Source organism: Hakea prostrata, chromosome 5, assembly GCF_041222555.1.
Source record: "Hakea prostrata isolate BN-2017 chromosome 5, UWA_Hpros_2, whole genome shotgun sequence".
Taxonomy (NCBI): domain Eukaryota; kingdom Viridiplantae; phylum Streptophyta; class Magnoliopsida; order Proteales; family Proteaceae; genus Hakea; species Hakea prostrata.
Window position 1 is genome coordinate 38,734,526 of NC_142604.1, and position 72,089 is coordinate 38,806,614.

At 40.0% G+C, this 72,089-nt stretch overlaps 1 protein-coding gene, 1 non-coding gene and 1 pseudogene across 4 annotated transcripts; all 3 read left to right on the forward strand.

Annotated features, from left to right (window-relative positions):
- Positions 1-6,018: 6,018 nt before the first annotated feature.
- LOC149015933 (uncharacterized) lies at positions 6,019-12,494 on the forward strand. 2 transcript variants are annotated; one of them, XR_016173593.1, is made up of 5 exons: positions 6,019-6,172; positions 6,385-7,092; positions 7,803-7,958; positions 8,145-9,897; positions 11,726-12,494. XR_016173593.1 is itself a non-coding variant. In XM_089156863.1 (4 exons), the coding sequence occupies exons 2-4, from the start codon at positions 6,538-6,540 to the stop codon at positions 8,478-8,480; spliced, it is 1,047 nt and encodes a 348-aa protein (XP_089012989.1). In that variant the 5' UTR covers positions 6,019-6,172; positions 6,385-6,537; the 3' UTR covers positions 8,481-10,549. The 2 variants fall into 2 exon arrangements, 1 of the variants encoding a protein (XP_089012989.1); XM_089156863.1 differs by lacking the exon at positions 11,726-12,494 and having other exon boundaries at positions 8,145-10,549.
- A 1,086-nt stretch (positions 12,495-13,580) lies between these two features.
- LOC149015934 (developmentally-regulated G protein 1-like) lies at positions 13,581-21,502 on the forward strand (annotated as a pseudogene). The gene is made up of 8 exons (XR_016173578.1): positions 13,581-13,655; positions 13,812-14,015; positions 14,237-14,293; positions 15,013-15,087; positions 16,731-16,850; positions 19,341-19,511; positions 19,956-20,092; positions 20,174-21,502. The product of XR_016173578.1 is annotated as a developmentally-regulated G protein 1-like (transcript).
- A 21,456-nt stretch (positions 21,503-42,958) lies between these two features.
- Positions 42,959-43,065, forward strand: LOC149015935 (small nucleolar RNA R71). The gene has a single exon (XR_016173799.1). It is a non-coding gene; the product is annotated as a small nucleolar RNA R71 (small nucleolar RNA).
- The last annotated feature ends 29,024 nt before the right edge of the window (positions 43,066-72,089 follow it).

The following is a 72,089-nucleotide window of genomic DNA, read 5'->3' on the forward strand; positions in this document are numbered from 1 at the left end:
TGCAAGTCATCTACTTAGTTAGCAACTCGGATAGTACGATAGTAGCAGATCCCCCTACGAACGACCTCACTAACCCTATTGGTCATCCACAAATAGCAAAGGGGAAGCTCTCATGTCCTCTCACGGATATAACTCACCAGTCTCGAGCGCCCATGAGCCCAAGTCTACTATTTGTAACCCTACCAATGAATGGTCCCCATAATCTGATTCATGTCTTCTCATAGATATAACTCACCGGTCTCGAACGCCCATGAATCCCCATTGCTACCACGGGTTACTCGGTCTCAATACCCTTCTGAATTGGGTTTGATATAACAGGGACATCCTAGCCAAACACTACTAGACAAGCCCAAGGTAGGACAACCAATAATCCGGGAAAGCGTCAAAGGGCACCATCGAAAATATCCCATACTATTCCCACTGATGTCCAAGGACAAATGTCAAAAGGACATTCCCCATCCCAAATCATACATAATCAATCACATTCTCAATTCAATCATAAAATACACAACTTATATCTCATCATAGAAAGATACATATAAACATGGCTAATTGCATATGTAAATGACAAGGATAAGTAATCATTCATGATTCAAGTAATAAAGAAATACATGAATAAGGTACTAATATACTTGAAGTACTTACACCAGTAGCGTCATATTAAGAAACTATAATAATAGTAGCAAATCTATGAGTTTTCGAAATTAGAAACTAAGATTCACGCAATCTATATTAATATGGAAATAAGCGTCCTTACCTTAATTAACTTCGAAGATATTCCGGGTGAACAAGAATAAACATCAAACGGATCAAGACGGACGAAGAAATCTGATTTTTTATTCGAAACTCATTCTACATGATTCGAAACACTACGAAACTTGGAGGGAACCTCTAAAACAGTAATCTAAGACTAACTAGCATAGATTAGACACCAAACACTGACCAAAACCAATACTTACTAATTTGGAAACATGACTTTCTAATTTGGTAGAAATCATAGTTTTCAATGAAAACAAACTATGAACTCAAGAGAAGAACTAGAGGTGATAAGATTTCATTCTAGTTGATTAAAACAGTAGATCAGAGATAAGAATAATCATGAAGATGTATCCATCATGCTAGAGAAATCAAATCAAGAGTATGATGATAGTTTCATAAAGAAATCACAAGAATCATGGTTAAGATCAATATGAAGATCATAGCACCATAAGAATGAACGGAGATTGTAGAAAAGATAATTGCAAGGATGCAGCATCTTCTTCATAACCTCAGTATAGAGAATAGATCATAGTAATAGTAGATCAACATCAAGTAAGAGAGATTACTAGCCTTTGATTGAAGGAACAAGAGAGGAAACTTGAGAATTTGCAAGAGTTCTTCACCAACACCAAGGAGAGGCTTTGAGAGGAGTTCTTCATGTTCTCTAGGGGTTTTAGAAACAAAGGAGGCTAAGAAATACGAAGTTCTATTATATAGAGCATCAAAAACCTAAACAGAGAATCTTAGACAGATTATGTCTCTGTGGGTCGATTGGCCCAGTCGACCTAGGCTGACAGTAAGCCCAAGTCAGGGAAATGAAGGTCCAACTCTTATCAAAATCAAATGGGCTTCTCACAACTCAACCTACAACTCACCTAACATAGAGGAATGCCTTCAAATCATGTCCAACCATGCTCTAAGATCATCAATCATGCTTCTCTTCATCAAGGTGTAGTCTCTTTTTCAATTCCATCGAAGTCTCCAAATATGGGACACCATCATCAATCTCCATGGGTTCTGGGTCAAACACCATGTCTTCCACTGATATGGCCCATAGTTGATTTCCACTTCTACTTCGGGTCTTCAAACCTACAAACAATAGAGTTTCTGGGTTAAGGTTAGGGCCGAATTTCACATTATCAGTTGCCCAATGATGGACTCTTCACAAATTGGATGTTCAAAATGCTTTTTTAAATGGTGAATTATTTCAAAAGGTTTACATGGTTCAACCACATGGTTTCATTGATCTAAAGAAACCTAGTTATGTATGTCACCTCCAGAAAATTTTATAGGGTTTAAATAGGCTCCTAGGGCATGGTCTCATCGACTTGGTAGTTATTTACTAACTCTAGGATTCTCACAGTCCTCATATGATACGTCACTATATTTTCGTACTTTAGCACATCAAACAATCTATCTTCTTGTATATGTGGATGACATTGTCCTAATTGGATCTAGTTCTTCCGAGGTTAATTCTATTATTACAACCATTGGCAAGGAATTTGTCATCAAAGATCTCTGTGACTTAAACTACTTTTTAGGGGGAGGTACTCACTCATCTCACAGTTTACATCTCTGCAAGTCAAAATATTCTTCAAATCTTTTGCAAAGGACCAATATGCATGAAGCCAAATCAATAGCAACCCCGACCTCCATCACCAAAGCAACCTCTGAGGAACCTCCCCTTTATGATGATCCCTCCCAATGTAGAAGTATAGTGGGTGCCTTAAGTATTTGACTCTCACACGCCCTAATATAGCATTTGTTGTCAATAGGGTTTGTCAATATATGCATTGCCCTACAATTGATGATTGGGTTGCTTATTCGTTATCTAAAAGAGACCCCATCCCACGGGATTCTATTTTGTCCCACAACTAATCTTTTTCTCAGTGCCTTTAGTGGCGCTGACTGGGCCGATTCAACTACTAATTGATGAACTACAAGTGGCTACTGTGTCTACTTGGGCCCTAACTTGATCTCTTGGAGTTCCAAGAAACAACCCATTTTCAACCACTCCTCTACAGAATTTGAGTACAAAGAGGTTGCTAATGCTTCAGCTAAGTTAATATGGTTACATCAGCTACTTACCATGCATGAATCAAACACATCGAGATTGACTATCATTTTGTTCGGGAACAAGTCGCCACAAAAAATCTTACAATCAGATTCGTTCCCACAGGAGACCAAATCATAGACATTCTCACCAAAGTCTTATCTGCTTTGAGATTCAAATTTTTAAAACCCAAGCTCATTGTCTGTTCCCAACCAATGACCTTGCAGGGGAGTGTAAAGGATAAGCCTCTGAATTCAAATTCAAATTCAATTCCATTGTAACTAACTCTATCCTCGATTGATCTTATCTCCAACCGATTAAGAAGAGTTTGAGTTATAGTTAAAGTGTCAACAAGTTGTAGAGTTTGATTGTAAACAAGTTGTAATTCAAATTCAAATATTCAAATTATAATTCAAATAATATTTATATACATCTCACTCACTAATATGAGTGTGGAAGAATTCTCTCTCAATTGAGTTCTCTCTCAAACGAAACTCTAACTAGTCGGACTAATATATTGGGTAACTCAAGGGATGACATTAATTTTAGTTGGAAACTCAAGAGGTGGCACTGAAAAATTCCCTTATTGTTTAGCATAGGATTCCTTTGAGTTTGGATCCTCTACCCCCGACAAGTTGAAGATTGTGCTTCCCTCACACCCCTTCCCCATATTTTTAAGAGAGGGGCCCACCTTTGCTTACTTACAATTCACTTTATTAATGCTCAAAGGTTGGTCTCCCTCATAAATATGTGGTGGGGTGATGTGAGGGAAGCACAATCCTTTACCCATCGATTCCAACTTGCTTCCTTTGAGGCTCAAAATTCTACTAAGCTAGTAAATTTTTTTAACTTGGGTTAAAAAATCTACGAAAAACATGCATTTTCTTGATTGAGATGAGCGTGTGTTTACTTATCTTTCAAGTTTAATGAGAGAGCAATCAGATAGCCTGCAAATGGGAATGGTAAGGGAACTTTGGTGGAAGAATAACAAGCAGAAAGGTATGAATTCGGTGAAATGGAAGAAAATGTACATGAGTAAACATCAAGGTGAAAAAAAACAGTTTCAGGGTATGAAAAAAACTGAACTTCCTGTACTTTCAAACCTTATGAAACCCAGTTTCAGTTCTCAGTTGGTCTGTATCAACTGTTTGAAATCAGAAACTTAGAATTCCTGATGTAGTTGTGATTGCCAGATGTAAGATTACAAAAAAGAATATGGGCTGAAATTATTAATCAGCATTTTTAGGCTTTCAAGATCCTGGGACTTTACAACTAACAAATAAGTTCTTGAGGCTAATCTTTGATGTAACTCAATCGTTATTAGGAATTTATTCCCCCCTACAATTGTTATGCTAGTCAGTGCACCATCATACATCTCTTTATCCATGGCCACATGTTGACATGACACCTTCGCTTCTCTAGTTTATCCAAATTCACTCTATAAGGACTCTTGTATTTCAATAAAGACCATGCGTATTTCCTTCTTTCCCTCTCAATATCTTTTTGTAAGTCTCCCAAGTAAGAAAATAGCTTCCATCTTGGATATTCCCGGCATGAAACTAATTCGGTTCTCCAAAATAGTAGTCTCCTTTCTCAAGTGGGTTTCATTGACCTTGCCCCCGCAATTTCATCATATGATTCATGAGTTGTATACCTCTATAAATGTCGCATCTCTGAGTATCACCTTTATTTTTCTAAATGGCAACCAGAACGCTTCTTTGCCATTCATTTGACATTTTCTTGTAGACTTGTACTCATAATCTTGCAAAACAGTTCGGTATCTAGGATAAACCACAGACTCCTAAGTTCTTTCACACTTCTATTAGGATTGTGTCTGGCAAGGTGCCTTGCCTACTCTCATGTTTCTTAGGATTCTTTAATTTGGGTGCTTAATTGTTTTTTTAATTGAATACATATCTACACCATGTGGTGTCAAGACGAAATACAAAATTGTTTGTTATTTCAACTAGTAGTGTTCCGGCAAATTGGAAATACAAAACTGAGTATTATGAGAATATCAAGAAGCTATGAAAGTGGAACAGAAATTGAAGTATCTGGCATGGAACATCTGAAAGTGAAACAGATTGTTTCTTTTGGTAGCAACAGAATGGTGCTGGGAATCCTCTCTGAGTATTCAGGAAGTCCTCTGTAAAGTGATGTAAGATTGATAAATCCACCTGACCTAGGACCTAGAGGTTCTATCAAGAGATTGTTTTCACTGATTGGGTTAAGTCGCAACTAACCCTAGGTTAAGGGAGAGAAAGCATGCTCTTTTTGGCTAGATATTTGACGGCATAAATAGAATTGGGAAATTAAAGTTTAGGTGAAATTATGACTAGATTTGATGCTTTATGAAGAAGTGAGTTGATAGGGAATGGTTGGATGTTCTTTGGTTGAGTGTCTACTGTAGTCATGGTGGTAAATAAACTATTTCAGGGGTTAAAGAACAAACTGTATCTAGAAATAATAAGACAACAAAAGAGAAGATGAGTAACTAGTTAGTTGTGTATGTAGCCAACTTGCTACTTTTCCTGCAAGAAACCTGATACCATGTTGTAAGCACAATTTTAACCTTGTGGGCCTTTTCTAAATTCTTTAAAGAAAGAAATAAAAGAAAAGAAGAAATAAATACAAATAAAAACTAAAAATGTAACTCAAGGGATCCCCACCTATTAATAAAACCCATTCTGGTTTTTAGAAGTACGTTCAGCTACTTAGGTTGTATTCATTTTTATTTTTTATTTTTTATGAATAATTAATTAAATTATCAAAAGCCAAAAGAGCACAAACAAAGGGATCATGGGGAGGGGAGAGTCCTAGTCAAGAAAGGGACAAGAAAGAAGCTGAGAGACTCTAAGAAATAAAAATCAATCTATTTCTTGGAGAATCTACGACAAGGGATGGGGGAAGAGATTGAAGTCTCGTAAAAACATCAAAGTAGATGGCATTCCAAATCATATCTCTAGAACGAGATTTGAAAGTTTATTTTCTCATGTTATGCTCCCACCAAAGATGGTGAATTGTGGCGGCAAAGACAAGCTTACCCACAAGGTCACATACTATTGGCCGAAACCACATTGTTCACGCCCCTACGGTGAACATACAACGAATCGGTTATGTATCGGTATCGATATCCATCCTGGATAGAATTGCCGATATGGCCGATCACATCTGATACTTCAAACTTGAACTAACACACACTATGGGACCGTTAACCATCCTGAAACCCTATCCCTGTTCGCAACTCCATTTCGTGGGTTCCCCAACCGTCGCCCCTTCCTGTAACCATTGAAGAGTTCAGCCGGTGCTATTGTTGCCGGCATTCACAAATCGGCGAAGAAGCCGCCGGAAGCTTACTGGGTAACCCCCTTTCCCTCTCTCTGTCTCTTTTGTTGTTCGTTGTTTTCGTCTTCTCGGTGTTACACTTGAATAGTAATATGTGAACTTTCTAGTTTAAGGTTTCTTTCTGGTTTTTTCATAAAATTGAATTTTCCTTACATAGTTATATTACTTCTTAGTTCTATAGTTTATGGCATTGTTAAATCCCTTCTATTTTCTCTTATACTCTCCAGAACAGAAGAATTGATGGTTTTCCAATAAAGACTTCCACGTTGAGTTGAAAAATCGAAGCTTGTGTACAGTTTGCGAAGTCTGAAGAACCCACAAATTCATTTTCAGGATCTGAGGGCTGAGACAGAGTTCTTGATTGTTTCTGGGGGTGAAGGATGAAGAAGATGATTGCACTAGGCTTTGAGGGTTCAGCCAACAAGATTGGTGTTGGTGTTGTAACCCTTGATGGCACCATCTTGTCAAACCCACGCCACACCTACATCACTCCTCCTGGACAGGGCTTTCTTCCTCGAGAGACTGCTCAACACCATCTCCAACATGTGCTTCCACTTGTGAAATCTGCATTGGAATCTGCTAAGATCACGCCGGATGAAATTGATTGCCTATGTTACACTAAGGGTCCTGGTATGGGTGCTCCTCTTCAGGTTTCTGCTGTGGTTGTCCGAATGCTTTCCCAGCTGTGGAAGAAACCAATTGTTGCTGTGAACCACTGTGTTGCTCACATTGAAATGGGGAGAGTTGTGACAGGGGCTAATGATCCGGTTGTGTTGTATGTTAGTGGTGGAAATACGCAGGTGATTGCGTATAGTGAGGGACGATATCGTATTTTTGGAGAGACCATTGACATTGCTGTTGGGAACTGTCTGGATAGGTTTGCTAGGGTTCTAACATTATCCAATGATCCAAGCCCGGGATACAACATTGAGCAGGTATTGACTTGGTGCAGTATATTATCTGAAGAATTAAATATGCATCTTTTATTTATGGATTTATGTTTTTTCATGCAAACCACTGTTTGTAGAATGGATATGTATGGTTTTTCAAGTTGGATTATTATGAAGTTGTACTGTGTGCCATTAATTGATATACGACAGTAGCTCATATGTGCGGCTTAGTTTGTGAAGGGAAAGAACCCACGAGTTCTCTTAATAGCGCTGGATCTTCCTTTTAATTTGTGTATTTGCATTAACTTCATCATGTCATTCTTTATACTGATTTTAACCTCCATGAACATTTAGATAAGGTTTGCTACATCACTACCCCATAGTCACATGGCATGGTGGATGTGCCTCAAAATTTGGATTGACAGACCCCAAGATTACTTGTTCACATAATCCTAGGATTACCAAGAAAAGGGTAGCCATACTTGAGGGCAGGTTATATGATTAAACTAGTATTGAAATCTAACGCATTACCAATCAAATCCTAGCTGTATCTATGCAATGGTCAGATTTGTCACATGAATATCAAGACTCAAGATGAACTTGTCTACCTTTAACCATGTAGAGTATCAAGCCATATATAATGTGCTGCTGCTAATTTACAGTAGTTTCAAAGTACGCCTGCTTGGATATATTATTCCCATAGAGAAACGGCTCTTTGTTCTGATGCTTATAGATTTTTTCTTTCTGTGCTCCAGCTTGCCAAGGAGGGAGTACAGTTTATCGAACTGCCTTATGTTGTCAAAGGGATGGATGTTTCATTTAGTGGGATACTGAGCTTTATCGAAGCCACTGCTGAGGAGAAACTCAAAAACAATGAGTGCACCCCTGCAGATTTGTGCTACTCCTTACAGGTAAGATTGTAGTTCCAATCCTTCCATCTACACTGATCTACAGAGTTGGTAACTAATAAGAAATATGAATGTTCTATAGCCAAAACTCAAAAGAATATTTATGAGTTGGGTACATATAAAAATCTAGCATTTGATCAGTGAAGACTAAGTAATGAAGATGCTTTAATGTTTTATGATGAACCATAGGAGACACTATTTGCAATGCTAGTGGAGATTACAGAGCGAGCAATGGCACACTGCGACAAGAAGGATGTTCTTATCGTGGGAGGTGTAGGATGCAATGAGCGGCTGCAAGAGATGATGAAAGTAATGTGCTCTGAGAGAGGTGGTCGGCTGTTCGCTACTGATGACAGGTACTGCATTGACAATGGAGCAATGATTGCATACACTGGTCTCCTAGCATATGCACATGGTATGATAACCCCTTTAGAGGAATCAACATTCACTCAGAGGTTCCGAACTGATGAGGTGCAAGCAATTTGGAGGGACAAACTCAAGGATTATGCCATTTCCAGCCAATAGCTTTTAGATGTGCATATTAGTCTGTGATTTTTATCGAGATGGTAGTTTGGTTTTTGTACAAGAATTCCTTATATTGTAATTGCCAGTTCAGTTAAAAGAGTATGCTACTTACTAGCTACTTTCAATCTCTGTGACGTTTATTATATGTTGCACGATACTGGATCTTTCTTGCCTAAGATTTTCTCTGTGCACAGCATGTGATGGAAGGTAATCCATGTTAAAACTTAAAACCAAGTAAGTGGCATCAAGTAGCACGTGAGAGCATTTCAGTCAAAAGTGAAGCTGAGGTTTCCTGTCTGTCATACAAAGTTGCAGGTGATTATGGGGCAGGGGAAGAATAAGAACACGAGGAGGAAAGGAAGAGAACAACAGCAGAGATGAGGAAGGCAGTCTTAAAAGCTCCTTTCTGAAGCTCACCAAGCATGTCCTGTCTGGAAAACCAGCCCAGCTGCCTTCTTTAAGCTGAGTTCCACAGATTGTCATGCCAAATTTTCCTGTGCTTGTGAACTTTGAACATATTCAATCATGGCAGCTGATGATTTTCGATGGATGTACAGTATATTTCGCCTTCTTTAAGCTGAGTTACTGTAACTCCATAGCAGACAGATCACTGTGTAACTCAGAGTACAAGTAAACTCACAAGCCATCTTCAAATGCCACACCAGTGGCATGATATGCAGATCTTTCTTTTTGGGTACTGCATGCTGAAATGTTCTAGAAGATGGAGGTTTTACTTTTCTTTGATGATGAACTTCTCCTTGCATTTAAGAGTGTTAAATACAAATGTACCCATTTCTGATTTTTGGCATATCCTATTTGTGCATGTGTGTGTGTGTCTGCGGATTTTGGGCTGGCCCTGTCGGTGAACCGTGATGATGGTGCTGCAAACATTGAATCTTTTGGCCACCCCCACTCATCTTTTTCTAAGTAGTTCTCAAATATTTCCATGAAAAGTTACAAGAAAATGTTTTATTAACATTTAAAAGATGCCTTCGTATGATTTAGCTGTTGATATAGCTGACCAATGCTATTCTTTTCCGTAATGCAATTTAAAAAGCAATATGCCACATTTCATTTATACTCAAACTTCATGATGCTGATTCTGATTTTGTACTAAATTATTTTATCATGAATTTACTGGGTCAGCATCAGAAATATCTGTATTTACTTGATTTTTTGTCAATCAGGTTCCATGTCTCAGCTTGATGTCTTTCATTTAGTCTCTTTTGTGTGTTTCTTGTCATCAAGTTCACTTGAACATTGTTTGACTGGCAGATTTGATGCCATGCTGGTGGAGTAAGGATGTTGATAATAATTCTTTTTTTTATCACATGTATATCCAGGAAAGATGGGTATCATAGAAAAAAATAAAAGAAATTGAAGTCGAAATGGCACAGACAGAAAAATAAAGCCACAGGTTATATTCTTTACTTTATTCATTACAAAGACAGCATCATTACCTCATCTTGGTTTATAACCTTATTTTTCTATTGTCTTTACGTGTCAAATTTTTTTCATTTCCATATAACATGTTCCCCGATGACCCTATCTAGATAAAGAGGGAAAGATCATTATCCTGGTCTGAAGTCTATGTATTCTTTTTAACAGCCTAAGACTATGCACCATAGATCATAGTTGGTTGAACGATAGTCCTATAGAATTTTTCTTTGAGCTATAAAGGAATACGTTGATCACATAAGACCTTGATGCTCCTCTCAACTTTTATCCACCCTATTGAATTCTTTGGGAAACCCAATTTTAGGGTTAGTGTTTCTAAGACGAATTCCCTAAAATTTAGGGTTTGCCTTCAAAGAAATTATGGGATGTTCTGGGCCTTTAAAGAAATTATGGGAAAGCTCTAGGGATAAAGTTAGGATTGATATGGATTGTTGACAAGTCACTCAAGGGAGGGTTTGAGATACCCAAAACTAATATGGGATTCAATAAAATAATGGGGGATGGAAAGTATTATTCCTAGGATCGGTAGACTAGAACATAATTAATTTTGAGATCAATATGGGTTGGATCTTGGAAACAAAAAATTTTCCTTTCTTCCTTGCACTTCCTCTTCCTTCCCTTTTCTTTCTTTTTTCTTTCTTTCTTTCTTCTTTTTCTTCCTTCATTCTTTTCTGTTTTCTGTTTCTGCTGCAAGGAAAAAGAGACAAAGTGGGGTCGAGAGGGTTAGGAGGGCAGGGAGGATGTCATAGGGCTGGGGAGGGTTGCCCTCCCAAAGGGATAGTAGGGGGTAAGGGAGGGAATAGGGGTGTCATGGGAGCCTGGGTATGCTGCTGCTCAGGTGCGGCAGCAGGGAAAGGGGGTTTGGGGGTCCCTGTGCAGAACAGGGGAGGGGCAGGGGAAGGTGAGGGAGGGGCTGGGTTGCTGGAATTGAAGGGAGAGGGGAAAGGGGTTAGGGCTTGCTCTACTTACTGGAACTGGTTGAACATTTGCTGGAAACTCTGAAGAAGAGTGCTAAACAGAGTTGTTGATCTGAAGAAAACTTTACTCAAAATCCGCCGTGGCCCCCTCAAACAGGAACCACGGCCCTCAAACTCGATATTCTTATTCAAATAGTCAGACTTAAGAAACTTAGAATTGGCTATCTATAGCCTACTAAAAGACTCCAAACTAATTGGGTTTCCTTTATAGATTAGGATACGCTTAATCATAACCGACCAAATAAATAATAAAAGATCTAATGGACGGACTCTAATTGACACATGCTGAAACTAAAATCTTAATTACTAAAGACTCTAATTGACACATGCTGGAATTAAAAACTTAAGACTCACATGCTGAAATTAGAAATTAGTCTAAGGGGGAATAAGGACAAAATTGCCCCCCCCCCCCCCCATGGTTTGGCCAGCCTAGGGAGGTTTCCCCCAGTGTGTGGGTTTTGGGCAAGGGGAGATTTTTGGTTCACATCATAACCAATTCTGTTTGAGCTGCTGGGTTCTACCAACAGTGACAATATTGCAGCCCCAGGCAACATGCAAAATTGCAGAATAGTGCCCATCCAAAGATTCTGTCCGAACAATTTTCATGACACTTTATTGTACAAGCATTATTGATGCTTTTGTCTGCTTTTAATGTTGTGGGCTTTGATTCCTTCCTTTCCCCTGAATAAGCTGCAAATTATGTCTGGATTTGTTGAATATAGATATCCTTCCACATGTGCTTAAATTCCTCCTGGTCTCTCCTTTCATAATTTTAGTGTTTGTTATTTTTCTGCATATTATATTGAACAGGGTTCTAGTGGGGCTGGAGAGGGTTTTGAAGTCACAAAATTTGGCCATGGGCGTGTTGCATTAATAGGATTTCCAAGGTTTGCTATATTTCAACGCTTACAATATGGTTTTATCTAAAGGTAGGCTTCCTACCTCTTGTTGTGATTGCTAGTCCACCCTGTTGAAAGGGCAAATGTTCTTCCCTGCCCTTGATTTGAGGCCAAGGGATGGCAAGACTTTTTATTTGAGATGACCATTGAACATTGAGATGTCAGGACCCTTATGGTTGTTGTGTGATCGTATATGTAACAGTAGGAAATCTAAAGGAATGCAGTTTTTTAAGATGTGCCAATATTGGTAACGTTGTGCTTTAATTGAATGATCAAAACAGTAGCCAATCAAGATCTTTACACAGAATTAATTCCAGCTTTGGAAAGATTATCAGTAATTCAAAATCAAATGGTAAGTAGAACTGAACTAAAAATTATATATTAATGATAAAACTAGGATAACAGTATAACAATAGGGGAAGAATTGTAAATTCACAATAGGAATAAATATGCAGAACAGTTCAAAACTAAGTTTTTCTTTGGTCTTCTGTTGTTAAATTTAACTGATGCAACCAATGGTTCTATTTAAGTGACTTTAATGTTAACTTTGGGGGCTGGATTAGGACCCTGGTCAAGCTCTGCTTCAGTTTCCTAGCCAATTCAAGTTATGGTTAGGCCTTTCCCTTTTAGTATTAGGAGTTTATTTTTTGAGTCTTATATATCCATTTCATGTCAAAACAGATCTTTATTTGTAGATTGGGTCCTTTAGAGAGCCCTCCCTTTCCTTTCTTAAGAAAGATTATTCCTGTCTTTGTTTATGTCTTGGGTTGGAACAAATTACTTTAATTCGGCCCGCCTACGGATCAGTCGACATTTTTCACAAATTTTACGGGCTTCTCGGTAGGCTTCCCCCAAGGTGACGCCAATTGTCTGCCAGGATGAAATGTGATTGTGGTTCTCATGACTGTGAGGTGATGCAAGGCAGTTTAGGGCATTTGGAATGCTTAGGCGACAAGGTGCCCACCTAGGCAGTTAATGCATTCTAATGTATAGCTATGTTATAGCTCAAAAAGCTAACACTAAGCCACCTCAAATCAACCAAAATATTATAATAATAATAATAAATAATTAAATAATTAAATAAGTAAAATAATATTAAAAAAAATAATAATAAAAAAAAAAAAAAAAAAATAATACATCAGGATTCTCTTACTTAGTGATTCACTGAGTCTTATTAAGTATATTAGGAAAAATAACTAATTATTATCATCAGTTATTCAACTATAGATGTTAAGAAAATGGAATCCAGGATATGACTCCCAATTGTCTAGGGTGCCCATTGTAAAAAAACAATCCACTAATCACCATTCTGTTATCTAGAATTTAGATAATAAGCAGCAGCATGCAAGCATCATTGGACCAAATTTTAAACAAAAAAAAAAAAAAAAAAAAAAAAAAAAGGGAAGAAGAAGAAGATAAAAACATGAGCAGGGGCAAAATACTGACAAGTCATTGAGTATTTGAGGTACTTGTATTTATTTTCTGTTCATGTAGATGAGAAGCATCTTTGCAGCACTTAACTCCTTTGAATTGCTGACCCAAAGGAGAAGAAGAAAAACCAGCTCAGGTAATGCTGTGTTGATATCGTTGGCTGGAAATATGAGTGTGGGAAACATAAAAAGGGAAACTGTGAAACTGAGACAATGAAGAAAAAGAAAAAGAGAAAATATAAATAAAACTTACCTGAGCTTTCTGTTGTAGACGCTGGAGTAGGAAGAATAAAACCACCTGCAGGTATTGCCATGGTGATGTTGCTGGCTTGAGATATGAAAGGATGGGGAAAAGACAAGTGTGAAAATGGGAAGAAGGAAGAAGATGGTGCCAGAATGTCAGAGGCTGTTGTACTGCTACCTATCCCTTGTTGGCCTTTGAAGTTAGTGTTTATACTTCCATATGGGATCATTCTCTAATGCAATTGCATTGAAAAAAAGGTTTTATTCATTTTGTTGGTTATTGTAGAAACTGCATGGTTGTGATTCCCTTATCTTTGCAGATAGCTGAACTTACATTTTGTTGGCAGTGTGGGGAAGTCGACACTTTTAACACAGTTGACGGGGACACATTCTGAAGCTGCATCCTATGAGTTCACAACACTCACGTGTATTCCTGGTATTATCCATTACAATGATACTAAAATTCAACTTCTTGATCTTCCTGGAATCATTGAAGGTGCTTCAGAAGGCAAGGGGCGTGTTAGGCAGGTAGACAACCTAAGCAATTCTTTGAAGTCATTATTTGGTTATGTAGCAACTTTTGTATAGACTCACATCAGTTCTCTCTAGCATCTCCTGTCTCTTGCCCTATGACAGTAGAGATGATCTCTATAGAGAAACTAAATGTTGCTCTAATTTGTTATATTTGTCTAATTGAAAAATTTTACCTTTGAAATTTCCAAAATTTGATGTGAAGTCTCATCTGACAGGTTATTGCAGTGTCCCAGTCATCAGACATTGTGCTGATGGTTCTTGATGCTTCTAAAGTAAGTTTAGTTTTTTAGCTCCCTATAACTGTTACGTGTGTATTCAAAACAGTGTTTTAATTTCTATTTTCACCTTCTAGCACCAACAACACCTCCTTTATTATTTAAGAATTCACAGACAAGATGACTTCAGAGTCCAGATGCATGGCCTGTGGGTGCTTCTTACCCAGACAGGTGTCCTGGAATTTTGTATTTGTTTATATTATTTTGTATATCTTCATTTACTATTTAAATTGTTGTATTTTGTGGACTGCAGCTCCTAGATGCATATGCTTTTGCTTTAATTGGTTTACTTTGTATCCTGTAGCTTCATTCATTCTTTATTTTCTTTTAAGAATGAAAAAGACTAACTTTTAGATCTTTTTGGGGAAATTTTTTAATGAATCAGTGCCTTTAAGTACATTATGTTGCAAGGTTATTCTCTTTCCCCTCATGCAAACTTGGATGGGTACCAGCGGCCCATGTGATTCAGTGGCTCCAGCCATCTCAGTGGTCAAGTTTTAGCATGAAAAAAGCATACGAAGTGGTTAAAAGCTAGTCTGGAATTTCGTAAATTTGCAAGAATGCAATTTCACTATAATGGAATCTGGTATAGTTGAATATATTGAGCCAGACAACTGGTGTACTTTTCAACAATCAGCTTTGATGTGTTCCTTGAAATTTCTGCCTGTTTTTCATCTTATTCCTCCCTTGTGGTCCCCAATTATTGTTTGCTGCAGAGTGAGGGTCACCGCCAAATACTGACAAGAGAGCTGTAAGCTGTAGGCTTGCGCTTTAACAAGAGACCACCTCAAGTAAGACTATCCCTTTAAAGATGTTTGGTGATTGGCTATATATATTTTTTTTTTTTAAATACTCATGTAATAATTATTTATTTAAATGGAATGGAAAATAACGAATTGAAGCTTGAGCTTGTGTGTGCATGTGCACTTTTCCTGCTCCTTACTGATTTTTCTTCTCCTTCCCTTGGCAACTCTAATTCTTCTTAGGTTTCCCCTCTGCCCTCTTCACCCACCCCTTTCCTTCTTCTTTCCTTTTTTGCCATTACGAACTAAGATAGAAGCATATTTGAAATGTGTAACTAGAGTGAAATAGAAAGTAACTACCTATCAGGTTTGGAAACTAAAGTGAAACCTGCATTAACATTGGATGGAATTAGAAACTGTAACTGAGTCCTGTTTAATGGTAGAAGTTCAAACAACCCTCACTAGAACCAGTGGTTGATGTTGATAAAGGCTCTTAGAACCAACGGTGGGATGTAGAGTTCAGAAACTGATCTTAATAAATAATGACAGAGAAGACAGAGAAAAAGGTAGAAGATCAAGTAGATAGAAGAAGGAAGGATATGTTAGGTCTCTCACCTAACTGTAGAAGAGATCCCACCTTGGTTTGCCTACTGTTTCCCACAGTAAAGCAGTTCTGAATTATACAAACCCATGCTTTGTCTTACAGAAATCACAAGCTCAAGGCTGATTTTTTCCTTAGATTGTTGGCAGTGGCTATAGGATCCCGTACTCCTTAATAACACCATGGAAACAAGAAAAATAGTAAATCTTTATGTATGGTTGTGTAAATTCCTTACTACTTGAGTCTCTTTTGAAATTTGAAGTTAGCATTACAAAATAAAAACCAATTTATAGATCCTGTCTAAGAGTTGAATCCCTAATGTTTGGGCTTGTAGACATTAATCCATAAATATAAAGCTCATGCCACCTGTAACCCATTGAGTACTCAAATTAGCGTATAAATCCATTATCGGTCCAGTTTGATGGCCTGGGTTGCTTCCGACCTTTCTGTTCTTTTGAACTTGTCTCAACGAATTCTAGCATCTAGGTTCAAATAAGAGAGTGATTACTAACTCCATACTTACATGGAATGACACTGCTTTTATATTGAGCTTTCACTGGCACCCGACCACTGTTTTCTGTTGCTTCCCCCCAACCCGCTTCTTTTGGATGAACTAATTTTTACATTACCAAAAAGAGAGGAAAAAAAGGGTGGAGCACTGTTTTTTTTATTTTCTTCCAGTTGGGAAGGGGGGAGGGCAAGGCTCGGACAAGAAGGGCTGAATACCAGCAAAGGGAAGAGGCAAGAGCTAGTTATATTAAAAAAAAGAAAAGATAAGACCTACAATAAAACAGAGGCTAATGGGGAAGGGGAGCCACCAACCGAAGCTAGACACAACGAAGTGCTTTATTCAGGATTGGGGGTTCGACAACATATGACATGATCTCTAATTTTCTGACTTACTTCGATCCTCTGAACTTAAGTTAAATTAATGCATTTGAGATGTCATCTTGACCCTTTGGGAGGGGTTGGAGACCAATACATGCTAATAGCTTTTTTTAGGTAATCAATACATGCTAATAGCTACAAAAGAGAATTTGTTCATTACTCTCTAGGACTTACTATGTTCATGCTTTTTATATCTCTGTAGATATACTTCAAGAAGAAAAAGACTGGGGGCATTTCTTTTAACAGCACACTACAATTGACTCATGTAGATGAGAAACTTTGCTACCAAATTCTTCATGAATACAAGATACACAATGTAGAGGTACCTTCCTTTTTTTATATTTTTTATTTCCATTTTCTCTATCAGGGAAATAATTCCACAATTTCGGTTAAGTGCATAAAAAAAGGAATCACAGGAGCTTGTTCTGAGGTTTCTGATATGTGAGTTTCTAATGTTTTATGGCCTTGTCTTGCAACTTCTTGCGGTAAAAGAGTCATTTTCATAGTTTTTTTTGGATGAATAAATAAATATATTAAACAACAAGAAACAAGAAAACGTCTTTAAGCGGAAGATTGAAAAGAGGAACTAAGACCCCAGGGGACAACAATAAGCCTGTTCCTTGGGTATCGTCAACAGAGGGATGGGGGCAAGGCTAACAGTCTAGAAAATACATCAAAATAGATGGCATTCCAAATCCTATCTATAGAGCGGGAATTGGAAGTCCATCTTCAAAGATTGTGCTTCCACCAAAGGTGATGAATCAAGACACTATACACTAGCTTACCAATCCGATCTCAAATGGAAGAACCTGAAAAGTTTCTCAAAATCCAAGACCAATCTCGAAAAAACCCATATGATCGCCTTGAGCGGGGCCAAATGGAAGCAAAGGCTTTTCCCTTGATAGATCTGGAGGAGGGGCAAGAAAAGAAAAGGTGCTCAAGGTTTTCCAGACCGTTCCAACAGAGGATGCAGTTGAGGTTAGCGGGGATGTGGCGGTTAATGAGAAAGGATTGGGCATGGTTGAGGGCTCTCTAGAGGGTAAGGGAGTGACGGGGGATGAAGCCTTTGAACCAAACCAATGGAGGCTAGGGGGGCTTAGGGCTATGGGCTCTGAAGAGGTTCCAAGCTAATGAAGTGGTGAAGGTTTTGGAGGTGGAGGGGAGCCAAATGGTGAGGTCTCTAGTTGAGCTAAAGGGATTGGGGGGGGGGGAGATTCCCAAACCTATGTGAGAATGGGGAGAGGGTGTTGAGTCCAAGACCCATTTGAGATGAAATTTGACAAGAGCGTGGATTTGGGGATACGAGTGTCATAAACAATGTGAAGACTAAAGTGGTTATAGAGAATGCCCAATGGATGCCACGGATCAAACCAGAAGGAAGTACAGGAGCTAGTGGAGATGGAGGTAGAAATAGCTGAGACGGCACATGGCTGCAACAAAAGGATTTTCCTCCAGACCCAAGAAGGGTTGGAAGGCATGGAACAGTCTAGAGGGAGTTAGACAAGAGATGGAAAGAGTAGACATACCTTACCCAGATCGAACATGCTTTGCGGCAATTTTCCAAATGAGTTTGAGAAGGCAAGCTAGGTTAACATCAACGATCCGGCGGATTCCAAGGCCTCCTTTAAAGGTAGGGTGGCAGATGAAGGACCAACTGATCAGATGGATAAAGCGCGAGGCTTCGTGCCCCTTCCAAAGGAAAACTCAGAATAAGGACTCCATAGCATGGATGGTAGATTTGGGAATAGAGAAAATTCCGCACCAATAGAGGTAGGTGGACTGAAGCAAAGAGCTGATGAGGACCACTCTTCCAGCAAAGGATAGAAGCTTACCCTTCTAGAGTTGCAGCTTCCTACGGATATTGTCAAGCATGGGGAGGCAGTGGTGACGAGTGAGTCTACCCAAAATGAGCAGGAGACCAAGATAGGTCACAGGAAAGGATCTTGGCTTGAAGCCCGAGAGGAGGAGGAGAGTGGCTCGAAGATGGTCATGGACACTAGAGAGGAATAAGGTGGACTTGTTGAGATTGACTTGAAGGCCAGAGAGGAACTCAAACTGCGAGAGGGCTGAGAGGATGGATGATATGGAGAGATGATCCGCTTTAGAGAAAATTATAAGATCGTCAACAAAAGCAAGATGGGAGATATTAAGGGACCTGCACTTGGTGTCCATGCACCTTAGTTGCATAGGCAGATGCTTTCGACACCTTTGTTGTCCTTTGTCTGGGTCCCCCTTCAACACTTTGGGTTGTCTAGACATGGTGACAGCTACTGTCCTTTTCTAGATAATCTTGTCGGTTCAATTGTATTCTTGATACGAGGATTTTCCTCATTATCCTGTAATATTTATTTCTATATTTAGTGAATGTCAGCTTCCTGGCCAAAGCAGGTGCTACCTTTTGTATTATTGGAAGTGGATCAAGATATTTTGAATAGCTATAAGTAGGCTCCTATTTCACCCAAGGACTTCAAGCTGTTGGGAATCTAGTAGGCATGCTGAGACAAAAAGATTCCTGAAAATGAAAATATGTTCTTCCTCGTATAAAATGCCTCCTGGTTCCTTTGAATTCTAGGAACTATTCATCTGATTTAGCCGATTCACAATGCTGGTGTATTCTGATGTTACTGCTCTATATGGCTAGTGTGCTGTCCTGTAATTGATCCATATTTTTCTTTGGCCATTGACCTCGTATAACTTTGTTTTGGTAACATTGCGATTAACTTGTGAATTGGTTAAAAACTTTAGGCGTTATTATGAACAATATATGGCTTACCTGTCTGAATCTCATGTCTTTTGTTGATTTCAACTGTAGGTGTTATTCCGTGAAGATGCCACAGTGGATGATCTCATTGATGTAATTGAGGGAAACCGTAAGTACATGAAGTGTATATATGTCTACAACAAAATTGATGTTGTTGGTATTGATGATGTTGACAGACTAGCTCGGCAGCCAAATTCAATTGTCATTGGTTGCAACCTGAGGGTAAGTTCTGCTAAGAGATTAGTAGTTCCGCAGGGGTCTTTATGTTGTTGAGCCTTTGTTTGTAATTCACTCATTAGCATGTCCTTACTTGTATATACATCATATTTAGTGTTACAAAATGTTCCGCTCCAAGAATAGAGATGTATTCTGTTCTCTCTAAACGTGGCTGTGTTCTTTTCTCTCCGTTCTTTCTTTCTTCTCACTTTATGGGCTAGGAGGCAGTGACTTCAGGTTTTAATACTGTCACATGGTATTAGAGCATTGATTTCAGTACCTGCTCTTTTCTTCCATCATTGATTCAAGTTATTGTTGAGATTCTTCTCTATTTTACCTGAGTGATTCTATGTAGAGGACAAAAGAGTAACATGGAAATTGCATTGTCATGACGTTTCATATTATTGTTTGAGAAGCATTCACATGCATTTTTTTTAATTTTTTGAACAGCTGAATTTAGACAGACTACTGGCAAAGATGTGGGAGGCAATGGGGCTTGTAAGAGTATACACAAAGCCACAAGGGCAGCAGCCTGATTTTGAAGAACCTGTAGTTCTTTCTTCTGCAAGAATCTGTCATGTGCTTGAGTAAGTTTTTTTTTGGTTGTCAGACATTCGGTGAAGAAGGTTGTCCTTATTGAACTGAGCTTCTCTGTTGTCTGATTTTAGGATAGAGGTGGCTGTACGGTAGAGACTTCTGTAATCACATACATAGAAGTTTGGTGAAGGAGGTGAAATACGTGCTTGTATGGGGCACAAGTGCAAGGCACTATCCACAGCATTGTGGCCTTTCTCATGTTCTCCAAGATGAGGATGTGGTTCAGATTGTGAAGGAAAAGGATGTGTTTCTTTGTGGCATTTCACATGTTATCCAGGCTGTCTTCGTAAAATTCATTGTGTTTCGAAATGGTGAAAAACAAGGTTTGTTATTGTAGTTTAACTTGTTACTGGGTAAAGTTAAACCAGCTTTGTGATTGTAGTTTGACTTGTTACTTGGTGAAGTTAGACCAGCTATGTAATTGTCGTATGACTTGTTACTCAGTGAAGTTTAACATAACTTGCAACTTGAACTGTCATCTTGGTTGAAAAGGTGCAGTTTTAGTTGTTCTGTTCGTTTCAAAGTGGAATTAATTATTTGCCAAGTTCAAACGTTCGGTAACTCTATGGTGGATAGCTGTTTCTTAATTTCTTTGTGCTCTTCTACCCATATCGGACGAATTTCTGATATTATGTACGATTTATTCTTTTCAGGAGAAGGAAGCAGAGGGAGGGAGAGGTCGGTTAAGTCACACTCCAATGCTCCTGCTCGAATATCTGACAGAGAAAAGAAAGCTCCATTGAAGACTTGATTGTAACAGCATACCTGGTCCATAAAAATTTGTTAAGGAAGTCTACTTCTGTGTGATTGTCCTTGAATAATGATAAACGGTTAGAAGCATCATTTGTTCGAGGGAATGGTAAAGCTATCAAGGTACCAATAGTGATGGAGCATCGTTAAGTTTTCTCCTAGGATGAGCTATAATCAAAGGTGACCACTTCATTTTCAGATGTGTTCGTCTATTTCAGATGGAACTTTTGAGAGAATGTTTTGCTGGGTTCCCAAAGTTTTTTTACAATAGTTTGGGCACCTTTGTTGGGCAAATGTTTCCAGATCAGATGGGGCTAGATGTTGTGGATGGATATAATGTCAAGTTTCCAGTGGATTTATAGACAGCTGACTACAGGAATAAACAAAGAACCTAAAATACCTTATGTGGCTGCTTTTTTGAAAAAGAAGCTCTTCCCAGATACTCTTGATTTTCTCTGTTGGTTGTGATCATTGTGTAATTTGGAGACTAAAATATTAGAAGGTTGCATTAGATTAATAGATGCTAGTAAGGGTTCTTTCATTGCCAATGACATAAAGGTATGAAGCAGCAACAACCTTCTATCTTTCTCCATTTATCAGAACCCAATTGGATTGGGAAACTGCATAGGCATTTTGGGTGGTGTGTATTCTCTCCCCCTTTCAATAAGTTGAATGGTTTTATAAACGATTGCAGTCAGGATTCCCGTTTCCTCAAAGTCTGCATGATATACTGATCATAGAGGTGTCCATGCACACTGAACAAAAATTAACCATGTTAGGTGCAAATCTAATAGCAAAAAATTTAAGGTCTCCTCGCTGGAATTTGAGATGCCCCAACAGAACCTCAAAATACCATGTTCATTGAAACGTTAGGCAAGACAGCCTTAAGCAGGTAAGAATATGTGGAAAACATGGAGAACCCTCTTCTGTAGCATTCCTTCCCAAGGTTGGACTTGATCAATTAATGCACAACACTTGCAGTGTACATTGAGATCTCGCTGTCCGTTTCTAAAGAGTATTAACACACATTTTTGTGAAATGGACGGTCAAGATTAAAATTTCGGTCTACATCTCAATCTCGAGCCCAAGCATGACCTTATTGCCAGGCTTGCAGCAGCTCAAGTGGCCGTTTAAGAAGATTTCAAGTGGAAAGATCTGTAGATCAAGTAATGTTGTATGTAACCTTGTGCAGGAGATGTAAATTGGTTTGTTAATGCAGATAGGATTCTTATTTGTATGACATTTTCTGTTTTGATAATCTGAGAAGTACTGGACAATTTCTGCCAATAAAAAAAATAAATTTAAAATAGAGCTTTCATGAATTTCTTTCAAAAATGAATTTTTGTTACTACTTTACCAGTCTTTGACCTTTGTTATCTCAATTCTACAGAGGAAAAAAAAAAGGAACTACTTGGCTCTCTCAATGATAATGTTAGAGATAAAAAGACTAGTCTAACAAGACTCTCAGTAAAACTCAGTGTCATGAACCTAGTAGTTTGAAGTCCATCAATTTCCAAATTCCTCTTGCTATTGTTCTTGGTGCTGTGCAAAACTAGGTTCCCATTACGCTGCAACAGAATCTCATCATCGTTCCATTGTCATATTACTGGTGTATAATTCCAAGGATTTCCTAATCCACTATTCCAACTATCGAGATGATCAAGATCTATGGTTCCACGTATACTCCAAGGTTCTTGAACACCAGTTTCCTTCATCACCCACATCTCAACTAGGCAAAAACTTTCTTCTGGTTTTTTACAGAAAACAGAAAGATGGCTTCCTCCCATCTCATAAAGACGTAGATAATTCCTTAATACGGGAAGTGATGGTAACTCTGTTCGCACCTCATGTACTAGATTAAACGAGTATATTTTCTTCCTTGAACATGATATCCAATGAGAAACCCCATTGATAACTATGGCCAAGTGTTGTGACCTTTCTTAGAAATCAGAAGAATGTAGAACAGAGAAGCAGAAAAGGAAGAAACAGAGAAAAGGAACTTTAAGGATAATAGGGAAATAAATTCTTCTCCACATTAGGGTTGCCTTCTTGGGATTTATACAATCTCTTACGCTACTGCTTGCCTTACATCTAAGAATGCAAATCGATTTCTCCATAACCATTGTTCCCTTCAGATCTTGACATTTGGCAGCTTTTACTCATTTAGCATATTCCTTCAAATACCCTGGTGTTTGTGTTACTCTTCCTGAACGGCGTGGTGCTTCTGGAGTCTTCTCACCTCCTGCCATGGTGTCCTTGAGCTGTCCCTCCAGCGTGGCCTCCTTGCTGTCATTTCCAGCGTGGATCACAACATTACCTTCCTGTGGCAGAACAACCTTGTCCTCAAGGTTGAAGGTGGGGAATTGCTGTTGAAAAGAGGTGGCATCCTCCCATGTTGCATCCTCTTGGAGATAACCTTCCCACTGAACCAAGATTTGAGGCCTATGGTGGCGCCCATGAATGATGGTGCGTTGCTGTAATATACGCTGAGGAACTGGTGTTGTAGGCGGAAGTGGCAGAAATTCGGTTGTGTCAGGGTGTTCTCCAAAGTGGGGCTTGAGCAAACTAACGTGGAAGACAGGGTGGATTTGTGAGTGCTCGGGTAAGGAGAGTTTATAGGCTACCTGTCCCACCTTTTCCACCACTTGGAATGGGCCAAAGTAACGGCTAGATAATTTTGGATGCATTCGCTGGGCAACCGATGTCTGCCTATAGGGCTGAAGCTTTACATACACCCAATCACCCACAGAAAACTGCCGCTCTAAGCGTTTCGAATCCACATAATTCTTCATGCGTGCTTGAGCTCTGACCAAGTTGGTCTTCAAAGTAGCTATCACTTGATCTCTGCTCATGAGTTCATCTTCAACAGCGGCATTGGCAGTGCTGCTAGGGATGTAACGGATCAGTGTTGGAGGAGGTCTGCCATAGAGTGCTTGAAATGGTGTGGTTCCAATGGCTGTATGAAACGAGGTATTGTACCAGTATTCAGCCCATGGTAAATACTTCACCCAAAGCTTGGGGTTGTCTGAGACAAAGCTGCGCAAGTACATTTCCAAGCATTTATTCACAATCTCAGTTTGCCCATCGGTCTGCGGGTGGTAGGCTGTGCTTAGTGCAAGAGTGGTGCCGTTCAAGCGGTGAAGCTCCTTCCAAAACCCACTTAGGAAAAGAGGATCACGGTCACTGATGATAGTGCGAGGTAAACCATGTAATTTCAGAATTTCTGTAATGAATACTTCAGCAATACGGTGACTGGTATACCCTGGCGATAATGCACAAAAGTGGGCATATTTAGTTAACCTATCGACCACCACCATCACTGCGATCTTTCCATTGGATGTCGGCAAGCCAGTAATGAAATCTAAGGATATGTCTTCCCAAACTTGCTGCGGAATGGGCAACGGCTGTAGTAACCCAGCAGGTCGAAGGTGCTCACTCTTGTTGCGCTGGCATACAGCACAATGTTTCACATAGTTCTTAACATCTTGCCTGATGCCCTTCCAAGTAAAATTTGCTGATAGTCGCTTAAGGGTACGGAGGTAGCCCGAGTGACCTCCCACAGCTGAATCATGAAATTCCCTTAAGATTTGAGTCTTATATTTGGAGTCGGAAGGCAGTACCAGTCGATGGTTATGAAACAAGAGACCATCCTTGGTACGGTACTCCTCAAGACCATCCTTGACACCTTCCTGCAAGTCTTGACGAAGCTGCTGCAATTCAACAGATGTCTCAAGGTCTTGTTTCAGCCCTTCTAACAATTCAGACGAAGCTGTAACTACTGAAAGGACAGAAAGAGTAACAGCGGGCACTCGCGACAGTGAGTCAGCAGCTTGGTTCTCCTTCCCTGGTTTATACAAAATGTCAAAATCATAGCCCAGTAGCTTGACAAGCCAGTCCTGCTGATCGGGGGTTTGGATGATCTGAGATTGCAACTCTTTCAAACTTCGCTGATCTGTTAAGATGTAGAACCGGCGCCCAAGCAGGTATTGTCGCCATCGAGCAATAGCATAGGTAATTGCTAACATTTCTCTATGATAAGTTGAGGCTGCCTGTAAGCGTGTGGAGAGCTTCTTGCTGTAGTAGGCAATTGGGTGTCCATCTTGTGCAAGAACCGCGCCTATTCCGGTGCCAGAGGCATCGGTCTCCACAGTGAAAGACTTTGTGAAATCAGGTAAGGCCAAAACAGGTGCTTGAGTGAGCAATTTCTGCAATTCCCGAAAAGCCTCTTCCGCCTTTAGATTCCATGCAAAATCTCCCTTCTTTAATAGATCAGTTAGTGGTGAGGCCACATGCGCATATCCTTTGACAAAACGACGGTAATACCCCGTAAGCCCTAAGAAGCCTCGAATTTCTTTAGTATTCTTCGGAATGGGCCACTGCAACACTGCTTGTATCTTGCTTCGATCTACTTCCAGCCCCCGTCCGGAGACGACATGGCCCAAATACTCTACCTCAGCTTGCCCAAAGGAACATTTACTTCGTTTCGCATAGAGTTGATGGCCTTGTAGGAGGTCCAATACCACTTCAAGATGTCTAAGATGCTCAGCCCATGTCGTGCTGTAAACTAAGAGATCATCAAAGAAAACAAGCACAAATTTGCGTAAATGGGCTTTAAACAAAGCATTCATCATAGCCTGAAAAGTGGATGGGGCATTAGTTAGCCCAAAGGGCATAACAAGGAACTCATAGTGCCCTTCATGGGTGCGAAATGCTGTTTTAGCCACATCCTCTTTGTGTACACGGACTTGATGATAACCAGACCTAAGATCCAACTTTGAAAAATACTTAGATCCATGCAACTCATCAAACAATTCATCTATAGTAGGTATGGGAAACCGATCCTTGACTGTTATGGCATTCAAGGCGCGGTAATCCACACAAAACCTCCAAGTTCCATCCCGTTTCTTGACCAATAATACTGGAGATGAAAAAGGGCTAATGCTAGGCTGTATAATTCCATTTGCCAACATACTAGTTACTTGACGCTCAATTTCTGTTTTCTGAAAATGTGGGTATCTATATGGGCGCACATTAACAGGTTGGGCTTCCGGCAGCAAATGTATATGATGGTCTTGGACCCTCTCAGGTGGTAGGCCCATTGGTTCTCCAAACACCAAATGAAATTGGTCTAAAAGATTTTGTAAATCTGGGCTTAACTGTTCTACTGGTTGGCCCCATTCACACTGCAATTCCAACTTGAAAAGAGTAACATATGATTGGGCTTCTGCTCCCTTCTTTAGGCTGCGGTAATCCAATTGGGCTGGGCCTATTTGGGCTTCCCGCGAAGCACGACCTCTTGGCCACAATTGTGAAATTGGAGGGTTAACTGCTTATAGTCCAAGACTATTGGACCCAATTGTGACAACCATTGGACTCCCAAAACTAAATCTGCCCCAAACACGGGCAATATGAAAGCATCAATGTAAATTAAATGGCCTTGTACCTTTAACTGAAGTCCACGAATCACTCCCTCGCAGGTCATTTTGCTTCCATCCCCGACAAGCACAGTCACTGATGTGGTGGGTTCGATTGCTAATCCCGCCTGCCTTGCAACTTGACCTTGCACAAAATTGTGCGTACTGCCACTGTCCACTAATACTTGCACTTGTTTACCATTAATACTCCCTGTGAATCGTAGAGTGGTGGTGGAATTGACCCCTGTTAGCGAATAATAGGAAATTTCTGTTGTCACGCCGGCCACCTCCCCCATGCCAATATCATCGCCATCTTCGATTACTGGTTCTCCCACATCTGGCGCTTCGGCATTCTCTCTTGCTTCTAAGAAGAACGACTTCTTACAACGATGATGCCCTGGTGCATACTTATCCTCACAATTATAGCACAAACCTTTCTCGCGTCGTTGCTGCATTTCAACAGGTGTTAGCCTCTTGATGGGTATGGTTGTGGTTGATGAAGACTGCAAGGCGAGTGGTTTCACGAGAGGTGTTGGCAGTAACGGGGGTCTTGTAGACACCGGAACGGCACGAATAGGCCCTCGACGGGATTCATATAGCTTACTTTCATGTAGGCGTGCTAACCCCACTGTGGTCGCCATGTCTGATGGCCGAGCTGCAAGGACTTCATGGCGAATGTCAGTTTTTAACCCGGAGATGAAGCAGCTGATTAAGAACTGAGAGGGCAATCCGGAGATTCTATTTGCTAACTCCTCAAATCGGGATTGGTACTCACTCACCGAAGTTGCCTGCGTTAGCTTAGTCATCGTTCCGAGTGGATCATCAAACGGCGACGGACCAAATCGAGCTACCACTGCTCTAGCAAACGCTGCCCAGGTAGTGATTTGCCCTCCATTTTTCATCCAACGAAACCATTGTCGAGCGGCGCCGTCCATGTGAAACTGAACCAACAACAGCTTTTGATCTTCCCTGGTGGAATGGTATTGGAAGAATCCCTCTGTCTGGAACAGCCACCCTTCTGGATCGGAACCATCAAACCGAGGAAAATCGACCTTCGAAGCTCGCCCCTGAATTGTTCCGAAGAGATTTGCAGAAGAATCCACTGGATTTTGTGTAACAGCAGTCGTTGCTGGAGTAGACGAACCGCTCCTTGCTGGTACTGGTGACGAAGTATTAAGCCGCATATAGTTGTCGAAACGCCCAGCCAGTGTTGCTACTTCGAGAGCAACTGTTGTGAGTGCTGCCTTTTGTTCATCTATGGCCATTTTCTGCTCACCCATCGATTTCTGCACTTCCGTCATGGCTTCTCCGTGTGCTGTAGAGGTGAGAGTGAGATTCTTCACAGCATCATCCATTTGCCTCATTCGTGTGCCTTCCGCCATCCTGAGAATCCGGCAGGTCGGACCAGTGTTGTGACCTTTCTTAGAAATCAGAAGAATGTAGAACAGAGAAGCAGAAAAGGAAGAAACAGAGAAAAGGAACTTTAAGGATAATAGGGAAATAAATTCTTCTCCACATTAGGGTTGCCTTCTTGGGATTTATACAATCTCTTACGCTACTGCTTGCCTTACATCTAAGAATGCAAATCGATTTCTCCATAACCATTGTTCCCTTCAGATCTTGACATTTGGCAGCTTTTACTCATTTAGCATATTCCTTCAAATACCCTGGTGTTTGTGTTACTCTTCCTGAACGGCGTGGTGCTTCTGGAGTCTTCTCACCTCCTGCCATGGTGTCCTTGAGCTGTCCCTCCAGCGTGGCCTCCTTGCTGTCATTTCCAGCGTGGATCACAACACCAAGCCTCCAATAAAACTAGTGTCCATGTCGATGACTGGTACTGGTATATCTTCAAGTATTCTCCAGTTATCAGAATTCAAAGAGTACACGCTAACATTGCTCATTAACTGTAGTTGTAGATTCTTATAGTACAAAATCCTGACAACTTTGTAGTCTCTGCTCACGGATTCAAACCCAAGTCCGACCCAAATGTGATGTAAATAAGAAAATTTGTTGTGATTCTTCCTGTAGAACAGAGTTTCAGCTATGAATCTAAGAAGAAGAAGCAGGGAAATAAGAACACAGCCCAGAGGACTCTTTTAGAGAGGATTGAAGGAAATTATCTTGTTGTGTTACTCATTGCTATAGGGTATCTTATACCGTACAAAGACGGTTACAAGGAGCATCAATTGAGTGCCCAAACACAGGATAATAGAAACAAACAGTATAACAGTCAGCCAAACATACTCTTGAGCTACTGGGTATATTCCTTGAGATACGCTGGAGTTCTCCCTACCCTTTTTGACAATCTTCTAGGAGCTTCTTCAGTGCCAGGTGTGGGATTCCACCTAGTATCCCCCATGGCTACGCCTTCCCCAGACTGGATCATAACATTGCCACTGTCTGAAAGGGCAACCTTGTCCTCAAGGTTGTAAGCAGGGAATTGATTGTGAAAGAGCATGGCATCCTCCCAAGTGGCATCTTCCATTTGGTAACCTTCCCATTGAACTAAAAATTGCAATTTTTGGCCTTGGCCCTGCAAAATAGTCCTGGTCTGTGGGATAGCCAGAGGGGTAAGGGTAGGTGGTGGTAAGTGATCAACCACAACTTCCTCTGGGGGTGGACCATGATGTTGTTTTAATATGCTGATATGAAAAACCGGATGTATTTGAGAGGATTCAGGTAAGGCAAGGCGATAGGCGACAGGACCTATGCGCTCCAAAATTTGAAATGGACCAAAGTACCTGCGAGATAGTTTGGGATGCAAGCACTGAGCAACCAATGTTTGTTTGTAGGGCTGAAGTTTGATATATGCCCATTCTCCCACACTCAATGTGCGCTCGGATCGTCGCATATCGGCATAAGTCTTCATCCTTGATTGAGATTGTTGTAGATTGGTCTTTAAGTCTGCCAAGAGACGATTCCGATCACCCAACTCGTCTTCTACAACAGCATTCGGAGTAGTGCCTGAGATGTATCGATTTAGAGTTGGTGGAAGACGCCCATAGAGAGCTTGAAATGGGGTCATTCCAATTGCTGTATGATGGGAGGTGTTATACCACAATTCAGCCCAAGGAAGAAGCCGCACCCATTGCTTCAGGCTGTCAGAGATGAAGCTTCGCAAATACATTTCTAAACATTTGTTAAGCACCTCAGTCTGGCCATCTGTCTGAGGGTGATAAGCGGTGCTGAGAGCCAGCGTAGTTCCCTGTAGCCGGTTAAGTTCCGTCCAAAAACCACTTAAAAACAAGGGATCACGGTCACTGATAATTGTCTTAGGTATCCCATGTAATTTCAACACTTCTTGAGCAAATACCTCTGCTACGCGCCGGCTGGTGTACCCTGGAGTTAAGGAATAGAAATGGGCATACTTTGATAATCTGTCAACTACCACTAGGATTGCCACTTTTCTGTTAGACGCCGGTAACCCCGTAATAAAATCAAGGGAGATATCCTCCCATAACAACTGGGGAATGGGCAGGGGTTGCAGTAAACCGGCAGGGGACGTGGTTTGATGTTTGCTCTGCTGACAGATTGAACATTTCTGAACATATTCCTTGACATCGCTACTAATTCTCTTCCAAGTCACATTTGCATTAATTTGTTTCAAAGTGCGTAGGTGCCCAGAGTGACCTCCGATCAAAGAATCATGGAATTGCTTCAAAAAATATGACTTGTACTGAGAAGTAGAAGGTAGTACTAACCGTTGATTGTGATATAACAGCCCATTCCGAAACTTATATGATGAGGAATCATCTGACCCATCTGCCACTGCCGAAATTAATTTGGTAAGCTCGTCGGAGTCAACAACTTCTTTTATTAAACCGTCTAGAAATGATGGGGTTGGAGCGACAGTGAGTAAGACTGCAAGGGTTGCATTTGGTACGCGAGAAAGAGAATCTGCTGCTTGGTTTTCCTTACCAGGTTTGTAGCAGATCTCAAAATCAAACCCTAATAATTTGACAAGCCAAATCTATTGCTCAGGAGTCTGAATAATTTGCGATTGAAGCTCTTTCAAACTTCGGTGATCTGTAAGAATGTAAAATCGGCGACCAAGAAGATATTGACGCCATCGTGCAACAGCGAGAGTGATGGCAAGCATTTCCTTGTTGTAAGTGGATGTAGCTTGCAACCTTGGGGATAACTTCTTGCTGTAGAAAGCGATCGAATGCCCATCTTGTGTAAGAACTGCCCCAACTCCGACGCCGGAAGCATCCGTCTCTACCGTGAAAGGTTTGGAAAAGTCCGGCAGCATCAAAACCGGTGCTTGAGTTAGGCGTTGTTTCAGCTCCTGAAAGGCGTGTTCTGCTGCTGGATTCCAAAGAAAACCCCCCTTCTTAAGTAGTTTGATTAAGGAAGCTGCCACCTGTGCATAAGCTTTAACAAACTTGCGATAATATCCAGTTAATCCCAAAAATCCCTTGATTTCTTTAATGGTCGTTGGAGTGGGCCATCCCAATACAACCTTTATTTTCTCTGGGTCCATTTCTAGCCCACAGGCTGATACAATGTGTCCCAAGTATACCACCTCCTCCCTTCCAAATAAACACTTGCTCATTTTAGCATACAGCTGATGGGCTCGCAAAAGGCCCAATACAATTTCTAAATGCTTCAAATGTTCGTCCCAATTCGTACTGTAGATCAACAAGTCATAAAAAAAAACTAGTACAAATTCCTTAAGTGGGCCTAAAATATCTTATTCATCATGGCCTGAAAAGTATGGCCTGAAAAGTTGAGGCAGCGTTTGTGAGCCCAAATGGCATCACAAGAAACTCGTAATGCCCATCATGGGTTCGAAAGGCCGTTTTGTCCACGTCTTGCTTTCACACCCTTACTTGATGATAGCCCAATCACAAGTCTAGCTTGGAAAAAAATCGAGCCCCATGTAATTCATCAAAGAGTTCTTCGATAGTGGGTATTGGGAATCGGTCTTTAACCGTGATGGAGTTCAATGCGCGGTAGTCGACGCAAAATCTCCAAGTCCCATCTTTTTTTTTGACTAGCAACACGGGAGATGAGAACGGGCTTATACTTGGCCGTATGATTCCATTGGCTAACATGCTGGTCACTTGTCTTTCAATCTCATTTTTTTGAAAATGGGGGTATCTATAGGGCCTCACATTTACTGGGCTGGCCCCGGGCTGTAAGTAGATAGAATGATCTTGGGCCCTAGGTGGAGGAAGCCCATCGGGTTCCTTAAACACCTCTTGAAATTGATACAATATGATTTGAAGTGTAGATTCCATTGGCACAATGGGCAAGGCCTTCTCACTTTGCAATTCTAATTTGAAGAAAGTAATATAGTTTTGGTCCTTAGTCAAATGTCTCAAGGATCGAGCATTTAGTTGGGCTGGACCTTCATTGGACTCTCCCTTAAGGATAATTTCACGGCCCATATCCAAGAACTGTAACGTAAGTTGGCCATAGTCAAACACTATTGGGCCCAACTTAGCCATCCATTGCACCCCTAGCACTATATCCGCTCCAAACACAGGTAAAACGTAGGCATCAATAATAATTAAATGATCTTGTACCTTAAGATGGAGATTCCTAATCAAGCCTTCACAAGTGAGCTTGCTGCCATCTCTTACCAAGACATTTACCGCTGAGGATGGTACCACTGGTAACCCTAATCGTCGTGCGATTCGGCCTTGCACTAAGTTGTGCGTGCTACCGCCGTCGACCAATACTTGCACTAGGGCTCCATTACTGCTGCTGGTGAATCGCAAGGTGGTGGTTGAATTTGCGCCGGTGAGTGAGTGGTAAGATAACTCAGTGGTGACTGGTGGTTCTTCGGTTATGTTATTTTCCACGACTTCCTCAATTGGAAATTCTACCCCTCCTGGTGGCTCTCCCACTTCATCATGTTCCAATAAGAGTAGCCGTTGGGCCTTGCAGCGATGACCTGGAGCAAATTTCTCCTCATAGTTAAAGCATGATCCTCTTTCACGTCGGGATTGCATCTCAACTAGCGTTAATCGCTTGATGGGTAACGCCAAGGATGTAGTCGCTGATGTTGCAAATGGTTTGGCCGGTGGATTTGGCAGCAGAGGAGGACGACTGGAAATAGGAATGGCTCGTATGGGTCCTCGTCTCGTCTCCTGTAGTTTGCTTTCAATTAATCTGGCCATGCCGACGGCGTCTGCCATATCTGCTGGTCGAGATGCTACTACCTCATGACGAATATCTATTTTGAGACCCGAAATAAAACGATTGATGAGGAATATGGAAGGTAAGCATGTGATTCGATTAGCCAGTTCCTCAAATCTCGCCTGATATTCACTGACAGTAGTAATTTGTGCTAACTTCGCAAGGGCTCCATGAGGTTCATCAAAGGGGGAGGGGCCGAATCGAGTCATCAAAGCTCGAGTGAAACCTGCCCAAGTCGTGAGTTGTCCGGCGTTTTGCATCCATCAAAACTATCGAGAAGCCACTTCATCCATGTGGAATTGAGAAAGTAACAACTTGTTCTTCTCTCTGGTGGAGTGATATTGAAAAAATCCCTCAGCCTTGAATATCCAGTCATCTGGTTCGGCTCTGTTAAATCGAGGGAAGTCCAATCGGGTGGCCCTTGTTTGGATTGTTCCAAGGTCAGGGTGAGCAGGGAAAATATGACTATTCAATGGTGTATTGAGATCGATTGGCTGTGATGAAGATGGAGATCTCATAAATTTCTCCACTCTGCTTGAGAGGGCGATGATTTCCACAGCCAAGGAAGTGAAAGCAGATTTCTGATCTTCCATTCCTTGTTGGAGTTCGGTTAATTGTTGCCCTTGAATGTTAGATGCATTACTCAAACCCTTCACCGCTTCATCCAGTTGTCGTAGTCGAGTGTTCTCCGCCATGGTCGAGATCCAGCAGGTCAGACCAAATTATTGTGATCCTTCCTGTAGAATAGAGTTTCAGCTTTGAATCGAGAAGAAGAAGCCAGGGAAATAAGAACAGAGCCCAGAGGAGTCTTTTAGAGAGGATTGAAGGAAACTATCTTGTTGTGTTACTCATTGCTATAGGGTATCTTATACCGTACCAAGACGGTTACAAGGAGCATCAATTGAGTGCCCAAACACAGGATAATAGAAACAAACAGAGATAATAGTCACCAAACATACTCTTAAGCTACTAGGTATATTCCTTGAGATACGCTGGAGTTCTCCTTACCCTTTTTGACAATCTTCTAGGAGCTTCTTCAGTGCTAGGTGTGGGATTCCACCTAGTATCCCCCATGGCTACGCGTTCCCCAGCCTGGATCATAACAAAATTCCACTGGGAAAGGTAGAAGCTTCTTTAGTTCTCCATTGACCGGATTCATGAGGTACATGATATGTTTGAAACCAATATCCCTAGGGTTAGGAACTAATGAAGAGAAACATAATATTCCATCGCATGAAACCAAATAGACAAAGCAATAAGAATGGTCATTATCCAACTGAGGACAAAGTAAGAAACTTTTGGAATCGAAGAATTTAAAACGCGATTTATGGTCTTCTCTTACTACCATGTACAACATTGAACTGTCATCTCCTCCAGTAGAGATAACTAGAGAACCAGGCCTCCTTGTTCCTTTCTTCTTCCTAAGGGTACCTTCAATTTGATCCAATTCGTTCTGAATCAAAAAGCCTCAAATTTGGCTCTCGCGAATCGCCCGTCTCTGAGAGTCAAAACGCGAAATCTTTCACAACGATTCGCACAAACCACTTCTAAACTATAAGGAAGTATAAATATAACTAAATACAAGCATTCATTAGACCTAACATGCAACAACTACTCAAATCTATCATTTATTGTGAATAACACCTCATAAAACCAAGCTTAGAGAAGAGGGTTTGAGGATTCTCACATTTTCTAACGATTCCACAATGATTTGGGTGTCGGCACACCTCCAAATGGTTAGAAACCTTCCTCTCCCTTGGTTTCTCCTCTCCTTTAGCCTCAGCCTCGTACAAGCCTCCTAAAATGCAAGTATGAGAGAACAAGAACTCAAAATAGGGTTTTAAACATGGAAAACCCGATTCTACCCTGAACTGGGCAGGGGGCGGTTGACCGGCCGTTGAACTGGCCCCATCCGACCGGCCCTGGTCGAGGGGCCAAACAAGTCCGATTCCGGTGATTTTTGGCTTGTTGGAAAGGTCTTTCGACGCTCTTCATTTTGATACCTTATTCGCGTCAATCGGATTCTCCATCATCGATCTACGGCCATTCCAAGATCACCCTTTTTACACCATCATGATTAATCTTCTCTCTTCAATTAAATTTTAGGAGAGTTGATGAGTCATCACAAGGGTCATGCACCAACATTGGTTCCATTTCCAACCCTTTGGGCTCCACTTGAATGGCCCACATTTGTCGTCAACTCGAGGCCTGATTTTCTCGGTCTCAAAGCCACGGGTTAAAGGGGTAGAAATCCGGGGGATTTTACATTCCTCCCCCCCTTAAAAGAAATTTCATCCTCGAAATTGACGAGGTGCCAAAGGGGATAGGATACTTCACTTGCCTTTCATCCTCTTTCTCCCACGAGGCTTCTTTGTTCCAAGTGGTAAGCAGCTTGGTCTGCTTAAGCAAGGTTCCGGTATCGAAACCTTGTGGATACAAAAAATTCCTGCTGGGAGACTCACCCACCACAGTCAGGTGTGTGACCCGAGTCGAACACCAGATTAGTCAGGGCAAAGCCTTGGAAACCCACTTGAAAAGAATAGGATATGCAACAGTGAAGAGATAATTTAACACAGATAGTTGAGAATCCCAGAATGTTTTTTTTCTTCTTCAAGAAATTAACATAATCTCCATTGTTTAACTCTGAAGGGAAGAAACAATTATCTCAAAATTTCCACGGTTTAACTCTTGACAAGTAACGAAGAAATTCTCTTAAAACCTTCACTGTTGAATTCTTAACAAGTGAAGCAGAAGGTTTCTCAAAACTCCACTGTTTAACCCTCAACAAAATGAAGAAGAAATTCTCTCAAAACCTTGGTGTTTAACTCTCAACAAGAAAAGAAGTTTTCTCAAAATATCATGACATGATGACGCAAATTGATGCCCAAACTCGAATAATCAAAAGAATAATATTACAGTTGTAGTTGCCAAGGGCTTTACCCAATTGATCCCTTTATCAAAACATCACGGTCGAGAGATTTTGGTGAAGAGAAACACCAACAACTCAAAATCCTATCCATCCAAGTTCTTGTAACCAGTTGCATATTCAATCTTTTCAAGTATCCATTCGTTCTCTTCCGTTGCCTTATTATAAAGGGTTTCTACATCTTTCATTTTTAATCTATACTCAAATAGAGCCTACTTTGTTCTTTTTTCTCTCTCAGGTAATCTAATGTGGTAAGCTAATTCGATCTTGGAAGCGAATTTCTGTCCATCAGAATTATAAACAAATTTTGTTTCGTCCAATTTCTAGAAACCTATCCCGTCTCCCACTATCCTAACTGATGATGTTGTTCTAACTTCAAGAGTAAAGTCGATAAAGAATGAACAGAGGAAGAAGAAAGAGACGTTACCGCCAATAAGAATCGACAATTGGTGATATTAAGTTAAACTTAACTTGCCCTTATAAATAATGGGAGAAACAAGAGAAATTTTATTGGACGATTTAGATGTAGTTTAACAAATTTGACGATGAATATTTAAAATTGTTCAGCTAACCTATTCACACGTCCATTCAGCAACACTTTAGCCTAAATATTATACTTAAGAATGGAAATTTAAGTTTTGGACATCAGTCATTAATGACTTAAATGTCTTATGGGTTTAGGGGATAAAAAATTTAATTTTCCCCTTCTTTCTTAGCATTGCAATTATAGTATCTTTTTCTACATTGAAGTGTTACTTAAATTTAAATTTAAATTAAATAAAAACTATTAATATAAGAAAAAAAATTGTTTATTTATGCATTTTCATTCCAATTATATTCAGGGGCAGAACCAGGATTCAATATTGGGGGGGGGGGCGAAAATGGAAGTCCAGATTGGGAAAGCACCAATGGTTTTTTGCTACACATTGTATGGGTCCTTAAGACCCATTGAGGGTCCCACGTATGAATTATTTTATTATATTAAGGAATAAACTCACATATATTTTGTGGGGCCCACATGTATTTGATAAAAATAGGTAAACTATTGATAATGATAGTTTTTTTCAACCAGATATAGATAAATTAAAGCATCAGCACCCCCAAAAAAAAAAAAAAAAACACATGGCTTCAACCCTAAAATGTCAGATGCAAACCAAAAAATTTTTTAAGGTAAGAAATGCAACCAATGGTATTTATTTACCTTACTAACTATAGACATTTTATTTATAATATAAAATCAAATAGCAAAAATTGTAAACAAAATAAAGAAACAAAGAATATAAAATCAAATAAAACAATATAAAAAAATGAAGAAAAAAAAAAGAGAAACAATAAATAAGTTGAGAAATAGAAAGAGTACCTAATTGTGGGGAAGATTTTTTCCCCAAATTTTCTTTAACCCACGCTTATAAAAAGGGAAAAATAAATAGGAAGGAAGAAACATAAGAAAATAAATAGGAAAAAAAGAGGAGAGAGGAGATATGAGAGAATATAGGAATTGAGGAGTTAATTTCTAATTATAAATGACACTTTGAATATCTAATAAGATTTTTTTTTCAAAAATTTCCTTTAATCCACGTTTATAGAAAGAGAGAGAATAAATAGGAAGAAAAGATGTGAGAGAGAAATGGGGAGAATAAATAGGAATTGAGGAATTAGTTTTTAACTAGAGATGACTTTTATACCCATTATTTTACATTTAAAAGTTGTTCTCAATATTTGGGGGGGGGGGGGGGGAACAATGACATTTCACATGTGACAAGAGAAAAAGGTGAAAAAATGAAGAAAACTAATATAAAAAATCCAAAATTTAAGGGAATTAATTAAAATTTTGAAAAATCCGCTGGGGGGCATGGCCCCCCTAGCCCTTTAGTAGGTCCGCCCCTAATTATATTCACCAGGGCAAGATAGATCATGGAACAACAAAAGAACCCTAAGGCTGCATTTGTTTGTAAAGGTAGGGTGGGAGACAAAGGGTGGGAAAAAAAACATGTGGGCCCCATGTGTAGTGGGTAGAAGAAGAAGAGAAGGAAAGGAAAGGAAAGTGTGGAAAAATATTAACTGTGGATCCCACATTTTACTTTTCCACATTTTTTCACAAAATTCCACACTTTTTGTGGGGTTTTGAAAAGGTTTGGAGTGGGAAAGTTGGGTTGCCACCTCACTAGACAAATTTCTTGATTTGTCTCTCACTTTCCCACCCCAAGCAACCAAACAATATACACTTTTAGGATTAATGGAAAAGTAGGAAAAAATTGTTTTTTTAGATAAATTTTCCACCCCACCTTTATTCCAGCAAACAAAGGCAGCTGTTTTTGAATTTTAAAAGTAACCGCAAGCCCACGGTATCATGTAGCTAACGGGTCGATCTCAAGGAGATATGCCACTTATAATTCAACTTCTTAATAGTAATGCGAGAGTGGAATGATTCAATTTGTTTTAACTAATTAACTAAACTAAACGATCCTAATCTATCCGTCTAATGCAATCGAATTGAAACGAAAAATAAATTAAACACAATCAATGCATAAATAAAAGACAGGAAAAAAAATGCGAACAATAAAAATAAAAAGGAAAAAAAAGTAAAACCAGTTAGTGTGTTAAAGCAGTCAGTAAAATTTAGTTAATAGTTAAAATGCAAATGCAACACCACCCGTCACCAGAAACAGAGGCACGACTGTAGGCTTGCTCCGGTTATGTGGTTCGAGATGATGAATGAATAGGCAGAAAGTAAATAACAGAAAGTAAATAACAGAGCAATAAACAAAACAATAAAAGGAAAAGGAAGCCTTAACCAAAGAGAGACACGACTGTAGGCATCTCTAATCAAGGATCCAGGGGAAGGGAGAACAATAAATAATACTGAAAGTAAATCCTAAATTAAGAATATGGAGGGGTAGATAGAAGCGGGAATGGAGGGAGGAGAGAAGATTAATAAAGAAGGTTACTTACTTGCGAATTGAACAAACGATTTGAATCTCAACCAACCCTAACAACCAAATCTAGATCTAGAATGATCTAAATCTGCAATTGCTAGACCCAGAGAAAAACGAATCTAAAAAAATTGAAACTTGAACTTGAAGCTTGAACTTGAATTGCATTACATAAAAAGATTAAACCTAAACATTGAATCTAGAAATTTAAATCTCACTAATGCAAGCAAAGAAAACTAGAGAAAACCTAAATAAACTGAAGAGAGAAGAAAGAATGCTTCTACTAAGCTCTGGAACATTTCTCCTTTGATGGAGTATGCTCTCCTTTTATATAGTTTACATGAGATATGAAGCATGGCTGAATTTGAATAAAACTCAGGGTTTCTATCTGACTCAGCCAATTAGGGTTTTGACGTAGTAATCGCACCAACTTAGAGAGATCAGATGCATAATTCCACCGTTGGATTTGAGGTTTAAGTAGTCGTGAAGCTCTCCTCAAAAAATCAGCACGATCGAACATCGGATGACCGTTCGATGAAGGGTTTGATCGAAACTGGACAGAGGCATTCAAAAATGGGATTTTTCCTCTTTTTCTTTCTGAATATAATTCTTTTTCCTCTTTTTCTTTCTTTAATTAAATCCAAGATAAGATATTGAGGTATGCAAGGACTCTTTTCCATTTGGACTCTCTCAATAATATCTCTGTAGATTTGATTTAAAATCGCAGCCGTAGATCAAATTTGTCTTCTTTATCTTTTCAATATTTCGGAGTTGGCCCATAATCACACATCTCTAGCCCATCATGCTCCAGATCAGGCCCATTTTCGCATTTGAGAATTTGAATGGACTTCTTGACGTGTAAAATAGCATGATTCAAGCCCAAAACTCCAAATATTTGCTTAAATCTTGAAAAGTCCTAAAATCTGTAAAAACAACATAAAACCCAAGGTAACTCCACTCTAAGTGTATAAAATGCATGTTTTATGCCCTAAGATTTCACACATAAATGTGCTCATCAGATTCCCCCACACTTAGATTAAGCTTGTCCTCAAGCAAAAATTAAAGAAAAATACAAATGCAGGTAAGAAACTAGTGCAACAAAATAAATCCTAACTCACTTTCGTAGGAATCACGGTTACACTTAGCATGTGCAACAGGCCTTTAAACCACTAGGTTACCCCTAGAGGACGAGTTTTGTCTCGTGGATGTTTGCAGTGAATGACATCCAAAATTCCAATTTTAGCTCAAAATAAAACATTGCAAATTCCAACTCTAACAATTGGTAAGTACTCATACAGGATCAATAGCTATGACAATTTTTCTCACCATTGATTTAAGATCCCCCACACTTGAACTTTATTACCCCACATTGATTCTTGAGACTTAGCATATATCTTAATCAAAGACTCACCTTATATCTTTCAAGTACACCTCTCCTTTAAGCGAAACCGCCCATAAAGTAAGGGGACCAAGGACTAAGGTTTTAAAGTATTTTTGACCAAACAATTTTACCAAGGCATTGATGACACTTGTATTTATCTCTCTCTTTTCTTTTGAGTAGTGAACTCTACATTACTCCACTACGGTTGGCTTGAATGACATGGTGGAGCAAACACCAGAAACCCAAGTTACTTTGTAGCTTTGCTTTGCATATGCCCACATAGACAATGATGCGAGAGTTCTTTTCAATAATCTCCTTCCTAAGAGTTTCGATCAAGTCACCTCGATTCCTGAATCGGAGTGCCCTGTCTAGTTCCAGGGAATTCAACTTTTACTTTCTACTCTTCTTCTTCTTCTTCTTCCTTTTTTTTTTTTTTTTTCCTGTCATATGCTATACACAAAATTGATCTCAGCTTCTAGTCAAAGAAACAAGGACCCACAAAACTCATAGATGGTCCAACGCCTTAAGTTAAGGGCCTTTTATTTTTCTAAGGAAAGTCATATCTCAACATATATATACAAGTTACCTTCCTCTCAACAGGGTTTTTATGTGTTCACAATGGGTACCAAAATCACTCTCATTTCACACGTCATAGCAATTGAAAGAATATGTATAATAACCAAAAGTCAAAGTTAAAATCTACAACGAAGCTATACCCCCCCCCCCCACACTTAAGTAATGCAATGTCCCCCACACTTAAGTAATGCAATGTCCTCAATGCATGCATGCTAAACAAGGAAGACAAATGAGGGGTATACCTTTCAGTCAAGATGTGCTTATCATGGGAAGCTTTAGTCTTATCTTCAATATCAATGTATAATGGGAAAGACACTCCAAATAAGAAAAACCGTGAATCGAAAAATCATCTCTAAAGATCTCAAGAAAAACATTCACAATGTTAAAAAAAATTCTCATCATACATTGAGGTTCTCTAGAAGGTTTAGTATCCTTCATAAGATGAATATGATGTTGTTCAATGGAAGAGCTTAGACCTTTGATATGAGTGACAAACCAACCCAATGCTTCTCTATTATCATTCAACAGTGTGATCAACTCTTCTGCTTTGTCAGAAGTTAAATCAGAGATAACAATGATAGGAAGATGATTATCTTGTCCCAGGAAAGCATACTTCAAATTAGAAGGCAACTCTTTCAATTCTAGCTTGGGGGGGGGGGGGGGGTTCAATTATTGAGGGCTTGGGAATGGAGATGGAGATGGATAGAGGTTTAATAGGCTCCAAAGGTGTGTGAAAATTTAAGACTTCAGAAAAGAAAGTTTCACTATCATCATCCAACATATCCATACATTCTTGAAATTCAGAATCAAAATCAATCTCAAAGTTGGTAATCACATCATTAGGAAAATCAAAAGATTCCTCAAGCATATTGATCTCTTCTTTTATTTGTGGTTGTTTCCCTATCCTGAACATATTAAACTCTACAGTTTGATTTCCAAAAGATAATCGTAAGAGGCCATTTTGACAATTGATTAATGCATTACTAGTAGCCAAAAATGGTCTTCCTAAAATTATTGGGATTTCATCCTTGATTGAAAAAGGTTTAGTATCTAGCACAATGAAATCAACTGGAAAAATAAATTCTCCCACTTTTAGTAAAACATCTTCAACCATCCCTTTAGGAATCTTAATTGACCTATCTGCCAACCAAAGAGTAGTTCTAGTTGCTTTCAATTCTCCCAATCCTAATTGCTTATAAACATGGTAAGGCAAAAGATTCACACTTGCACCAAGATCAAGTAAAGCATGTTCAATGTGTGTATTGCCTATGACACAAGCTATTGTGGGGCTCCCTAGATCCTTATACTTGGCTGCTGCTGGTTGAGTAATAATAGAATTGATGTTACCTGCTAAGAATGCCTTTTTGGGAATGCTAGTGATTCTTTTATGAGTGCATAAATCTTTCAACACTTTCGCATAGGCGGGGATTTGGGATATGGCATCTAAAAGAGGGATATTCACTTTTATCTTTTTGAAGACATAAAAAATTTTCTCCATAGTTGCAGTCTTCTTCTTATTAACTAGATGAGTAGGATAAGGAGCCTTAAGAACATAAGGACTCTCATTTGAAATTTGCTCTTTTCTCATAGTTTCTGATAGTGGTTCACCAAACTTAGGTACTACTAAAGCAATTGGCTCATCCTCAACTTCTATGGGTTCCTCAGACAAACTTTTATTAGGAGATACTTGAACATTCTCCTCATCATAGTGGTCACTAATCTCGCTCTTTTCATTAATATGTGACTCACCTGTTAAATACCCTTTCCCACTTCTCAATGCAGACACAGAATTAATTGAAGCTAAAGAAGAATGGGAGGATTCAACTTGGTTGACTTGATTTGGTGGTCTTTGTTGAATCTGAATCCTAGGATTTAACTCAGGTTGGCTAGGCATTTTACCTTTTTCTTGCTCAGACAAAGCACTTGCAAGAGTGGAAATTTGTTTTTCCATATTATGCATAGAAGTAATGAAGGTGCTGGAAAGTACTTCCATATTCCTCTCTAAGGAAGAGAGACGAGAAAACTCTGGATTGTTACCTTTGTTGAAACCAAGTGATGATTGATTTTGTGCAATGTGAGGCATATGAGGCACAATAGATGGATTGACAGGCCTAGCTAAATTGGCGTTCTGGAAATTTGGGGCTTGAGGGAACTGAACATTTGGATTATGAGAAAATTTGGCACTTTGCTTTTGAGGGGCACCAAAGTGATTTTGTGTGGAATAATTGCTTAATCCATTTTGGTTTTGCCCTTGAGACCATGAAAAGTTAGGATGATTCTTCCACCCAGGATTGTACGTGTTACTGTACGGGTTTGGAAACATCGCACTGACATTCTCATGTTTGCCTCCAGAATAGCTAGGACATTCCTCAATTACATGTGTAGGAGACTGACACCATGCACACATAGCAATAGATTTGTCAAATAAATGTGCTTGACTTGGTGGTGGTGGTGCAACTTTAACTACCAAAGTCTCTAACTTTTTCAAAAGATTATCTATTTGTGCTTCCTTATGAACTTGGTTATCAACAAAATATCCCCTACTAGTCCTTTCAGACTCTTGGGTTGACTCCCATTCTCTAGTTCTATCTGCTACATCTAAAAGAAATTCCCAAGCTTTGGAATCATCAGTGAATGATGTAAATCCTGTGGGGCACATTGATTCCAAAAGTTGCTTTGTTTGGTAATCGATACCCTCATAAATTATTTGGCATAAATGCCATAATTCTATACCATGGTGAGGGCATTCTTGGAGAAGGCTTTGGAACCTTTCCATTACCTTAGCAAATGACTCATTGGGTTTCTGACGAAATTGAAGAATATCATTTCTTATTTTATTCGTCTTAGAGAAAGAAAAGAATTTCTTCAAGAATAGGATAGTGAATTGTTCCCATGTGATAATGCTATCCCTAGGTAAGCTATAAAGCCACTTTTTGGCTTGATCCTTTAATGCAAATGTAATGAACCGTAGTCTTACGGCATCATCAGTGAGTTGTTGTACCTTCATAAGGACACAAACTTCTTCAAACTCCCTAAGAAATAAATATGCATCTTGATCAGGTAACCTATGAAATTGGGGTAACATATATAGATAGATAATCATATTTGAGCTCAAAATTATTACCCCTCACTTCAGGTAAACGTATACAGGAAGGTTGTGCAAATCGGGTTGGATAAAATCTATCCCTAAGACTCTTAGGTGGAGGTGGTGGAGGTAGACCTTCCATGGTCAAGTTAGACACTCGGACAATTCTATTTGTAGAATCATGAGTCCAGACACACATGCACTAACTCCCTAATGCAATTAATGGCTCTTATGAAAGAATGAGATTTTTTTCTTTAAATAAAAATAAGTTAACTAAAGAATAAAAGAAAAGAAAATAACAAAAACAAAAGGAAACTAGTGAATTTCCCACCACAAAGATTGAAACAATGATTCCAAAGCTGTAAGGTTGCCGTATTGCTGAGCGCTGTATAGGTTTGACAGCAAGGAAATCCGTATAGTTTTCGGAGCCACCTACAATCGAATCCTAGGGATTCTGCAGTAGAGTGGGGACTACTATACGTTTTTGTTTCTACTCAAGTTAAGAGTAATATCTTTGATTTTTTTTTTGAACACTTCGATTTACCTAAGAATGAAAAAAAAAAAAAAAAAAATGGATTAATACCTCCCCGGCAACGGCGCCAAAAACTTCTTTTTGAATTTTAAAAATAACCGCAAGTGCATGGTATCATGTAGCTAACGGGTCGATCTCAAGGAGATATGCCACTTATAATTCAACTTCTTAATAGTAATGCGAGATGGTGGAAAGAAACAATTTGTTAAAAAAAAAAAAAAAAAAAAAACAAAACAAAAACATACCTACAAAAAAAAATAAATGAAAACGAAAAATAAATTAAACACAATCAATGCATAAATAAAAGACAGGAAAAAAAATGCGAACAATAAAAATAAAAAGGAAAAAAAAGTAAAACCAGTTAGTATGTTAAAGCAGTCAGTAAAATTTAGTTCATAGCTAAAATGCAGATGCAACACCACCCGTCACCAGAAGCAGAGGCACGACTGTAGGCTTGCTCCGGTTATGTGGTTCGAGATGATGAATGAATAGGCAGAAAGTAGATAACAGAAAGTAAATAACAAAGCAATAAACAAAACAATAAAAGGAAAAGGAAGCCTTAACCAAAGAGAGACACGACTGTAGGCATCTCTGATCAAGGATCCAGGGGAAGGGAGAACAATAAATAATACTGAAAGTAAATCCTAAATTAAGAATATGGAGGGGTAGATAGAAGTGGGAATGGAGGGAGGAGAGAAAATTAATAAAGAAGGTTACTTACTTGCGAATTGAACAAACGATTCGAATCTCAACCAACCCTAACAACCAGATCTAGATCTAGAATGATCTAAATCTGCAATTGCTAGACCTAAAGAAAAACGAATCTAAAAAAATTGAAACTTGAACTTGAAGCTTGAACTTGAATTGCATTACATAAAAAGATTAAACCTAAACATTGAATCTAGAAATTTAAATCTCACTAATGCAAGCAAAGAAAACTAGAGAAAACCTAAATTGCTAATTAAAATTTCCCTTTTTTTTAAACAAAAAAACAAACACCTTTTTTAAAAAAAAAAAAAAAAACCCTTTTTTTTTTTTTTTTTTTATAATCCCCTTTTTTTGGTTTGGTTTGGTTTTCTTTTCAAAATAATTTTTTTTTTTTTTTTATTAATAACACACACTTTCAAAAAAAAGAAATAATTATTTTATTTTTTTTTTTTTTTTTTTTTGTTTTCTTCTTTTTAATAAAAGAGAGGGAGCTAACTCCCTCTTTTTGAAGCTGAAAACCCTAATTATTATTTGTTGCATCAGGAACCCTGCTAGACTAGGCCGGGAGTGGCTTCTTTGTAAGTTGATTCCCTATCTCAGATTGAGCCAGGAATGGATTCTTCACAAGCCAATTCTCATTTGAGTCAGGTAATAACATCGTGTTATCGCTGATGTGATTGACTTGAGAAATTACCAAAGTAAAGCTACAAGGAGACAATGGTTTGATTACGGAGTTCGGTCCTAAGACCTACGTCTCCGAGACTCAGGTACGAGTCCAATCTAATATGGAGATTGTTTGAAAATACTTACAAATCTGAGAGGAAATCATACAACAAAGAGTAATCAAACTGGAATCAGATAGCTCCTCCATCGGCCGTCAAGTGCACACCAAGTCGCCAGATAATCTCCATGTTGCAGCGGCAAATCACCTCTCAAAAACAAGATCGCAACCGAAGAACATAGGAGAACCGAAAGAGCTCTCATGCGAGACCCAAAACCTCAATAAAAATGTTGACTATATTTTACTTAAGGACACATACTTAATGTAACACTTAAGAAATTTTGACTTTTCTTTAATCTCTCCATTTGTTTAATTTATATTTGACATCACTTGCGCACTCTGATTCAGTTTTAGTTCCTTCTGAGATCCTTAATACTGGATTTATTTCTTTATTAATATTATTACATTGATCTATTCTTGCTAATGATTGGACTATTGTGTGGAATGGTTGGTGATTGTCAGAGACCTGATATGTGGGGCTATGGATCACACCCGGATATTCAAGTAAATGCATATCGGTTGGATGGATGTGACATCAAGAGTATGATGGGTAAATCCTCATTTCCCAAAAGTTTGGGACTTACGCTCTCAAAACCACTAATCATTCATTGAATAAGGTTCCTACTAAAGCAGCTCAAAAGACTCCTTTTGAATTAGGGACGGGAAGGAAACATAGTTTGAGGTAGCTGCATGTTTGGGGTTTCCCAGTAGAAGTGAGAATTTGTAGTCCACATGAAAGAAAATTAGACTTTCGAACAATCTATGGGTACTTTATTGGTTATCCTAAAATGTCTAAAGGTTATGTATTTTATTGTCCTAACCATAGTCCAAGAGTTGTAGAAACTGGTAATGCAAGATTCCTTGAGAATGGTGAAGTTAGCAGGAGTTCCAAGCGACAAATAGTTGAAATAAAGGAAACTCGGTTAATTGTTTCATTACCCATAATTGATCCTTCATCTTCTATTATGCCGCATGTTCCTTCACTCAATGTAATGCTGACTGATTCTTCATCAAATTTTATGCCAACAATCAGCAATATTGAACAATATATAAATTAAACACACACAAAATGCTAATGTACATGAACCACAAAGAATAGCATTAAGATGATTCCAAAGGAAACGTAAGTCACTATTCCTGATGACTATATGGTTTTTTTTGCAAGAATCAGATTATGACATAGGAATCAATGATTATCTAATTTCATTTTCCCACCCCTTAAAAAGTGAGGAGTCTGATAAATGAATTGATGCTATGAAAGAAGAATTGAAATCCATGAAATAGCATGATGTCTGAGATCTCGTCGAATTACCAGAAAATTGTAAAAGATTAAACTGTAAGTGGGTATTTAAGACAAAATGTGATTCTAATGGTAATGTTGAACAATATAAAGCTAGGCTTGTTGCCAAGGTTACCCCCAAGGAAGACATATTTATTACAAAGAGACATTTTCTCCTGTTTGAAGAACAATTCGTTAAGAATAATTATGGCATTGGTGCCTCATTATGGTTTAGAGTAACACCAAATGGATGTGAACACTGCCTTTTTTAATGGTGCTTTTAAGGAAGAAATTTACATGGATTAATTAGAAGGTTTTTCGATAGAAGGTAAAGAAAGTGATGCGGATCAATTATGCTTCTGGATCTGACTGAGCATCCTCTCGTATCCGGGATGATGAGCCCTGCAAGAAAGGTTAGATGCGGGCCGGCTTGTGTGCCGGGTAGCCGCCTCCGATGGCAAAGTCAGATGACGAATAGAGTGAGGACTCGTGCAAAAGCTACACAAGATTATACTCAAAGTGTATTGGTTTTCTTACCAAGGAGATGCATCCCCTATCTTATAATGATTAACTTACCTTATACGTATTTGGTAAGTTAGCCCGATAAGGGCTATTGTTTCTCCTAGGATCATGCTTTCTTGTCATTGGTCCGATTCAATCAGCTGCTGAGTTGACCTTCTATATCAAGGATGATTGCTATATATGTGGCGTATATTACGCTTTTAGTCATGGATGATCGACAACTTTCCCGATTAACTAGCATGTGGAGCCCCATCCAGGTCAGACCCGATTGGGTAGAAATCTTCCGTATCATAAGCCCCCTATTCCGGACGTTTTTTACATCGTGCGGGATAGCAAGGAAGATTAAAAAAGATGCAAATCCTTATGGAAGGTGCAAGATGAATGGGATTGACCCGATTCAAATAATTACCTTAAAAGAGGTGTAAGTCCTTATGGAAGGCGCAAGATGAATGGGATTGACCCGATTCAAATTATTACCTTAAAGAAGGTGTTACCTTAAAAAAGGTGTAAGTCCTTATGGAAGGCGCAAGATGAATGGGATTGACCCGATTCAAATAATTACCTTAAAAAAGGTGTAAGTCCTTATGGAAGGCGCAAGATGAATGGGATTGACCCGATTCAAATTATTACCTTAAAGAAGGTGTTACCTTAAAAAAGGTGTAAGTCCTTATGGAAGGCGCAAGATGAATGGGATTGACCCGATTCAAATAATTACCTTAAAAAAGGTGTAAGTCCTTATGGAAGACGCAAGATGAATGGGATTGACCCGATTCAAATTATTACTTTAAAGAAGGTGTTACCTTAAAAAAGGTGTAAGTCCTTAGGGAAGGCGCAAGATGAATGGGATTAGCCCGATTCAAATAATTACCTTAAAAAATTTGCAAGTCCTTATGGAAGGCGCAAGATGAATGGGATTGCCCCAATTCAAATAATTACTTTAAAAAAGATGTCACCTTAAAAAAGGTGTAAGTCCTAATGGAAGATGCAAGATGAATGGGATTGACCCAATTCAAATAATTACCTTAAAAAAGGTGTTACCTTAAAAAAGGTGCAAGTCCTTATGGAAGGCGCAAGATGAATGGGATTGGCCCGATTCAAATAATTACCTTGAAAAAGGTGCAAGTCCTTATGGAAGGCGCAAGATGAATGGGATTGCCCCAATTCAAATAATTACCTTAAAAAAGGTGTAAGTCCTTATGGAAGGTGCAAGATGAATGGGATTGGCCCGATTCAAATAATTACCTTAAAAAAGGTGCAAGTCCTTATGGAAGGCGCAAGATGAATGGTATTGCCCCAATTCAAATAATTACCTTAAAAAAGGTGTTACCTTAAAAAAGGTGCAAGATGACCGGGATTGTAGAAGGATCCACACGGGTTTCAAACCGATGTCTTTGATCATTGTAAATTCTCGATCCTCTCGATCATTGTAAATTCTCGATCCTCTCGATCATTGTAAATTCTCGATCATCTCGATCATTGTAAATTCTCGATCATCTCGATCATTATCACGAGCAACACGATCGTTATCTCGAGCAACAATATCGTTATCACGAGCAACACGATCGTTATCACGAGCAACACGATCGTTATCAAGAGCAACACGATCGTTATCATGAGCAACACGATCGTTATCACGAGCAACATGATCATTATCATGATCTTAGTCTTTTTTCCGCTCCCGATGATGATCTTGATCACGAACATCGCGATCTCTGTTGTATTCTTTCTTAATTTTTTAAGTTGTACAAATTCGCCACGGGGGATGCATCACCATCATTGTAGAATATCTTCTGAAGCTTTGAGGCCTCTTAACCTCACTTGCTACTAGTTTGCTCGCGTTCGAACTTTCAAACCTGGCTTTGATTGCTCTGATTTTTCTTGTCCTCTTCTTATGTTTGAGAGAACATGATATAGACGGGCTCATCAGAGGCCATTAGATTCAATTCCAGCGAACTAGTTGCAGAAATATTGAATGCATTGTAATTGTAGAGAAGCTCTTGTAGCAGAAACTTCTTGTTTGAGGTGTTGAACATCCTCCAGAATTATCTCCTCAATCTGGGCAAGATTTTTCCGTTTGTGCTATGCACGCCCACCTGGTATTAGCGTGGCTCCCAGCAGTGGTGGAAGATGCATTGATCAATTTTGATCTTACCTATGATGCTGCTACCCACCTTGAATGTAATTAGTTGGTCGAGACGAACATGGACCAAACACTGGTTTAAGGCCAAGTGTTTAGATGCCATCTTGACCCTAGATCCTGTTCAACTCATGTTGAGTGGACTCCATCTTCTTGATGTGTTTGATCTTCGGGAATCTGATTCCCGCCAACATTTTCTATTCGGGAACGTCCATTATTTCCTCCTCGTCTTGGCATGACTTGAAGATTTTGTCGTTCCCACAGACGGCGCCAAACTGATGCGGATCAATTATGCTTCTGGATCCGACTGAGCCTCCTCTCGTATCCGAGACGATGAGCCCTGCAAGAAAGGTTAGATGCGGGCCGGCTTGTGTGCCGGGTAGCCGCCTCCGATGGCAAAGTCAGATGACGAATAGAGTGAGGACTCGTGCAAAAGCTACACAAGATTATACTCAAAGTGTATTGGTTTTCTTACCAAGGAGATGCGTCCCCTATCTTATAATGATTAACTTACCTTATACGTATTTGGTAAGTTAGCCTGATAAGGGCTATTGTTTCTCCTAGGATCATGCTTCCTTGTCGTTGGTCCGATTCAATCAGCTGCTGAGTTGACCTTCTATATCAAGGATGATTGCTATATATGTAGCGTATGTTACGCTTTTGGTCATGGATGATCGGCACCTTTCCCGATTAACTAGCATGTGGAGCCCCATCCGGGTCAGACCCGGTCGGGTAGAAATCTTCCGTATTAGAAAGAGTGGTGGGTAAACTTAAGAAGTCAATATATAGACTTAAACAAGCATCCCGACAATGGTATATTAAGTTTAATACCAATGTTCCATCTTTTGGTTTTAGAGAAAACACCATTAATTGGTGCATATACCGAAAGATCAATGGGAGTAAGTCTATTTTTCTGGTCTTGTATGTTGACGATATCTTACTTCTTGCAAATGATTTGGCTATTTGTTTATGTTTACGCAAGGAGTCATATCATGAAAAAGTGCAAAGCAGTCCATCATTGCTTTATCCACTATGGAAGCAAATTTATGGCATGTTTTGAAGCCACTATTCATTATGTTTCTGACACATATTATGTTTTTCTTGTTTTCTTATGGTTGTGTACACATTACTTAATTTTACCAAGCTTGTCTAATGCTGCATTATATTCAGCCGTCATGTTATAATATTTTTTTTTTCGGTAAACAGGGGAATTTATTTGAAATGAAAACCCCTAGGGAAGGGGCAACTTGTAGCATCAAAATACAAATTCCAGTTTAGTAAGGGTGGGGGATTGGCAGAAATAAAATTTAAAGAAGAGTGAGAGGCAGCAAGGGAGGCAAGCCTGTCGGCTACATGATTTCCTTCTCTCAATGTATGATTGAAGGTGATAAAATCAAATTTGAGCGTTAAGGATCGGATCTCCTCCAGCATAGGCTTGATGATCCAGGGTTCTTGATCATGTTTGCGATTTATAAGCTTGATGATAGCTTCATTGTCTCCCTCAAAGATAACCTTCTTGAAGTTGTTCTTGATGGCGAGATGGAGTGCACATCTAAGTGCTTCAGCTTCAGCTTGGAGAGCAGATAGGTTGTGTTTGGAGATTGCAAAGCATAATAAGGTGTGGCCTAAGTTATCTCAGGCTACACCTCCCATGCCAGCTGAGAACATACCATTTGAATCCAGCCTAGAAGATCCATCAATATTGAACTTGATGAAGTTCTGCGGAGGAGGTAACCAGCAGGAGCTAATTTTCTTCTTCTTTTCCTTCCTTCTGTGATTGAGCATCTTATAAGATTCTGCATTCAGGGAGTGAGCAAGCCACCAGATCTGTCTTGGAGATTTGTGTGTTTTCTGATGAGCTGCTTTGTTGAAATTTGACCAGATGATCCATAATGTAATGAGATGGAGAGTTAAAGCATTTTCTTCCTGAGGGAGCTTTTTGGCAGTACTGATCCAGTGTGAGACTTGTTTATCAATATCAACATTGTATTTCCACCAGCAAACTCTAAAGCAACCCCAAACCTGTTTGGCAAAGTCACATTTAAGGAAAATGTGATTAAGATCTGCATTATCAGATGAACAAAAACAGCATATATCCAGAATTTTACATCCTCTGTTAGAAAGGAGATTCAGGGATGGGAGGCTTTGGTGAAGCAGCTTCCAAATGAAGTTTAACACTCTAGGATTCAGTGGGAGGTGCCATAGCTTTAGCCATGGGTTTTGATCTGGCTTGGGATCTCTGGTGATAAATAATCTATAGGCTGAGGCTACTGTGAAGTGACCAGTATTAGTTTGGTCCCATATGATCCTGTCCTGCATACATGTTGGTGTCAATGGTATGCTTAAAATGGCATTTGCAACATCAGGATCCCACCATTGAGAAATAAGATCACTACGCCATGTATAAGTTGAATGATCAATAAAATAAGAGACTCTAGGCGGTGCTTCAGGTGGGAGGGGGTTCATGTATAGCTGCTTCATCAGAGGACTAATCCATCTAGAACACCATGGATTGATACTATCACCATTTCCAACTTGATAGAAGATGTTATGAGTAACATCTCACGAACTTTAATGAGGGATTTCCATCCCCAAGATGCATTGTGGGGTGTGGTAGCTTGAAGAAAGGAGCAGTTCTTGAAGTATTTGTTTTTGAGAACCCGAAACCACATGGATTCCTTTTCTGTAATAAGCTCCCAGACTTTTTTTGCAACAAGTGCATAGTTGAAAGCCTCAAGGTTCTTAATGTTCAAACCACCATTCCTCTTTGGTTGACAAATAATACTCCATCTGACAGTGTGAATGTGATTCTTTTCTCCATTAGACCAGAAAAATTTCCTGTTTGATTGCTCCATAGAAAGAAGAGTTTTTTTTGGCAGCAAGAAACATGACATAAAATGGCTCGGCATGGCTTGAGAGACAGCTTGGATGAGAACTGATTTACCTGCATAGCTAAGTAATTTAGCTTTCCAACCTTGAAGTCTGTTATTTACTCTATCGATGAGACCTTCACAATGTTTATGCTTGATTTTACCACTGAAGAGTGGTATTCCCAAGTATATATCCATATCAGATGTGGGGATCATATTGTAAAGTTCGGAGAGATGCTTCTGTTATAATACATTATGTGGACCATTATGTTACTATGCTAATATTTATAACTTTATGAATGTTATGAATGCTATATGATGAATTGTTGATGTCTTAGTACATGAAAGAAAATGCACTAAATGATAGTGCACAATGGCCATGACTCACACTTTGATAAGATCATGTCGTGCATACTATTTTGGATAATTAATTGGCTAAACTTGTATGTGTTCACAATTGCTTTATATCAATTTAACCTAGTATTGCATGAAAATATCTGGCACCTTTCGCTTTTAATTTTTATAATTTTAGTAATTTTATATATTTTCTAGCGAATCCGAATCAAGATTTATTAGTTGTACTTGAAGAAAATCATCAACCAAATCTTGCAGGAGCATTATGGATATTTGAAAGAAATTTAACCAGGATTTTATTGCACTCAAAAAAAGGAAGTTTGTGTATGAAGTTATTGCACTTAGAAAAAGAAAGTTTGTGTATGAAGTTGGGATGCCACCTTTAGAGAGTGGAACTCTCTAGAAGACTTCCCAAAGTAGAAACGTAGGAAGGAGGGTGATCTAAAGGCTTAAAGGATTTTATTTCCTTTTTTGTCAGATTGTAATTAGAAAGCGATTATTTTTTGTGAGTGTTACATGAACTCTCCCACAACAAGTCGTATGAGAGAAGCAAAGAGATTGATGCGTCCAAAATCTGCTCAGCCCTTAGATCTCCTCGTGATGACCTGCAAAACAAAAGCGTCAGATGTGGCCCGACCGCGGGGGTCGGGAGTCCACCTCCGAAGGCTAAGTCAGTTGATGAACTTAATCACAAACGGCTCTATTAGAAGCACAGAGCTAAGGAATGAAGAACTGTGAAAGGTGATCTAGATCGTAAGCCGCTGATAGTTTAAGTCTATCAGTATGTATCTGAACCTGAGTCTCAAATTGTGTGTTTTCGATCCCCTCACCTCGTATGGTAGTGAGGTTTATATAGAGTGTACCTTCGAATCTCCTTCGTTGGATGCACTTGAGCCTTCTTCGGGTAGTCGTTGGATCTTAACAGTTAGATCCGTTGAGCAATAGACTTCTACTAGTTTGGACTAGTAGAGGACTCCTGAGATAACCCTTTAGGTTATGCGATGATTATCCCTTCTATAATGATTAGCCGCAGCCATCAATTCGAGTCTGCCATCATTAGGGTAATTACCCTAATCCATAAGTAGGATTAGGGCGTGCTTGTAGCTGAATAAGTTTTCTTTTGCACACCGCCTCCCTCGGGGGGGGGGGGGGGGGGGGGGGGGGGGGGCGCCCCCCCCGGGGGGGGGGGGGGGGGGGGGGGGGGTGGGGGCGGGGTTTTTTTTACCTTTCGGTGATATAAAGGAAAATAAATAAAAGATTGTTGCTTGGAATTTGGTTCAATGGGCTTAAGCGTATTCGAAGCAAAAAAAAATCAAAATAAATTGTGGTATATTTGTGTTGGGGGCTGTCGCTCCCGCCTCCCTCCGGCTGCGGACAGGGGAGGAAGCGGGGCGCTTGGGGGTCGAGGTACGTCTCCGACGAACAAGTCAGTACCAATAATATGATCTCAACTACTTAATAGAGAATTCAAGTAATTGATCACATGAAATATGAATACCTACCTCTTGGGGTTTACCAGAGGTCTTTATATAGTGTATGGTGATGGAGTTATATTCGGAATAACCCTGCTTTGAGTTGTTATAGGATAGTAACTCTTTAGAAGAGTCCTTTTACCTAACTAACTCTCTTCTCTAGTTATTGGGTGGTAGGAGTCTACCTTCATGAGGCCATCTCATACTGCCATTCGGATAGACTTAGTAGTATGGTCGGTCCTACCATGAACCGCCTGGTCGGACCTTGTTAGGTTGCGAACCTGGTCGGATCGTGCAACCGCCGGTTCAGACCGGGGATATAGAATGACCATTTTAGTCATTAACATAAGCCCCCTAGTCCATTGTGGTCGAGAACTATGTTCTCGGCTCAAGGGAATATTTTTCATTTAGAGGGTGTATGGTCGGCTCGATCAACACATTTTTCCTCGAAATTTGTAACATCCCATTCATGAGTAGCCGTCATTCTTTGCGCGGAAACCGAAGCACGTTCTTCGAACTATGTGTATGCTTGACACGTGTCAATGCTGTCTTTTCGTAATAAATGCCAGTCATCATAATGAAGAGGCTCTTCATCTTCAATCGTCCACCTACGTGTTGTTCTAGCCGTTGGATGTAAAAATTTTGAATTGATGGAGAGACTCTTCGTTTCCCATCTTTCATCTTCATGTTGCCCCAACCATCCGATATGGATATTCAGTGATGATGAGTTCTGACCGTTGATAACTCATTTACACCATCCCTCAGATTAGTATCTGGGCTTTTATAAGTACATATTCCCTATTTATTTCTTCTTCTTCTTGCTACTTCTGCATTTCCTTTCGTCTCTGCTACTGTGAAGTTTTTCTTCGTTGAAGACGGTCGATCTGTTTTGCTTCAAGCTTTGGTCTTTGTTGGAGGAGGTCTATCACCCATTTTCTCCTTCTTCTTCGTCGTACTATCGTCAACCAATAAGCTCTTTGTCCTCTGTTTCTTTTATACATTTTTTGAAGCAGTGGTTCAGAGTCTTATAAGTTTGTGTTTTTTTGCTTGTTTCTTTTGTTTTTGTGTATGTTTTTGCATCGTTTGTCTTCTATTTCTTTAGGATAACATGGTAATCCTGAAGAGGGGATCTACCTTAGAAAACCGTAAGAGAGACTTAGGAAAAGAACCTTCTGGTTCTTCAGTTGTTGAACCAGAAACCGAACATCTCCCTAGTCCCGGGCTTCCTAAAAGTGACCAGCCTGAAGATACTTTTGACGATCTCTGTGGTCGAGAAACTTCTAGTAATGATGGTGAGGAGACTGAAATAGATTCTCGACCTAGGACCGAACACCTTAGTGCCCGAGCTCGCTTCAAAGCTGAACGTAAGAGGTGGAAAGATAGCTTGACACTTGAAGAATATAAACTTGAGCAGGTTAAGGATTTAAATCCCAACCATATAGATTATGATCCGTATTCCTCGGGCCCAGATTTCCTTCCTTCCCAAATGTCCGACGAAAGGTTAGATTATCATAGACAAAAATATGAGGTTCCTTCCGATCATATGCTCCATGTACCCACCCCCGAAGAGAGGGCGAACTCTCCTTGTCCCGGGGAGTTTGCCTTGTATGAGGATGCCCTTAAGAGTGGCTTCCGTCTTCCTGTTCATCCTCTTTTTCGGGAGATCATGCTTCATTTCCGCATGTGCCCGGGTATGTTCGTGCCGAACAGTTGGCGCAACATAATTTGCTTTTGGGGCTTTTGTCAAAAGGTCGGTGTCCGACCTTCCCTTGCCTTATTCCTTCATTTCTTCATGGCAAAGAAGCAGGAACAAGATGGTTGGTTTTACCTTTCAAAACGTACCTTTTCCCAATGTGGTTGGGAAGGCAACTTTGTCGGGACAGGAACCCTTCCATCCAACGCTAAGGGATGGCGTCCCAAATATTTTTTTGTTCGGCCACCATCCAAACCCTCTTTTCCCATCTTCTGGGTTCGAGGACCGATTACAGGTTCCAATGACATCCCTATCCTTTTTGAAGCCAAGCAACGTGCCAGGGAGAAGATTATTCGGCTTCCAACCGAGGATAAGAACAGGTTTGCCGTTCACGGCTATTGTCCGGAATACCCCAATATACTACGTTTTTGGGGGTTCCTTCCTGGTGAGTATTCTTTGTTGTAGTATCTTTATTTTTGCGACTATCTTTTTGTGTTCGATAGTAATTCTTCTATCCTTTTTTCAGTGATGCTTAATCGGGCAAATGTTTCCCGGGCAGCTGATGAGGATATGGAAGAAGTTGAAGCTTGGATCCCTACCAAACCTGAGCTAACTCGGTTAGATAGAAGAAAACAAGTTCAATCAGGGCCGAAGAGATCGGCTGATGTGCCAGACATTCCTCTTAGGCCGAGCAAAAAGAAAGCTCCTTCATCCTTCATTGCAGGCTCGGGAGAAGATGTGGACGCCTCCCCTTCTATACCTCCTCGGGATATTCCGAGTACTCAATCTGTAGATGCTTCATCCAGTGGATCACTTAAAGCTGGATCTCACGTTTTAAACAACACTACTGATGGTATTGAAGTTGCCAAGGCATGGTTGCCGGGAGCTTTGCTCCCCACCGATCAGCAGTTTCTTCGGAAAATTGGACCCACCCGTACTGAAGATATAATGACAAGGTATGTGGTTTCTGCACAAGATTGCTTTTCTCGTACAGTCCTCCTTTTTTATTATTTTTGCTTTTTTTCTTGGTAGGTTGGTTTGTGCTTTAACCCAGGCTTGGGGAGGCAACTTGGAAGCTGCTCGGAAGGATCAATCCACTATTTATCATCTGGACGATAAAGTCAAGGATTTAAGTGGTCGGTTAGAGAATGTAATCAGTGAAAACGCTGCTTTGAAGGATGAGAAGGCGATCACTGATGCTCGTGCTTTGTCTGCCGAAGAGCACATTTCCATTCTTGAGCGTGAAGTTGCCAGTTTGAAGATTTCTTTGGAAGACAAAGATGTTGCCCTTACGCAGCTCGAGCAGGAAAAGGATCAATTTATAAGAGATTTGACCGACCAACTCGCTCGAGCTTGCCCGGCCTCTTTTGAGAATCTTTCCGAGGAACTACGTCGGGATGTGATTCAAAGGTGGGTACGTACTAAGGGTTGTATTGGATTTGTTTCCAAAGTTGCAGCCCCGGGCTTTAAGTATGGTCGGAAGGATGCCTTTACTAAAGTCATTGAAAATTATCCGGAAATCGACCTTGGATTGTTACAAAAATATGTCGACCCAGGTATCTTCGATGAGCTAAGGCTTCCCCAACCATCATGGGCAGTTGGTAAGGACGTTTTTCCTTTACCGAAGAGGGTGGGCGTGCAAGATTTTTTAGACTCCGACTGGGAACCGGCCCCTGAGGAGGAAGATGAAGCCGGCCCCTCAACGAGTACCGACCCAGTCGATCAAGAAGATGAAGCCGGACTCTCAACGAGTACCGATCCAGTCGATCTTTTGCCGTCCACCAATCCAACCGATGATGTAATTGCCGAATAGACTTCCTTTTTGCTTTGGGCAATCTTTTGTTTATTGTTTAGGAACAACATTTTGACAATGATGAACTTGTAGTGGATGTGTTATTTTGCCAATGTAAACTATAAATTATTCACTATAATTTATTCATGGTATTTTCCCTCTTTTTGTACAAGTATACTTGGTCGGTAGGATAACCTTGTTTGGCATATTCCCCCTTTATATCAAGTTTACTTGGTCGGTTTAATACCCTTGTTCGTTTGTGGCTTGCCTTTGTATCATCTCAAGCCATGCTGTTCGGTACAGTAAGGTTTTGTTCGATCATGAACTAAGTAGTTGTTCGTCAACATCTGCTCGTTCATAACCCCTTCCTCCCGGGCATGTTAACTTGGTATGATTCTTGAGTTTTTATGCCTAAGAAATATTAGGTCTTTATTGCCTATTGAGTGTAGGTCTTTTATGCCTTAAGATTCGTAGGGCCTTCCTAGGAATCTTCGAGAGTTTCGGGTTTTTTCTCGCCTCGAGATTTTGTCTTTTTTTTTGAGATTTCGGCTTTTCGAGATTTTTGGTCTTTTCCTCCTCGAGATTTTCAGGTTTTTTCTGCCTGAGATTTTCAGGTCTTTTCTGCCTAAGATTTTCAGGTCTTTTTCTGCCTGAGATTTTCAGGTCTTTTTCTGACTGAGATTTTCAGGTCTTTTTTTGCCTGAGATTTTCAGGTCTTTTCGTCTTATTGAAGTTGAGTAGTAATTTGTATGAATGTCTTTATTTATATATAAAAACTAATTTGACTCCTTGGGATTATAAATTTCCCATGTTGTCTACACTGAAATAAATAGGAAAACTGGAATAAAATGCTCAAAATTTTGTCATGTTCACGACTTTCTCAGATACTATTTTTATTGATAGTATTTCCTGAGATTGTTTGAATTCCAGGATCGAGGGATCCTGTTGCTCGTTTCCGGATCTTGTAAATGATATGCTCCAGGAGCGACTTGTCGTATGACTATGTATGGTCCTTCCCAATTTGGGGATAATTTTCCTTGATTGGTTGGATCTGAAGCAGTTGTTCGGCGAAGTACCAGTTCGCCTGGCAAGTATTGTTCATTTCGAACTTTGGCATTATAATATGTCGCTATTCTTCTTTGATATTCTTCAAGGCGAAACTGGGCTTTGTCCCTTATTTCGTCAATTAGATCTAGATTGGTTTGCATTCCTTCGATGTTTGCCTCTTCTTCAAATTCTATTTCTCGAAGGGATCCAATTTGGATTTCAACTGGGACTCTGGCCTCTGCTCCATATGCTAGTCGGAATGGAGATTCTCCTGTGGTCGTCCTTGGAGTTGTTCGGTATGACCACAGTACACTAGGTAGTTCGTCCACCCATCTCCCTTTCATCTGGTCGAGCCTCTTCTTTAGCCCATCGAGCATGGTTCTATTAGTAACCTCAACCTGGCCGTTACTTTGGGGATAAGCTACTGAAGAGAATCTATGCTCAATCCCGTGTTCTTTGCAGAATGTTGAGAATGCTGCATTTTCGAATTGCTTTCCATGGTCGGTTACTAATATTTTTGGAACTCCATATCTGTACGATATGTTATGCTTGACAAAACGCTTCATCTGCTCGGTACTGATAGTTGCAAGGGGTTCAGCTTCTACCCACTTTGTAAAGTAGTCTATTGCCACTACCAAGTATTCTCTTCCTCCCGATGCTTTAGGTAACTTCCCTATCAGGTCTATTCCCCATCTTGCAAAAGGTATTGGGGATAGAGTTGATGTTAAAGGAACTGCGGGGATATGGGAGATCTTTGCATGTGCCTGGCACTTGTCACACTTCTTGACGAAGTCTTTGGCATCTTCTTCTAAGGTCGGCCAATAGAATCCTTGGCGTATAATTGTATTAGAGAGTGTTCGGGATCCTACGTGAGACCCGCAGGTTCCTTCATGAACTTCTCTTAACACATTTGTAGCTTCTAGTGGTCCCAAACATCTTAGAAGTGGTCGAGTGAATGATCTTTTGTATAACAGTCCATCCCTGATGGTGAATCTGGCTGCTCTTTGTCTTATTGTCCGAGCAATTTTTTGGTCTTCTGGGAGCTAGTCGTTGTCAAGATAATGTATGATCGGCTCCATCCATCCCAGGTCGGTTGAAATTTGCATGTAGTCGACCTTGTTTATGCTAGGTCTATCCAGTTTTTCAAGGTAAATCACTGGTGCTTGGACATTCATTCCTTCCGTAGCCAAGCGAGATAATGAATCGGCCTGGTCGTTTTCAACCCTTGGTACTTGAGTTATTTCTAGCTCTTTAAAGTACTGTTTGTAGTTGTTGACCAGGTTCAAGTATTTCTCCATCCTTCTTTCTTTGGCTCCATAAACTCCCTTTACCTGATTTACAATCAGTTGTGAATCACTTTTGATTTCTAGATGTTGAACGCTTAGAGCTTTTGCCATCCTGAGTCCTGCTAACATAGCTTCATATTCAGCCTCATTGTTGGATGCTTTAAATTTGAAGCGAAGGGCATATTTTATTTCAAATCCCCCAGGACTCTTCATTAATAGGCCTGCTCCACTTCCTTGCGAGTTGCTCGATCCATCCACGAACAGAGTCCATCTTTTGATCGATTCTACCCCTTGCTCGTCCTCCTCTTGACTTGTTTCTTGTTTTTCAACAATGAAGTCAGCCAGGGATTGAGCTTTGATGCTTGGTCGGGGTTTGAATTCTATTTGATGTTCGCTCAATTCCACTGCCCATGTCACCATCCTTCCTGCCAGGTCTGGTCGGTGAAGGATTTTTTTGAGTGGTAAATTCGTCATCATTGTAATGGGATGAGATTGGAAATATGGACGGAGTTTTCTTGCCGCTATAACCAGTGCCAAGGCTTGTTTGTCCACTTCTGGGTAGCGAGTCTCGGCATCATTTAGGACATGACTGACATAGTAGACAGGTTGTTGTATGTTACCCTCTTCTTGCACGAGGACTGCACTAACCGCTACCGACGAAGCGGCTAAATATAGTTGTAGCTCCTTCTTTCTGGTCGGCATAACGAGCAATGGTGGTCGGGATAGTTTGTCTTTTAGGTCTTCAAATGCTCCCTGGCATTCATCATTCCAAATGTTTCCTTTCTGACCTGCTACCTGTTTTAAAATTTTGAAGAATGGCAGGCATTTCTCCCCTGATCTGGAAATAAATCTATTTAGTGCTGCCACCCGACCAGTTAGGCATTGGACTTCTCTAATGGTTTTGGGTGCTTTCATATCCAAAATTGCCCTGATTTTTTCAGGATTGGCTTCGATTCCTCTTTGGGATACCATGAACCCGAGGAATTTACCAGAAGATACCCCGAAAGCACACTTTTCAGGATTGAGCTTCATCTTGTATTTTCGGAGTACTTTGAATACTTCTGCTAGGTCAGTTAGATGATTTTCTTTTGAGATGCTTTTCACCAGCATGTCGTCCACATACACCTCCATATTTCGACCAATTTGCTGTTTGAAAATTTTATTTACCGCTCTTTGGTATGTTGCTCCCGCATTTTTTAGACCGAAAGGCATTACTTTATAGTAATAGCTGTCCCTATCAGTCATGAATGCCGTATGCTTTTCGTCCTCAGGATGCATAAGGATTTGATTGTATCCTGAATATGCATCCATGAAACTGAGCATTTCGTGTCCTGCCGTTGCATCTATAAGAAGATCGATTCTTGGTAGTGGATAGTGATCCTTTGGGCAGGCTTTGTTGAGATCTGTGTAATCAGTACACATCCGCCATTTCCCGTTTGCTTTTTTGACCATTACCACGTTAGCTAGCCATTGCGGGTGGTCTGTGCGTTTTATAAAGCCATATTGTTTTAGCTTTTGCACTTCAATTCGAATGGCTTCATGTTTTTCAATGGCGAAGTTTCTTCTTTTCTAAACAACCGGGATTGCCTGTGGATCAATACAGAGTTTATGTTCAGCCACCTCCCTGTCGATCCCTGGCATGTCTTCAGCCGACCAAGCGAAAACATCAGAATTCTTTTTTCCCTCACTTCAATGGTCATGGTCGAGGTCGTCCTTTTCTTTTTCCGCATGTAATCATTGTAACTTTGCCGGCTACTTTTCTGGTCGGCTACACATTCTCCAATTCCCTCAGTGGTTGGAAATTTCATCTTTATGTGTAGCGAGGAGACCACTGCTTCAAGTGCACAGAGGGTTGGTCGTCCTATGATTGCATTGTATGCTGATAAATCTCGTACGACCATAAAATTAGTCTGTATAATTCTATCTCGTGGGTGCTCTCCAATCCGTAGCTCTAACCGGATCGTTCCTTCTGCTCGGGTTGATGATCCCATGAAACCATAAAGTTGGGTTTCGCATGGGACGAGCATGTTTTCTTTTAGCTTCATCTTTTTGAATGCGTCTAAAGATAGTATGTCTGCTGACGATCCAGTATCCACCAATACTCTATGTATTTCAATTCCTTCCAGGAGAATTTTGACTACCAAGGCATCATCATGAGGGATTGTGATATCCCGTAGATCCTTGGAAGAGAAAATTATTGGCTCAGTAGATATGTTTTTATGGGTTTCAGTATTCCCAATATATCGTACTTTTCTTTTTGCTTGTCGATTTGATTCTTCTGTCGGACCACCAAATACAGTATAGACTGGAGATCTTTTTCTTTGTTTTTCATCCTCCTCAGGTCGGCGTTTGGCCGGACTTCTTCTTTCTTCTATGTGGCTCGACCTTTCTCTCTTCGGGATAGGGTTGTCCTGTGGTCGGCCATCTTCTTTAGATTGGATATACTTCTTTAAGTGTCCTCGGGAGATTAAGTTTTCTATCTCCGTCTTTAGATTTTTGCAATCGTCCGTCCAATGGCCGTGATCTTTGTGATATTCACAATACTTTCGTTTATCACGTTTTCCTGGTGGTGCTTGGATTTTATCCGGCCACTTCATATGTCCTTGATTTTTGATTTGCATCAAGATTTCGGATATTCTTGTATTCAGTGGTGGAAGATTACTAATCTCTTGCTTTTTTGGAGATTCTGCTCGACCTTTCTTGGTCGAGCTTATCCCTAACATCCTGGTCGGTTGAGCCCTTTCTCGATTGCCTCTTCTTTCGGCCCTTGGTTCTCTTTTTCGAGATTCTATGGTTTCCGAAATCTCTGCTTGTTTATGACATCTTTGATTCAGTTCGCATATGTTTTTGGCATATCTTGGAGCAGTCGCTCTAGCAATCCTTCATGAGTAATTCCTTGGTATAACGCATGAAAGGCAATTTTCTCGTCCATGCTTTCAATTTGCATGGTAAGATTATTGAATCTTTGAAGGAAACTTCGGATAGATTCCGTTCTACCTTGTTTTATAGCAAACAAAGTATCTTCTCTTTTCTTCAACCCAACTCCTCCCTGGAAGCGCAGCACAAACACTCATCCTAGTTGATCGAAACTCATAATCGAACCGCTTGGCAGTGCCAGGAACCAGTCCAATGCGGAACCGGTTAAAGAGGCTGCAAAACTTTGGCACATGGCTGCCTCATTATGCTTATAAATTGACATGGTCGATCTGTAGCGAGTGATGTGATGTTTTGGACATTGTGATCCGTCGAACAGTATGAAAGTTGGGCATTTGAAGCTTTTTGGTATTTCCGCCTCAGAGATAGCTTGGATGAAAGGATCCTCTTTTAGAAAAGCATATAGCTCTTCTTTCTTTGGATCGTTTAACTTGTTTACCTTCTCGTCTAACTCTTTGATTTGTTTGCTCAAACGATCTTCCCGCTTGCTCGGTCCGGACTCAACTCTCTTATTTTTTGGTTCTTTGAGAGGATCGTTGCTACTTCCTCGATCATGATCCTCGTTGATCAGAGGATCTTTATTTGGAATTTCTTTCTCAGATGCCCGGGATTTTTCGCCTACCTTCTCTTTTGACTTTTGTCCGTCTTCTAGAGATGGTCGAGGCGTTCGATCATGAATGACCAAGTGGTTATTCTTGCTTCCCTCAAATACTTTTTGAGTATTTTTAGGATCTGCATTAGGGGCAATTATATGACCCACGGCCATCCTGAGTAGTTCATTCAAGGAGGATAATTCCTCCCGAAGCTTTGTTTGTTCCTTCTGGAGTGTCTCAACTTGATTTGCTAATGCTCCATGATTCGAGTGTTTGGGATTTTTCTCCCCTTGATCGGTATTTTTCTCCACTTGGTCGGAATTAATTTCCACCTGATCGGGAATTACCGATTTTTCAGGTTGAGGAATTCCCTTCGAAGCATCATCCTCCACCTCCTTCTGATTTACAGCCTTCACTTTCGACCGCACCATGACTTTTTGATGCAATTCCCACAGACGGCGCCAATTGTCGATACGGAATCTCGCTCGTCCTTCCCTGTCACGAACCTGCAAGATACGAGCTCGACCTTGGGGGGTCGAGGTACGTCTCCGACGAACAAGTCAGTACCAATAATATGATCTCAACTACTTAATAGAGAATTCAAGTAATTGATCACATGAAATATGAATACCTACCTCTTGGGGTTTACCAGAGGTCTTTATATAGTGTATGGTGATGGAGTTATATTCGGAATAACCCTGCTATGAGTTGTTATAGGATAGTAACTCTTTAGAAGAGTCCTTTTACCTAACTAACTCTCTTCTCCACTTATTGGGTGGTAGGAGTCTACCTTCATGAGGCCATCTCATACTGCTATTCGGATAGACTTAGTAGTATGGTCGGTCCTACCATGAACCGCCTGGCCGGACCTTGTTAGGTTGCGAACCTGGTCGGATCGTGCAACCGCCGGTTCAGACCGGGGATATAGAATGACCATTTTAGTCATTAACAAGTAAAATACCTCAATAGTGGAACTCCTACACTTAACCTAAAGGGGGGGAAGTAAAAAAAGTGGTAGTTGGTTGAAAAACTTTGGGGTTTTTTTTTTTATTTTTTTACAAAAATAAAATAAAAAATAAAAAAAAAAAGGGGGGGGGGGTTTTTTTTGGGGGGGGGGGGGGGGGGGAATCAAAATTTTTTTTTTTTTTTTTTTTTTTTTTTTTTTTTTTTTTTTTTTTTTTTTTTTAATAATTTTTTTTTGGGTGGGGTGGGGGGGGGGGCGGCCCCCCCCCTCCCCTCCCTCTTTTTTTTTTTCTTTTTTTTGGGTGAAGTATATGGATGAGGAGGATGGGGGGGGCCCCTTTGCACCTACAAATTATATGACATCATCGATGAGAGTGTTCCTTGCCCACCACCAATCTAGCTCGAATCATGCAACTTCAACTCTATCTTCAGAACATTAAGAAAGGAGGTAACACCTTTCATGACGATCTTCTTACAATTAAATCTGCAGCAGATCAACTGGCTGCTATTGGTGAGAGTTTATCTGATGAAGATCTATGTCTTTATGTTTTGAATGGGCTTGGTCTTGAATATGCTGCCTTTGTGACTTCTGTCTCTACTTGAGAAAATCCCATTACTTATAATGAGTTGCGCAGAATGTTGCTAAGGAAATAATGAGACACCATCTATTGATTTACCACCATTGGTCAATTTGGCCATCAGAGCTCCTCCCTCTGCTCCTAGATCTATTTGGCATCCTTTCTCTCCCAATAGAGGTCGTTCCAATGGTAGAGGTAGATCTGGCGGTGGAAGACCTTTCCCAAATAGATCTCACCAATCCACTTCTCAAGGTTACAATCAAGCTGATTTTCGAACTGTAAATGCATCTCAAAGTTTTGGAAATAGTGGGGATCTGTCAGATTTGTAATCGCATGGGTCATAAAGCCTTAGACTGTTGAGATCTTTTCAATCATGCCTTTCAAAGTGGTTCTACAAGTTCTATTGCAACAAACTATTCGGTTTATGCTCCTTCTAGTATTGGAGACCCTGCTTGGTATCCTGATTTAGGTGTGCCACATGACATCTGAGATGCAATATTTTCAAGCTCCTCAGCTCTATCAGGGTGTGATCAAGTTTAGATTGATAATGGCACCATTCTTCCAATTGCTTACACTGGTAATCTCCACTTCCCTCAGTCACATTCTTTAATACTTCATGATGTTTTACATGTATGTGCTATTACGAAGAATTTGGTTTATGTTTCTCAGTTTACTAAAGATAACAATGTTCTTTTTGAATTTCTTCTTGATGTCTGTTATGTGAAGGATCACATCATTGAAAAGTGTCTTCTGCAGGGCAGGAACAATAATGAGCTTTACCAACTTGACGTTTGGAGTCCGAAGCAAGCCTTTATTGGAGAAAAGACCAATCTATCATAGTGGCACTCAAGGATGGACCAACCGAGTTTTAAAATTGTTTAACATTTGATTCCTAGTTTTGATTTGCCTTTTACTAGAGACAAGGATTTTCGGTTTGTAGTGCTTGCTAGGAAGGAAAGATTCATAAACTCCACTTTGAGGTTTCTAAAACTATTTTTGAGAACCCTTTGGACTTAGTTTATGATGTGCGAGGGCCTTCATCATTGTATTTGTTGAGGGTTACCAGTATTATATGATTTTTGTTGATGCCTTTTGCAAATTCATTTGGATGTATCCTATAACTTTGAAGTCTGAAGTTCTTCGTGTGTTTCAATGATTTAAGAAGCTGGTTGAAAAGCTATTCGATAGAAAATATAGAAAGATTACATTATGATTGTATCACTCCGTTTTTGCTTTCCTGACTAATTCAGACTGATGCGGATCAATTATGCTTCTGGATCCGACTGAGCCTCCTCTTGTATCCGGGACGATGAGTCCTGCAAGAAAGGTTAGATGCGGGCCGGCTTGTGTGCCGGGCAGCCGCCTACGATGGCAAAGTCAGATAATGAACAGAGTAAGGACTCGTGCAAAAGCTACACAAGATTATACTCAAAGTGTATTCGCTTGCTTACCAAGGAGATGCGTCCCCTATCGTATAATGATTAACTTACCTTATACATATTTGGTAAGTTAGCCCGACAAGGGCTATTGTTTCTCCTAGGATCATGCTTCCTTGTCGTTGGTTCCATTCAATCAGCTGCTGAGTTGACCTTCTATATCAAGGATGATTGCTATATATGTGGTGTATGTTACGCTTTCGGTCATGGATGATCGGCATCTTTCCCGATTAACTAGCATGTGGAGCCCCATCCGGGTCAGACCCGGTCGGGTAGAAATCTTCCGTATCATAAGCCCCCTATTCCGGACGTTGTTTACATCGTGCAGGATAGTAAGGAAGATTAAAAAAGGTGTAAGTCCTTATGGAAGGCGCAAGATGAATGGGATTGACCCGATTCAAATTATTACCTTAAAAAATGTGCAAGTCCCTATGGAAGGTGCAAGATGAATGGGATTGCCCCAATTCAAATAATTACCTTAAAAAAGGTGTTACCTTAAAAAAGGTGTAAGTCCTTATGGAAGGCGCAAGATGAATGGGATTGGCCCGATTCAAATAATTACCTTAAAAAAGGTGCAAGTCCTTATGGAAGGCGCAAGATGAATGGGATTGCCCCAATTCAAATAATTACCTTAAAAAAGGTGTTACCTTAAAAAATGTGTAAGTCCTTATGGAAGGCGCAAGATGAATGGGATTGGCCCGATTCAAATAATTACCTTAAAAAATGTGCAAGTCCTTATGGAAGGCGCAAGATGAATGGGATTGCCCCGATTCAAATAATTACCTTAAAAAAGGTGCAAGTCCTTATGGAAGACGCAAGATGAATGGGATTGCCCCAATTCAAATAATTACCTTAAAAAAGGTGTAAGATGACCGGGGTGGACCCAATTCAAATTATTACCTTAAAAAAGGTGTAAGATGACCGGGATTGTAGAAGGATCCACACGGGTTTCAAACCGATGTCTTTGATCATTGTAAATTCTCGATCCTCTCGATCATTGTAAATTCTCGATCATCTCGATCATTGTAAATTCTCGATCATCTCGATCATTATCACGAGCAACACGATCGTTGTAAATTCTCGATCATCTCGATCATTGTAAATTCTCGATCATCTCGATCATTATCACGAGCAACACGATCGTTATCTCGAGCAACACGATCGTTATCACGAGCAACACGATCATTATCACGAGCAACACGATCGTTATCAGAGCAACACGATCGTTATCACGAGCAACACGATCTTAGTCTTTTTTCCGCTCCCGATGATGATCTTGATCACGAACATCGCGATCTCTATTGTATTCTTTCTTAATTTTTTAAGTTGTACAAATTCGCCACGGGGGATGCATCACAATCATTGTAGAATATCTTCTGAAGCTTTGAGGTCTCTTAACCTCACTTGCTACTAGTTTGCTCGCGTTCGAACTTTCAAACTTAGCTTTGATTGCTCTGATTTTTCTTGTCCTCTTCTTATGTTTGAGAGAACATGATATAGACGGGCTCATCAGAGGCCATTAGATTCAATTCCAGCAAACTAGTTGTAGAAGTATTGAATGCATTGTAATTGTAAAGAAGCTCTTGCAGCAGAAACTTCTTGTTTGAGGTGTTGAACATCCTCCAGAATTATCTCCTCAATCTGGGCAAGATTTTGCCGTTTGTGCTATGCATGCCCACCTGGTATTAGCGTGGCTCCCAGCAGTGGTGGAATATGCATTGATCAATTTCGATCTTACCTATGATGCTGCTACCCACCTTGAATGTAATTAGTTGGTCGAGATGAACATGGACCAAACACTGGTTTAAGGCCAAGTGTTTAGATGCCATCTTGACCCTAGATCCTGTTCAACTCGGGTTGAGTGGACTCCATCGTCTTGATGTGTTTGATCTTCGGGAATCTGATTCCCGCCAACATTTTCTATTCGGGAACGTCCATTATTTCCTCCTCCTCTTGGCATGACTTGAAGATTTTGTCGTTCCCACAGACGGCGCCAAACTGATGCGGATCAATTATGCTTCTGGATCCGACTGAGCCTCCTCTTGTATCCGGGACGATGAGTCTTGCAAGAAAGGTTAGATGCGAGCCGGCTTGTGTGTCGGGCAGCCGCCTCCGATGGCAAAGTCAGATAATGAACAGAGTAAGGACTCGTGCAAAAGCTACACAAGATTATACTCAAAGTGTATTCGCTTGCTTACCAAGGAGATGCGTCCCCTATCTTATAATGATTAACTTACCTTATACGTATTTGGTAAGTTAGCCCGACAAGGGCTATTGTTTCTCCTAGGATCATGCTTCCTTGTCGTTGGTCCCATTCAATCAGCTACTGAGTTGACCTTCTATATCAAGGATGATTGCTATATATGTGGCGTATGTTACGCTTTTGGTCATGGATGATCGGCATCTTTCCCGATTAACTAGCATGTGGAGCCCCATCCGGGTCAAACCCGGTCGGGTAGAAATCTTCCGTATCACAGACATTGAACACCGGTTGCCTTATCCTCATACTCATGAGCAAAGTGGGGCTATTGAACGGATACAAAGACATATTATTGAGACTAGCTTGACCCTTCTTGCCCATTCTCACACCCCTTGAAAGTATTGGAACCATGCCTTTGAGACTGCCGTCTTTTTGATAAATAGGATGCCTACTAAGGTTTTTAGAAATGTAACTCCTTTATTTAAGCTTTTGGCCAAACTCCTAATTACCAAACCCTGTGAGTCTTTAGGTGTGCTTGTCACCCTCTTCTCAGGTCCTTTAACTGCAACAAACTTGACTTTCATTCAGGTGTCCATGTTTTCTTACGATTTAGTTCCCAACATCATGGGTATAAGTGCTTTGATAGGTAGACTGAAAAATTGATAATATTTCACCATGTAGTTTTTGATGAGTGGCAATTTCCCTTTAGTGAAGAGACTCCATCACCCACCAGTTCTTCTCCAACCCTACTATCCATACTTGGGCCACCACCCCTACTACCCCCTCCAATTTTCTCTCCCCCACCTACCTTGGCCACATCCCCAATCCTGGCCTCTCTCTCACTCCCCCTCTTCCATTGATTGAGAGACTCCTACCCCCACCTAAAGCCCTCAAATTGAATTAGTGGTTCAATGTCAACCTCTTAACACTCACTCTATGCTCACTTGAACCAAGATTGAGATTCTTCCACCTAAGAGTATCACTACCACAGTTATCCCTATGGATCCTGACCAAACTGAACCAATGTGTTTTAGAATTGCTAATAAGCACCCACATTGGCATTAAGTCATGGATGAGGAGTTTACTACCCTACTCTGCAATGGCACATGATCTCTAGTTCCTCCCCTTTAGACATGAAATATCATTGGTTGTAAGTGGATTTTCAGAATTAAAAGAAAGGCAAATGGGTCCATTGACCGCTATAAAGCCCACTTGGTTACCAAAGGATTCAACTAGTAGGAAGGCCTTGACCATAGTGAGACTTTCAGCCTAGTAGTGAATCCCACAACTATTTGGTTGGTACTGTGCAGTTTCTAAGTCCTAGCTGATTCGCCAACTAATCTTCAAAATGCCTTCCTCCATGGGTCCTTGAGGAAATGGTAATCATGAAACATCTCTGGGGTTTGTTGATCCTCATCATTTGGCTCATGTGTGTTGATTGCATCGCTCACTGTATGGTCTCAACCAGGTCCCACGTGCATGGTTTGAAAGGCTAGGTACCTTTCTTCTGGAATATGGTTTTCAGGGCTTCAAGATTGACACCTCTCTTTTTATCTATACAGGGGCTTTCGGGGCAATTTATATCCTTATCTATGCTTATGACATCATTCTTACTAGCAACATCTACTATTAAGGACATGGGATTACTTCATTTTTTCTTGGGCATGTCGGTTGTTAGGAATCTTAATGAATTGCATGCACCTCAGCCAATCCCAGTATATCTCAAATCTTTTGACAAATGACAGACTTCGAACCTGTCTAAACTCCAATTTCTACCTCTAGTCAGTTAAGTGGGTTCACGGGGGAACCTCTTCAAGATCCCAATTTATACAGACGCATTGTGGGGCCCTATAATATGCTACTCTTACTCAGCCCAAATATTCAATTCGCCATTAATAAGGTATTCCATGCCATGCATAGTCCAACTAGTGATCATTGGTTGACTATTAAAAGGATTCCTCATTATCTCAAGGGTACAATTACAAGAGGTCTACTTCTGCCTAAATACTCGAACTTCAAATCATTTTCCTTTCTTAGGTGTAGATTGGGTTGGCTGTCTTAATGATCGCAAATTGACGGGTGGGTTTGCTATCTACTTAGGCAGAAAATTGATTTCTTAGAGTTCCAAAAAATAGGCCACAGTGGCCCGGTCCAGTATCGAATATGAGTACAAAGCCTAGGAAATGTAGTTTCTGAATTCACCTAGCTTCGGCCATTGCTTCAAGCATTCAACATCATTCTGCCCACTGCCCCAGTCTTGTGGTTAGATAATGTGGGGGCCACATACCTAACAGTCAATCTAGTGTTCCATGCACACACCAAACATGTGGAGATTGATTACCATTTTGTGCGTGACAAGGTCTCTAAGCAATAGTTGGAAGTTCGGTTTATCTCTACCAAAGATCAAATGGCTGATATCTTTACAAAACTGCTTGCTAATCAATGGTTCATTTTTTTCCTTACCAATCTCAACATCTCTCCTCTCCTGTTGAGCTTGGGGGAAATTGTTGGAAACCCTAATTGAGCCTTACATGGACTCTCCCACAACAAGTCGCATGAGAGAATCAAGAAGATAAATATGAACTTATTTCACAAGCAAAGCACCTCAAGTTGGGTCAATCGACCAAGGTAGTCCTTTTCCAAAGCCAAAGAATTCTATCTTGAGTAAAATACCTCAACAGTGGAACTCTTGCACTTAACCTAGACGTGCGGAACTTAAAAGAGCTGTAAGTCGATGAAAACTATAGAGCTTCTCTATATGTATCTTGTACAAATCAATTGCATCATCAATAAGAAAACTATAATAGCTGTTATTAATCTGTGGACATAGGTTAAACACCAAACCATGTTAATTCTCTTCTCTTCTTCTTCTTCTTCTTCTTCTTCACTTTTGTTCACATAAAATAACCGTTTCATTAGTGAGTCATATTGGATTCTAGTTTAGGAAAGCTCCAGAATGTATTGGATTGAGTCAAAGAGACCTACAATCTAGGAGACTAGTCTATAAATGAGTAAGAGAACTCCGTGAAAAACATTTTTTTGTTGGGAGGGTATAGAGGATGATTTTGGAGAGATAAGGGCTAGAGGAGCTGCTGCAGAGGACAATTTGGAGAGAGATTGCTGCTAGAATTCTCTTCTTCTTCAACGCTAGACTGATGTTTTCTTATTTTCTTCTTCTTCTTCTTCCTCTATAATGTTTTAAATTTTTGTTGCTAGGGCCAGATGGATCCTTACATGAGATAGTTTATATATATATAATTCAATCCTCCCTCTTGTTTCCTTCAATTTTATTCTTAATGTCTGGCTAATATTTATGAATTTTGTGTTCTATTTTCATTCATGTAACAGTGATGAATGCATGCTAGACTTAGGATTGAAGAATAAAAAATTACATCTAATGCATAATAGGTTAGGTGGTTTGTTAGACTTTATTTTTGGATTTATTGTGTTCAGTACAACATGTTAAATTGATCTCCTACACACAATTGGTAGGTGAGTTTGATATGTTTGGGATCCTCATGTGTAACAGATGAGGTAATCTAATTTAAAGAATCTTGTCAGCAAATGTGAAAATTAAATTGGTTGTATGAGAAAGGGA

Coding starts and splice junctions, on each gene's coding strand:
- LOC149015933 (XM_089156863.1), top strand. CDS start 6,538: ATGAAGAAGATGATTGCACTAGGCTTTGAGGGTTCAGCCAACAAGATT. Junction 7,093..7,802: donor CGGGATACAACATTGAGCAG/GTATTGACTTGG, acceptor TCTGTGCTCCAG/CTTGCCAAGGAGGGAGTACA. Junction 7,959..8,144: donor ATTTGTGCTACTCCTTACAG/GTAAGATTGTAG, acceptor GATGAACCATAG/GAGACACTATTTGCAATGCT.